Consider the following 60948-nt stretch of genomic DNA (forward strand, 5'->3'; position numbering starts at 1 on the left):
AAAAATAGTGTTACGTGATATTTAACTGACGTCACGGGAAATTACCATGAAGGGAATTTACGGTATCTCAGTTACAGTCAACATATGGGTAGTATCGTTTCGGTGTTTAACCGTAACAAGTGTAATGATACCTGTGAATTTGAGGTGTAATTTCACCCCATAATTATAGCGCATTTTACAATGGAAGCCCTTAACCTAGTTGCGTGCCGTTTAGCATCTATACTAGCGGAAAAAAGAAAATGTGCATTATAAAATTTAATATAATTTTTCTATATGTATTGTTTATAAAATCTAAACAATCGATAAAGGTGATGTTTTTTTAACAATATCGGATAGTACCCGACGCAGATGTACGGACTTTTTCATGATTAGTGACATACATGTTGTTTAATGAAGTGTTCGTACGCACGAGCTTTACTGGCCAATACTGTTTGGAGTAAAAAGTGTAAAAGGTTTATTTGGATACTATTCGTTAAGGAAAGCACTTTAATTTTGATAAAAATTTACCCTTCTGCCATGCCACGACTCAGCGAAAACCAACGTAATCGTGCTGCTGGGATGCTTCAAGCTGGAATGGCACAAAATATCGTAGCAAGACACTTTGGAGTTCATCGGAACACCATCCAGTCATTATGGAGACGTTTCCAACAATCTGATAACACTCGGGATCGACCAAGTTCTGGGTTACCTCGTGTGACGTCGCGTCGACAGGACAACCACATTAGACGTGCACCTGCGAAATCGTTTCCAGACAGCAAGTTTGACGGCTCGTAGCATTCCTGGACTTCGACCAATTATTCCAAGAACTGTGCGTAATCGTCTGTGCGAGTCAAACATCAGACCAAGACGTCCAGCGGTGCGCCCAATACTGCTTCAACGTCATCTTATCGCTAGACTAGCGTGGTGCAGACGACATCTGCTATTCAGAATACAGGACTGGGCCAATATTCTGTTCACTGATAAATCCAGATTTCATTTGGATAGCAGTGACGGCCGTTGTAGAGTGTATCGTCGCGTTGGAGAGCGGTACCAGGACGCTTGTGTTGTGCAACGTCGACAATTCGGTGGAGGTAGCGTTATGGTGTGGGGTGGAATAACAACACGTGGAACGACCCCTCTACAAATTGTCAATGGAAATATCACCGGCGTACGCTATCGAGACGAAATTATTCAGCGCCATATGATACCCTTTATACAGAGACAGCAAAATCACATCACTCTGCAGCAAGACAACGCAAGATCACATGTTGCACGTATAGTCCTGCTTTGACCAGCTGTTTTTCCCGATTTATCGCCGATCGAGCACGTCTGGGATGAAATGGAACGACGTCTACGCCGTTTACCAAATCAGCCAGTGACATTGGCTGATTTAGGCCAGGCTTTAACCAACATCTGGAACAACATCCCTCAAGCATTTATGAACAATGTAGTGGCATCAACGAGGCGCCGTTGTCAAGCATGCGTGAATGCAAATGGTGGTCACACGCGTTATTAACTTTGTTAATTCAAGTTCGAATACCAGTGTCTTTCGAGTGTGCTAAAATTGACGTTATTCGACGTTAACATTAATGGATTATGAAATGTTGTAGCGATTACATTTGTTAACAGTATTACAAAAAATAAAATTTGTTCATTGTTATTTTTTATTATTTTTTCATATGTTAAATAATGCACAGTTTCTTTTTTTTCCGCTATTATATGTTCAATAAAATATCTGAGTACGAAGCATCTATGCACGACTCTATAGTGTCTTTTACATGTTTTTCGAGTTCACCGGGATATATCAAAGCGAGATATGAAGGAAAGTTATTATTGTTAATAGACAAAACGGTGGTTGTTCGTGCCGGAATAGTTCGGAACGTTCAATATAAAATGTTACGACATGGATTGCTTGAAATATTCGTTTCAATTTAATTAATATATTTCTTTTATATGATTGATAATTGCAAATCTTTAAATCGATCTGAAGATTGCAAGATACAAAATATATGTTATAAAATCAATTTTCAATACTCGAAATTTCTACAATGCAGGAATGGTTTTTTATGCATTCAATATTTGGAGAATAACAAAGTTGAATGTGTTATAATATAGACCCAGACTGCATTTGTGATCGGCAGTGTGATTAACAATATGGTACGTCTCTGGGTGGGCTCGAACCACCAACCTTTCGGTTAATAGCCGAACGTGCTAACCGATTGCGCCACAGAGACGTTTGTTGATAATAATATACAAAACATATTTACTTTGACAGGTAAAGAAGGGAAACACATTTGATCACCCTTTGTCGTATGACCTAGTACATAACTTATGTGTTTGTTTGATATTGGTAGGATTGATTAACTATATATCGTTAACCGAATGGTGACTGTATTATCAACCATAATACTATCCATCTCATTGCGATCCAGCCTCACCCTCCAACACCTCCCAAATGCACCAACATAGTGAAGTGTGTTGTAGTAACATACATATGCTCCGTATGGGTTGTCCCATGGTTTAAAAAAAAAAGGATCATCGTGTACCAACACGTCTGATGACTGTGGTACTGTCTTTTGATGGCCGGACACATACATGTGGTCATATGTCATAAATTATAATGAAATAAAGAAGCAACTTATATTTATTAAAACTAAATAAAAAGTAAAAAATTAATAAAATAAATTATGAGATTGATCACTGTTCGTTACCTTCACCTTTATAGGAATTATGAGATTCATCACTGTTCGTTATATTCACCCTTCATTATTGTTAATAGATACACTGTAAAACTTTGTCGATAAATCTAGATGTCGAGTTGAAGGTCACAGCTAGATTGTTGTGCAAGCTTTTACAGGAACACGCTAAACATAAATTGTTAAGACATTGATTGCCTAAAATATTCGTTTAAATTTATTTAATATATTTTTATATGTTTATATGATATATCTTTCAATCGATCTGAACATTGTAAGATAAGAAATATGTTATAGAATTAATTTTCAATAATCGAAATGTCTACAATGCAAGAATGATTTGTATGCATTCATAACTTGGACCCTAACAAAATTGCATATGAAAGGTGAAGATAACGAACAATGATCAATCTCATAACTCCTATAAGTAATACAAATAGATAGATGGGGCAAACACGGACCCCTGGACACAACAGAGGTCGATCAGGTGCCTAGGAGGAGTAAGCATCCCCTGTCGATCGGTCACACCCGTCCCGTTATCATATAGAGTGCATTTGTTAACCGTATCTGTCGCATTTGTCTATATATATACATATATGTATATATATATACCTTGACAGGTAAAGAAGTTAAACACATTTAATCAACATCTGTCGTATGATCTAGTGCGTAACTTATTTCAAGCATTTATTTAATCTATTTTTATTTTCATATCTTCTTTTAATGTGTACACTTACGGACACAGAAAACATTCCGCATATAGTTGTCATGTCGCCAACACGCGAGCCAATATCCGGATGTTGAATGTTAATTTAAACGAGCATAAGAATGTTGTATATCTCAGAGAAGATTGATAATAATAATAATGTCCTTTATTTAAACAAGATAGCACAATTAGTTTAAAAACTAGTTTACATTGTGGTCTTGAAAACATATATACAGACAACAGTATTATACAGATACAATATAAAATAGTATATGAAGGTATGCTGTATACATACATGTACGCTATTTACATATCTAAAACTGAAAATAAAACTGGAAATAAATAAATAAACAAATAAAAAAAACCTGAAAATAATCAAAAACAAATCTATATGGTTTTAATTGAAGTTGATTTAACTTGAAAGTGAAATACTATGTAGATTTAGAACATCAAATTGTAGATTGCATGTACTTGTAGAGACATGATGATGGTTAAAAATACCAAGGAATGAAAGAGTATACACCTTATGTAATTATAATGATTTGGTTGATGAGTTCGATTACTTGTTTAAATGTACTGGTGAAACTATCAAAGTATTAAGATTATTAAACTTAGATAGACAGATATTATACAAATAGACCAGATAAATATAAATTTAAACAGCTTCTTAATTGTAAAAATGCTATTGTACTTAAAAGAGTATGCAAATTTTTCATCGTTATAAAAGAAAGGACATGTCCTCCGTATCAACTCCATGTTATGTTGAATAATGTATTGTGAAAGGTGAAGATAACGAACAGTTATCAATCTCACAACTCCCAGAAGCAATACAAAATAGAGAGTTGAGCAAACACGAACCCATGGATATACCATAAGTGAAATCAGTTGCCTGGGAGTAAGCACCCCCTATTAACTAGTCACACTCGCCGTGAGCCCTATATCTTGATCAGGTAAACGGAGTTATCCGTAGTCAAAATCAGTATGTGAAGAACGGCCTAACAATTGGTATGAAACATGTCAGACAGCATTTGACCCAATGATAGGTTGTATTGGCAAATTAAATCCTTATAACGATCATAGAATTTGCGAAATGCTGATTTTAAACGAGACTGTTGAAGCACCTGCACCATCACTTTGTATTTCAGTAGCCTTCTTTGATTTACAAACTGACCATACGCAGAACAAGCTCTTGCATATCGAATCTGTTGAGATACCAGATATATACACACCACATGCAGATGATAATGGAATATTGCTACATAAATATGCGAAGTTTACAATAGAGAAGCCGAAATCATCATCTTTGTCATAAAGTTGAGTTGTTAGTTTGCCGTAAATATCTACTTTCAATAAAATATCTAAGTATGAAACAGACCTGGACGACTCTGTGGTGTCTTTTATTTCGAGTTGACTATCGAAGCGACATACATGTATGAATAAAAATTATTATTGTTAATAGATAAAACGTCGTCGATATATCTAAATGTCAAATTGAAGGTCACAGCAAGAGATTTTTCTTCCCACGTAGAAGTTATTGGATAAATTCTGCTCCATAAGAATATAAAAACAGGTCAGCTAACAAAGGAGCATAATTCATGCCCATGGGTATTCCAACAGACTGTTGGAAAACTTGATCACCAATGAGGAACTCCAACATATTTTTATTTCAACTTCAGAGTACGTGTGCGTGGAATCACAGTGGTGTTTAACAAAGTAATTTTTTGAATGAGTGGTCACTAGATATGAATATTTCTGTTTTCCATTTTTGTTGAAGAAGCAACTGTCTATGGTGTCAAAAAGCCCAATTTTTAATTTATCGTGAGGAATGGTCGTGTAAAGTGCTGAAAAGTCATGCATTTTCATGTTGTTGATTTGAGAAGTTTTGCGATTTTAAATCTAAATGTTCTGTAGAATTTTTAAGAATCCGCAGTTGATTTACACCACGTCTGGCATATGTAGACGCGCAGTACGTTTTAAGTTTCTCCTTCACAGCTGTTAATATTTTCATGACGAGCAAAGATAGAGGCTTTGTCGAACACTTACTGGATCCAGCAATGTGTCATTTTTGTACTGGTTTTTATGAAGTTTAGGAATCCAGTATAGGTACGGTAACTCATATTCATCCGACTGCAATATTAAATGTGTCATTAACTGAAGCATGGCTTTGAAGAATTTCATTTTTTGAAAGAGTAGTATATTTTTTTCTCTCTATATTTGACAATTACAAATCTTTCAATTGATCTGAAGATTGCAAAATAGGAAATATGTTATAGAATTAATTTTCAAACATTACTAACCGAACTATAGATATTAAACGATTATGGGGGAAAAAACTATGGAAAACTGTGTCCATACGCCGGTGTTAATAATGTCTAGAGAGTGAATACAGGACGTGTATTCTTTATCTGTAATTTATCAATAGAATTACTATTCAATAAATTGTTGAAAATAAAGTGCGTCTGACACTGTGAAAGCGCTGACTTAGAATGACTACTGTTGACCTACTCTACCTTGATATCTCAATAACTCTATCTGATCGGTCGTCCTATGACCACCCTGCGTATCATTACACAATACGTTCGAACACGCTTCTATCATATAATGCTTTCCCCCTATTCTGCGAAACGCGGGAAAACTTTGATATTTAGAGAATAACAAAATAGCATATCATATAATGTACAGTGCATTTGTGATCAGTAGTGTGATTAACAAAATAGTACGTCCCTGGGTGGGCTCGAACCACCAACCTTTCGGTTAACAGCCGAACGCGTTAACCGATTGCGCCAGAGACATTCTTATTTAAATTTAGTTAAGACACATTTACGTTGACAGATAAAGAAGGAAAACGCATTTGATCACCCTCTGTCGTATGATCTAGTACGTAACTTATTTTGAAACATAAGATTCGATATAAAAGACACCACAGAGTCCTCCATATTTGCTTCTGACTTGGATATTGTAATGAAAATAAATATTAATGACAAACTAACAACTCCACTTTATGACAAACGGGATGATTTCAGCTTCTCCATCGTCAACTTCCCATATTTATGTAGCATTATTCCATTATCACGTGCATATGGTATTTATATCTCTGAATTGATTCGATACACAAGAGCTTGTTCTGCGTATGGTAAGTTTTTAAATCGACGCAGACTACTGACAATCAAGTTGGTATTACAAGGGTTTCAACAGTCTCGTTTAACGTCAGCATTTCGCAAATTCTATGGGGTTATAATGATCTAGTTAGCCAATACAACCTATCCTTGGGTCAAATGCTGCCTAACGTGTTTTATACCAATTGTTATGGACCGGTCAATATTTATTGGGGGGTTGGGACCGGTGCATTCGATATTTCCATTTTTAAAAATCCCCATGTCCAATCTTTTAAGCATACAAAAAAGTTGCTGTCCTATATCAGATGTGTATTTAAAAAAATGTGTATCCTATCTAATTTTTTCGTTTCGTTAAATAATTTAATTGTTGTTTAAAGTCCTATATTTTGCATATTTTTAATTATTGTTTTACTGAATTGTTGTCTCATGTACATTGTACTTACAAGTATTTTTCACATCTCAGTATTTTCTATGAAAGGTGAAGATAAAGAACAGTGATCAATCTTATAACTTCTATAAGCAATACAAAATAGAGAGTTGGGCAAACACGGACCCCTGGACAAATCAGAGGTGGGATCAGGTGCCTAGGAGGAGTAAGCATGCCATGAAGACCGGTCACACCCGCCGTGAGCCCTATATCTTGATAAGGTAAACGGAGTTATCCGTAGTCAAAATCAGTGTGCCAAGAACGGCCTAATAATCGGTATGAAACATGTCGGACATCATTTGACCCAATGATAGGTTATAATCATGGCAAACTATCAAATTATAAAAAGATGTGTTTAAACTTTAGTTTTAATTTTGTAACTTTTAATTTAATACATGTTTTAATATCAAGAGGTTTCAAAGGACTAGTATTTTATTGCAATTGATTCTATGTTTAATGTTTATTGACAATGTTTATTGTATTTTATTTTATCTCTAGTATATTCAACTTGGACATGATATAAAGCCTGCACACAATTCAGTATTATTGTTTAAAATATAGTTGAATTAAAAGTTTGAAATACTTTATAATAATTTTTGTTCATTGATATATTTGCAAAAAAATATAGCTGTCCTATCAGTGTTGAAAATAAAAAAGTTGGAGTCCTATCAGTATGTAAGTCAAAATAAATGTGTGTCCTATTGCATTCTGCACCGGTCCCAACCCCTCAATAAATATTGACCGGTCCCTTAGACCGTTCTTGGAACACTGATTTCGACTATCGATTACTCCGTTTACCTTATCAAGATAGAGGGCTCATGGCGAGTGTGACCGGTCGACAGGGAATGCTTACTCTTCCTTGGTACTTGATCCCACCTCTGGTATATATCAAGGGGTTCGTGTTTGCCCAATTGTGTCTTCCTTATAGGAGTTATGTAATTGATCACGATGGACAAGAAGCTGAAGTCATCCTGTTTGTCATAACGTTGAGTTACCAGTTGACCGTTAACATCTACATGTATATTCAATAAAATATCCAAATATGAAGGGAATATGGAAGACTGGTGCATTGAGTTCATTTGAAATGGACATATGAATGAAAATAAACATTGTAAATAGATGAGACATGAGAGAGAGAGAGAGAGAGGGGGGGGGGTCACGGCAAAAAATTAGGAGATTTCGTCTTTTCATATTGAAGCTTTATCTTTTCTTCCTCGTAAGATTATAAAAATAGGTCAGTTAATAAAGGAGCAGAGATCATGTCCTTGGGAATTCCAACAGACTGTTGCAAGACTCAATCACCAAAGACCATGTAGAATGTGTTGTAAGAAAACATTAAGATCCTGTTTGTAGGTGTGTTTATAGACGGTGCACTATCACCGATTGCGATTAAATATAAGAGGAAAATACAAAACGTTTTATATAATAATGAGTGTTTGTTTTTTACGTCCCGTCGAGATTTTTTCACTCATATTTAGACGTCACCAGCTGGGATATGACATCAATATTTCACTTTTTATTCTCAACAAATTAAACAGTGACTATTTTGTTTATTTCGTCCATATTTTTGTTGTTTAAGAAATACTAGGCTATACATTACGCCATCCAGAAAAATACAAATCTTCTTAGGACACTCCTAAAAGTCGGACATAAGGTTTTGGACTAAAATTGAACTCCCAAAAATCCGACTTATCGGCGAGTATATACGGTAGATGAAGTACCATAAAATTTAGACTTATTCTTAGTGCTCAGGGCCGTAGAAGTGAGGGTTCTTTATCATGTCAACGCCTGTCGCAACACGGGACCTCCGTTTGTAAGGTCATATCCGTAAGACCCGTGATTCTCACTTCTAACTGCCGAGGCGAAGGAGCAAGCACTACCTATTTTAACGTCTTAAGTTTGACACGGCCATCGTACAATCGGGGCTCGAACTCACGACCTCCCGGTTGCGAAGCGAACGGGGGGTCGTGAGATCGAGCCCCTCTTGTGCCATATAGGTTATAATATGTTTTCAAAAATTCATTGAGATTGAGTACAAGAAAGTTATCCCCCTTAAAATACAAACAAAGCAAAGATGTTGTATTTGATACTTAGAATACCCAGTAAATTCAAAACTGTTCCTTTTTTTTTTTTTTTGCTGTCTGCTAGATTTTAAATTACCTTTCTTTTGATACTGTAGCTACTTAATTTCGATGTCATCAATTCAGACATAAAGCATCTGACATTTAAAGTACACATCTCCCCTTAGAAGGACATCAATTTCCACACTAAGTTCACTGTCCTTGTGTCATGTCGAGGCAGTCGTGGAAGACATTTTGCTGATATTTCTCGCCGTATCCCGGGGCGACTACAGATAATTCACGGTAAGACAGAACCACACAGCGGCCCCATTTTCTTGTGAAATTTACGACCAAATAATCAAAACAATCTCCCATTTATGACTTCGAGGTAATTATGAATTCCAAAATATTTTTTTTACTATTACAAATTAATCACGTTTCTGCGAAAATCAGACATAAATCTTGGAAATTCTAATATTACGTTGTGGAACTAAGACACGATAGAAACGTGTGATCCCCTGCCATGTCATTAGACTCCCCGTTAATGTCCTATGATGCTCTTATATGAAGAGATGTGTTTGTTGATGAAAAAACAAACCATTTGATATTAATCAATGTGATCGATATTGCTTGTGTTTCCAACTTTCGGAAAACGTTGATTTCATATCTTGGATACAGGGTCTTGCGTTTTGTGTTCCTTGACTTTATATCTTAATGCCTTTATGACACAGTTTCTCCGAATCAGCTGTCGAAGACAATAACTCCCAGATCATATTTCATGTTAAATTTTTTCCGAGATTACAAGTACAAATGACTTCATCTGATGCCTTCTATAATGCAGAGCATTAGACCAGGGAATCCTCTGCTGGATTCATTTGGGTTCGCCAATGATTCGGCACTTATTTGAAAAATCCAAACACCTTGAAATTTTGTGTCGACAAAGGGTACAACGATCCTTGGAAAAATCTGTAACCTGCGATATAGTCGGTTCTCCGAGGTAGTCATACTCATTGATACCAATCCTGCTTTTTATATTACTTTCTATTTATATATAATTGTGTTTCAAAAGGTGTGAATAAATGAAATGACCCATACGTATCATCTTATGTAATTATTCTCTATCAGTTAAAAGGTCTTGGCAACCTATACTTGATTAATCGTAATGAGAGAAACCTTTATCAATTATTATTTTGAAAGAATGAAATTTAAGATATGTTGTAGATCTAAGTCATAACCAATATTTAAAGAAAGGATCACAGGATGTTTTATTTTTAACATAGTATTACACAACCTTGCTCAAGATGTCTTCTACTCAAAAGCAACACAGGTAAGTATTGGGGATTTATCAGATCCAACTCTCGGAGGAATCTCGTCATCAAATTCAACTCTCGGAGGAATCTCGTCATCAAATTCAACTCTCGGAGGAATCTCGTCATAAATTTCAACTCTCAGAGGAACCTCGTCATCACATTCAACTCTCAGAGAAATCTCATGAAGCTTACAGATACATGCAAGGTGAAGATAACGAACAGTGATCAATCTCATAGATTGTACCAGAATCTTAAATTTGTACAAGTGAAAGCAAATGCTTAGGAGAAATGTTTGGTTTTTTTTAATCTTTCACAAGTAGTAATACTTGTACATATAATCTAGATGCACCATCAACTAAAAGTCATATCGGAGGAGTTTTTGTTGATTGCCAAACAGGTCGGAGGAGGTGGCGCAGACAGCTAAATATGTCTTGATTACTCTTATTCTCCACCCCATTAAAAGACGTGTATTGTTTTACGACATACACGTCACTACTGGACTTGCATGAAAGACAGAAAGACAGCATTGCATAATGTCATGACGTGAAGAACACAGTGTTTAAAAAATATTCTGGATTGATAGATTTTTATTTTTGTTGTTTTTTTTTTTTTTTTTTTTTTGACGATTTAGTATTCATGTTTTTATTATTTATTTATAATATAGCGCTTTATCTAATTAAGACAATTACCCTAAAACGCTTTACATGTAAAACAATAAAAACAAACTAAAAAAAATAGATACATATAAAAAGGCATAAAATAATACTAAAACGGAGATTTTTTTGTTGTTGAAAATAACTGTTTACATAAATACCGAATTACAGATTAAAAATGCAACTTTAAAAAGATGTGTTTTAAGTTTGTTTTTATTCCTATGTTTTTGTTGTTCGGTGTTGTTACATGTAGGTGATAGGCTGAAGACATTTTTTTTCTTTCACTCCAGTCCTCTTGTGAGTATGTTGTACACGAATTAACATCCAGAAACATCAAAACAAACACTTCTCTCTGTATCTTTGAATTCATATACGGATGTGGCTATTTTTATATCTCATACAGTTCACACTTAGTGACAGATTTTCGTTTGATTGTTGGAGAGATGATACAGGTATAATTACTGTGGGTGGACGGGATTAACTTTATCAACACAAGAAACGAATTGAACCGCTGCACTACAGGCTGGTTTAAATCCCTCTAGGACAAGTGTTTTGATAATGTCAGAACAATTAGATAAACTAATTGTGACTCGTGGATATAATGAGTGATGTCTGTTACAGTCTGTACCAATTACTAAAAGTAATATATTTACAGTCACATACAACTTAGACATATAGAATAAGGAACATTTTGGATTCGAGAATTTTTTTCACTCTGAGCGTGAAAGGTTATATAAAAATGTGACCACTGTGGGGCAGCTCATGGCCACATCTTTGTTAGCCAAGGGTTTTCGGTTTATGGGGAGCGGAGTGGACCGAAACTCTTGGCTAACGAAGATGTTAAGGCCGTAGCAGCGAGGGTTACTTTTTTTTTTTTTTTTTTTTAGGTCATATCCAAAATACTTGTAACTTACAGGTCACCTCTGATTCCTTGCAGTCGGTGACGGAATAGTTGAATACCCATGTTAAACATCTAGAAACAAAAGAAGTACAAAAGCAAAACAGCTTTAAAACAATATGATGACCTTTAGTATAATGAAATGAAAAGAAATTTTCAATTCTAAAAATCTTTTATTGACAATACCAGATGGGATACGAGTAATTAAGTAGACAAATAAATAGCCAGGAAAAAGATATGTGAATGAATTATTAGAATATAGCAGTCAATATGACATTGATGACGACCAAGACCTACATAAAAGAAATAGTTCAGCGGATTCCTGCGGAGGCAGTCGTTTGATACTGTGTGAAGAGGACGTCTCCTTGACACACTGCTGGTTCTTAAAGAGATCTCGCCAGTACACAGGGGAACACGTGTAAAATATCTTGTTATTTTAAGATTCTTTTTGAAAAACTTCTGTTCCTCCTCAGATGAAGTGAATTTTATATGATTTGAGCTGAAAGTACACCAAGTTGATATATCGAGCAAATGAGTATAAAGAGCTAATGTTCTCTGATTGTTTTTATGAGGATTTACAAACGTAACCATGTTGTTGTGGATCTGTTTATGAGATCATAAAACATAGGATAATAAGCTGAAAATACACAATGCCGACTTTGAGAAGATCGATGGGTTGTATCTTTCAAACGGTGTGAGCGTGCACCTTGCCTTTGGAATGCAATCATTCATAACTTCCTTCTGAAAATAGTGCTGCTACAAACCAGGTTTTTTCCATTACTTGACAGGGTTGTACGCGTCTCGGTCCTGTTCTACATGCCATTCAAAAATTACCCCTAATAGGACGATGAATTACGACCTCTAAATATTTTCAGAGACATGTTTCCGGCAATGTGTAAATTCAAAATAACCGACACTCTCGTTTTGTCTATTATTCTTCAAACGGCACAATTCATTACAGTGCATTACGTCATCAACTTACCCCAAACACATATTTATACTCTGGAGCACAAGAAATGGATGCATTTTCAAAACTTAATTATTACTTGAAATAGATGTTTGGTAATCTCCTCTGGAGCCCTGTTCTTCATAAACTACTTAATTATCGAAGGACAAATATTATGGACGAAAAATGGTAATATCTGTCATTAGCCAAATTAGACAATGATTTTATATTGAAAGTGCAGGAAATCTCAATATACAACACATTAAACTGTGTGTACTGATCAAGGCGTCCTCTTATTCTTACGTAAGAACACCCTCAAGAGTTTCCTGTTTTCTCGTTCAAAGTGAAAACTATTTTAACATGCTTTGAATTTTAGAAATATACTTTTACAAGCGGGGCTCTCTACAGTTTGAGGAAATTATCCTTTTTTCTCCTTACCACATATTCGTATTGACAGATATATGGTCATATCACACACACACACGCACGCAAATATGCATACACCCAAACAAACACGTACGCACAAACACAACACAAACATTGACAAATACTCTCTCTCTCTCTCTCTCTCTCTCTCTCTCTCTCTCTCTCTCTCTCAGATAACATACATACATACTTCATTTGCATTATGAATTTAAATAAGCCTTTGTATGAAGGTGACGATAACGAACAGTCATAAATCTCATAACTCCTATAAGCAATACAAAATAGAGAGTTAGGCAATCACGGACCCCCTGGATATACCAGAGGTGGGATCAGGTGCCTAGGAGGAGTAAGCATCGCCTGATAACCGGTCACCTACGTCCTAATGTCATAGTAGTGAACACAAAGAAATATGTACAACAAAAGGATATTGAATTTGTCTGAAGTAGCTGTTCGACAAATCAATTAAAACAGTTCATGTACTTAGCAAACGAAAAAGTGTCCTTCACAACTTCTTTTTTCCTGCCGTTTTTCTTCAGCGTCTATGTATGACAATACAATTAGTGGTACCGATTGATGTACTAATTAGCCTTTAGAAGCAAATGGAGGAGGAGGAACCAAAGAATAAGAAGAAAGGTAGAGAAAGTAGTGTTAAGTATGAGGTCAATTCCACCAGGCCCGGTTCTGGCAGTCAGTTCCAGACATCGATTTAACGGGATTTACTTTGTAGCTTTTAACAGGTTTGGTGTATATTGCCTGTACCTAGCAGGTGCGATACATAGCGAACACTCGGTAACAGACACTTGGTGTATTCTATATCATTAAACGCAGAAATTTGTAGATGTCTGATAAATATTAGTGTCATTAAGTATATTCGCTTTACTTCTTTTTATAGTTTAAGATTCAAGTTAACGTGTTTGAAAAAGATTTTATCATGTCTGTGATGATAAAAACCAGGTTATTCAATAATGTACAGCGTTTTTAGGAAATGCTGACACATTCTAATTATACACGATTGTTAATAGAATACATTGCAATTGTCAAATTGAAATGCTTTAGAAAGTATGAATTTAAACATTTCGTTTCTGTGAATGTGATGAACTGAAATGAGAGAGAGAATCTAGGGAATTAAACATTTGAAACGCACGATTTACAAAAACAAACTTCTACACACAACTATAACGGATTGACATAGTGGCATAGACACAATATCAGATTGACGTAGTAATATGCACAGAATATTACATTTACACAGACACAGAAACACAAAGAATATATTGATATATTGGTACAGAACAAGATCGGATTTTTATATGGACATACACAATAGACTGAATTTACAAATGATCTAAGTGACATGGATATATGAAATAGAATTAAAACATGACATAAAGAAAAGAATTAATTTACAAATTCACAAATACACAGTCAAGACGTGAATTCCATAAAACAGTCAAGACTCGATTTCCATAGTGACACAAACACATGAATTATGCCACAAACACATGAATTATGCCACAAACACATGCATTATGCCACAAACACATGACATATGCCACAAACACATGAATTGTGCCACAAGCACATTAATTATGCCACAAACACATGAATTATGATTATGCCACATACACATGAATTGAATTACAAAGAGACATATGCATGAAAGGTGAAGATAACGAACAGTGATCAATCTCATAACTTCTATAAACAATACAAAATAGAAAGTTGGGCAAACACGGACACCTGGATATACCATAGGTGGGATCAGGTGCCTACAGGAGTAAGCATCCCCTGTCGACCGGCCACACCTGCCGTGAGCCCTATATTTCGATCCGATAAACGGAGTCAAAATCAGTGTGCTACGAACGGCCTAAAAATCGGTATGAAACACGTCAGAGAGCATTTGACACATTGATAGGCTGTATTGGCAAATGTATATAAGAACATACAATGTAAATACATAGTGACAATCGGATATGTAAGAAAACCAATAAGAACATAAATACATAGTGACAATCGGACATAGTGATAATGGGACATAGTGATAATGGGACATAGTGACAATGGGACATAGTGATAATGGGACATAGTGATAATCGGACATAGTGATAATGGGACATAGTGATAATCGGACATAGTGATTATCGGACATAGTGATAATGGGACATAGTGATAATGGGACATAGTGACAATGGGACATAGTGATAATGGGACATAGTGACAATGGGACATAGTGATAATGGGACATAGTGACAATGGGACATAGTGATAATGGGACATAGTGATAATGGGATATGTAAGAAAACCAGATCCAGCTGCTGGTGTCTTGACATGGGACGTAAAACAACAACAACAACAACATAATTACACATAGCGAAAAACACAACAACTACATAATTACACATAGCGAAAAACACAACAACTACATAATTACACATAGTGAAAAACACAACAACATGATTACACATAGTGAAAAACACAACAACTACATAATTACACATAGCAAAAAACACAACAACATAATTACACATAGTGAAAAACACAACAACTACATAATTACACATAGCGAAAAACACAACAACATAATTACACATAGCGAAAAACACAACAACATGATTACACATAGCAAAAAACACAACAACTACATGATTACACATAGCGAAAAACACAACAACTACATAATTACACATAGCGAAAAACACAACAACATAATTACACATAGCGAAAAACACAACAACTACATAATTACACATAGCGAAAAACACAACAACATAATTACACATAGTGAAAAACACAACAACATAATTACACATAGCGAAAAACACAACAACATAATTACACATAGCGAAAAACACAACAACTACATAATTACACATAGCAAAAAACACAACAACATAATTACACATAGCGAAAAACACAACAACATGATTACACATAGCAAAAAACACAATAACATAATTACACATAGCGAAAAACACAACAACATAATTACACATAGCAAAAAACACAATAACATAATTACACATAGCGAAAAACACAACAACTACATAATTACACATAGCGAAAAACACAACAACTACATAATTACACATAGCGAAAAACACAACAACATAATTACACATAGCGAAAAACACAACAACATAATTACACATAGCGAAAAACACAACAACATGATTACACATAGCAAAAAACACAACAACTACATAATTACACATAGCAAAAAACACAACAACATAATTACACATAGCGAAAAACACAACAACTACATAATTACACATAGCGAAAAACACAAGAACAAATTGGCATAGTGCATTATTTTAAATTAACATGGTATAATGAATTTACATAGTGACATAGGGAAAGAAGGGATTGCAGCGTAGTATAGACACGAGAACGGATTCACGGTCACATAATATATATAAGACACAAACAAAAGAACAGACACGGGACATATATAAAAGAATAATGGACACGAGGACGGATTCACGGTCACATAATTTATATAAGACACAAACAAAAGAACAGACACAGGACATATATAAAAGAATAATGGATACGAGAACGGATTCACGGTCACATAATTTACATAAGACACAAACAAAAGAACAGACACAGGACATATATAAAAGAATAATGGACACGAGGACGGATTCACGATCACATAATTTATATAAGACACATACAAAAGAACAGATGCAGGACATATATAAAAGAATAATGGACACGAGAACGGATTCACATTTTTTCTCAAAAAATGTTTACACAGAATGACAGACTCCTAAATCGGATTTCTTTGGTGAAACAGACACAACAAATTAATCACATGTTGCATACAGTTTGGGTTTGTATTATGTTAAACAATTATAGAATTGTCTTTATTTTTCATATTTCTGTGATGGACTAACATGTTGACTTCAAAATATGAACATGCACAGGAGGATCAATGAGGGCGCAGTTTGTTGGCAAGAATCCTTACTAAGTACATAGACCCTCCAGAAGCAAATAGGTGATGCTTCAAACAGACAGCAGCAGTTTAACCAGTAAACACTTTTATTGTTGGTATTTTTTTTTTGAATCCGCATCACACTTTGTAATTGCTTAATTGAATTCTTAGCAGGGAAGCCGAATATCTGTGGAAGAGAGGATGATCCATTATCAAGCTCTTGGCTTCACGCTGTGACACGTGCGCGGGTAATTCCACCAACATTTGAATTCCATATCATAAAGAGATAAATTTATGTCTCTTTTTTATTTTTGTGACCGTTGATACCGTTTGTTGTCTGTTTCAATATTCCCACCGTGAAAGAAATTCTCCGTTATGCTGCGCTAATTATGAATTGACCTTGAATTATGAACAGTGTAAATATGTCTCCTTGAACCGTTGCTTAAAAATTGAGAAGATTTAGGACTGAAACAAATAAACAAATTAAGGTAAAATGAAATAAGTTGCAGTCAATTTCTGGCAGCCTTATACACGAGAGGCATTGTCGATCTCTGTAAAAAAAAAAATGTTTCAGTTTTCTATGAAGTTGCAATAAACAAGTATCATTAGAAGCCGTGTATTCGTTAAGTGTAATTTGTAGCGTGTACACTATATGTGAAGACGATTGTTGGGAGGCCTGACTATACTTACCGTCTACAAATCTACATGCACATCTACAATACTCAGTGGACTGTCGGCGCTGACCGCTTATCATGCCCATTGATGGTCATGTGGTCATCTTAACTCACTTGAGCCCGCCAGTAATAATGAATGGTGATGAAATTTCGCTTTATACACAAACTGGCAAATGCTTTATTGGTTGTTTTGGTTATTGAAAGTTGTACGATCTATTTCTAGACTGCGGGATTGAAATTTCACACCGAAAAACATTTATTTGTAATGTGTTGTGTGTGATAGCGTGCTTCCCGGGAAAGAAGCGCATTGTTTAGAAAGAAGCATTTTTAGAAACATATAATAAATTGATAGCCGTCGTATATAAGATAGCAAGGAATCTATATCACAAGTAACCCTGAGCAGAGAGTAAAGAGCATGCTATGTAACGCTAAGTGATTTAAAATGCACTATCAAAACCTAATGTTAAAAGTAACTCCTTAGAACATACTTGATACTCTTTAATAATTTTGTGAAAACAACGTCTTGAGTTGAAAACATCGAGAATTTCGACAGATGCATGACTTTCTGGCATTAAAGGCAAATCGCCGTTGTCATATATTTAATTACAATGATTCCATTATTTCCTTCTCGTATGATCAAACATTACTGAACCACTCAGTAGGAAATTTAGTTTCATGGCGATGTGAAATTAGTGACGGGAGCACGGAGATAGTGAACCCTTCGCTTGTCATCTGTTTTCTTCTTCGTCTATCATTGTCATCTACATCCACTGACGATCAACCCACCTCTTGACTGATTTTGGTAGTTCAGTTTGTCGTGTCCAATTGAACAGTATAGTGGATTTGAGAGAGGATTGGTTGATTGATTGGTTGTTTGTTTTACGTCCCGTTGAGAATTTTTCACTCATAAGCTGAAGGTGAAGTACCACAAATTTAGACCTATGCTTAGCGCTCAGGGCTACGTAGCAGTGAAGGTTCTTTAATGTGCCAACGCCTGCCGCGATACAGAACCTCCGTTTGTGAGGTCATACCCGAAAGCACCGTAATTCTCACTTCTTAATGCTGAGCGTCTGGCGAAGGAGCAATTACTACCTATGTTAAAGTCTGATGTCATGAGTTCGAGCCCCACTCGTGTCATGGCCTCCATGGCACGAGTGGGGCTCGAACTCACGACCTCTCGGTTACGAAGCAAACGCTCTACCACCGAGCTACCGCGACCAGTCCCCACCATGTGAAAAACAGGATTAAAAAGGTATAGCACTACAAACAAAATTGTCATTAATAGTAGGATATGTGGAGTAGTGTTTTGATGATGGAAATTTAAAATGTTGCCTCGTGTAGCAAGAAAATTGCAAACTTCATTTTTAATTTCAATTCCAGGAGCTATCCACCCAGGTGGTGAATTTTTAAAACATAAAAGAGTATATTTTTCATTCTATATTCGTATCAATGGCATACTTTTGATTGAGTGTAATCCTACATATGTAATTCTATTTTCGTATCAATGGCGCACTTCCGGTTGCAAAATTCGAACGATGTGTTATTCATCTTTATTGTGATACTGGTACCATTCGCAACCGATCAATCAGGTATGAGTGGACAGAGATTTCATTTTGCTGCATGTTTTTTTTTTACCTGTTCTATATCAGATTTACAACACTTCCTTTGGCTCCATCTAGATTTCAGAGGTCAGTGTGAAGGAATATGAATATATATTACTTCAAAATATTTTACCATAGTGTTTATGATTACCATTAAACTTTTAAAGAATTCAGAAAATGTCTACATTATCTTGTGCAAAATTATGATCTTCTCTTGTGGTCGAGATTCGCGGAATCAGCAAACCTTAAGCTCCATCACTTGACAATGCTAGCATAATTCATTTGAAATATTATAACCTTGTAAGGTTTTTCAAGATGTTTGTATGTTATAAAGTAAATTTCTATATAACACTTTAGGGGAAGTTAGCTCCTGAGCTTTTGAGCACAACTGCGCAGGATGCTACACCTAAATATTTACTGGGTCTATACTGATTCCATTGGTGCAAACGTATTACACATCTATTACTGAACTCTATCCAGCTGAAAAAAATTGATGTCAATTCAAATTTTGAAAGGGTTTGGTAGAAACTAAATGTATTGATTAATCAAAAAGTTGCAAACATGCATGATATTACAGTTTCTGTTTCTTCCAATTAACTTCTATTTTTATACTCCTATACATGTACGTGTATTTCAGTTTTATGATTTATGATACAAGTACATGTACTTAGTTCAGACTTGGATTGATTGATTGATTGATTGATTGATTGAATATTGTTTAATGTTCCTCTCGAGAATATTTCACTCAGATGGAGACGTCACCAATGCCGGTGAAGGGCTGCAAAATTTAGGCTATGCTCGGCGCTTATGACCATTAAGCAGGGAGGGATCTTTATCGTGCCACACCTGCTGTGACACGAGACCTCGGTTTTTGCGGTCTCATCCGAAGGACCGCCCCATTTAGTCGCCTCTTACAACAAGCAAGGGGGTACTGGGGACCTATTCTTACCCGGATCCCCACGGGATGTTCAGACTTTGAACTTGTTCAAATGTTGTGTTTTATTACTTTGGCTGATATATTTTTCCAAATAGAACACGTATTCTTTAAAAAGTAAACCAATTTACTCGAAATTTTGCATAAAAAATCAGTATTTTCGCCAACAATTTCAAAATTTGATCTCAACCCTCCACTCTTTTTAGTTCCATTTTAAATTCTAAGACAAGACATTGAAAATTGTGTAAAATTTTAGAAATTGACATTACTCCTAATATGTCCCTTTAAATTTCCAAATTTGATGTCATGAAGTTTTACGTATATCAAGTACAAAAAGGTCATTATTTATTTCCACTAATTATATATTTTTTTAAAAATTTAAATCTGTATTGTTAGACGACATAATTATTTATGTAATGATTGATTTGTGTTTCTTATGTTGTGTTGACACCAACAGACAAATCAAGTTTAATTGGATAAATCTTGAGCAAATTTTAAGTGCAAAAAGGTCGTGTTTAGAACACTGTACCTTAATACAAAGCATTGCGACCCCAGTTTTTCTTTTTCCTAATTCTCCTTCAATGTAGAAATCAAAAATACCTTTCCCGAAAAATTGACATTACTCCAAATCTCAGGCGCGAACCTCTTTAAACCCCAATTTTGGAACCGCCATCGTCTCAGGGAATGTGGTTTTTTTTAAAAATGTGATAATTTGCTTTCATACAAGCTTGGAATTTTAAAAGTTTAGTAGCTCTTGGGAAGAAAATTTAAAACATCCCCCACATTTTCACTATTTTAGAATTATCCCCGATTGTATGAGACCGCAATCCTTTCAATGTATAAAATAAATTTTTAATCATGTAATCTGGCATATAAGGTAGACCTTTACATAAAAGATATATGAATGGTCTCTTCTAACAAACCAAAATACTTTCGATCTTTTGGTCACTAAACGAAAAAAAAAAGTATAGGATGTTGGTGCGTTTGACGTACAGAAAGGTTTCACTAATTTAAAAGTCAATTTCTATGGGAGGAGGGGAATGCTCGTTTCCGTATAAGCCTTGGTGGACATTAAGTCACATTTTATTTCAGGATTAATCGTTGTCTGTTGTGCTTCCGCTGAATCACACCAAAATGTTCTTGAAATTAGTCCATTTAAGTCATTTCAGTAAAAGTTCAGTAACCTTGACGCACACACAAAAAACAACAGTGCATGGAAAGACATGTTTGTTGATATAAAAAGATGCTTAATGGTTATGTGCATATAATGCAAGGTCTTCAAGGATCCTGTAAACCATTAAAGAAAAGCGCAGCGAATTTGCATCAATGCTAAAATCTTGAAATTCTGTCTTGATGGGTTCTTTTTCTTCTTCTTCTATTTTTGTGATTTGAACATTGAGATTTGAATCATTGTAGGAGTTTTGATTTGTTGGGTAAGGAATATATCTCTAAAGAACACGGGTCTACAAAATCTGTTCCCGCGACGTTGAAGAGTACATATTTACAAATGTACAAAATAATAATCACGTGTTGGCGTCATTATTCGTGAACACAATTATTCGCTGTCGTCTCTTTACAAAAACCCAGGAAAGGAAGTGATGGGAGAACTGAACATGTTTGAAAGGAAAACAAAAACACCAACCATTCTGAGAGTACTACATGACAATGCATGGTCCCCTACTGATCGCAAAGATTCTTGGATCGGAAAGGGGGGGGGGGGGGGATTGGGGAACCAAGATAGGAAAGGAGTGGTTGGAAATAAACTACTATTCAGGTACAAAGACTTGACCAGGGGAAAAAAGACAAATCTATAATTAGGTTTAGGTCTTTTACCAAGTCAGTGAACTGTGAAATGTAGGTGATAATGACTAATTCAGCTATATTGTTGTATTATCATGGTATAGGTTTAATGAGTGCAGTACTCTTATCTACAGAAATCAGAAACTTGGATGTAAACTGATAATTCATGCTATTTTTAAGTCCAAGGGCAATAACTTAATAAAAAATCAACGGACTGAGACGAAATTCGAACTTGATCTGTAACTTGTTATGGCAAAGCCATGTACCAAATATCAAATGAATATCTGCAAGCATAACAAAACAAAGAGTCTGGAAAACTGATAATTCATGCTATTTTTCTAAGTCCAAAGGCCATAACTTAGTGAAAAATTAAAAGACCGAGACGAAATTCGAACTTTGTATGTACTTTGTTATGTCAAAGCAATGTACCAAGTATGAAATAAATACCTGCAAGAACAAAGGAAAAAAATGCGGAAAACTCATTTATCGGACTGACGGACAGACAAGGCGGACCGACGGACAAAGTGCAAGCCTAAAGTTATCTTTGATTTCGTCGGTTGGAGACTATTAAAAAAAAGAATTGTTCAAGAATATTTCTTTGAAAATTAAAGTCTATTTGCTGACAGAACCACCAGTTCTTGGAAATGATTTTTATTCTTTATCATATATGCTTGCTTTGAATAGTTGGCCGTTTTGTAAGCCAAATCAATTTAGGATGTTTCTTATCAATTCACCATTATGTTTTCAAAATGCCATCAATAAAATCATAAACCACATGTCTTTCTGGCGAATTGGTAAATAAAGAATGTCATTTGATAAAATAGAAAATATTTATGTTTTGTCAGACAGTCTGATGAACATTCCACAGACAGAGGGTGCATTTTAAAGCTAGATCGAAATTCTTCATACTAAAGACAAAAGTATAAAAACGGGAGATTCAGCTGCGTTGTCTTTGCTTTCGTTTTGTGTTTTCTATGATTCTGTAATAGAATGCCATACATCCGTCCATAAACCAACGTAAGTCATAGTAAATTAAAAGACAAAAAGCACAAAGAACATGGACAGATTACACTATGTAGATCAAGTGCAATTACACAAAATGCATTTGTACTTCTCCGATTCTATGGTAAATCACGTAAGGTTTTATAAGGTTTATATCCAAGTTTTAAATTAAGAAAATTTAACATACTTGCTGGGTATTTAGTCTAAAACCATATTCAATTGCATTTTTTATCTGACTGATCACTGTTTGTTTTCTTTCCCTTTTCAACTAATATTAGAATAATAGCAACCAACCAATTCCCTCACAACTTGAATGGAATTTGACGTTAAGAGTCATTGAAAAAATAGTGGCTTTTAAATGTCTGAGTGCAATTATAAATATGATCATAGCATGAAGATAATCGATCTTCTTGTGACATCTTAAGCTACAATTTAGAGATGAAATTAAAATAAGAGGGGGTTTTCAAGAATGTAAATCAAATTACATTGCATTTTCCACTTGTATACATACATAAATTATATACTGCACCTTATGGGATTACTTTAATGCGACAACGTTATAAGACTTGCAAGACAATACATCATTTAGTGTCATATCGACCAGTTTTCTCTAAACACATGCATCAGAGGAGTATTGGTAGACATCGTGCTACCTGTATTTCTAGTGTAAAACATCCCCTCGTGCTACCTGTATTTCTAGTGTAAAACATCGCTCGTTCTACCTTTATTTCTAATATAAAACATCCCTTGTGCTACCTGTATTTTTAGTGTAAAACATTCTCTCGTGCTACCTTTATTTCTAGTGTAAAACATTCTCTCGTGCTACCTTTATTTCTAGTGTAAACATTCCTCGTGCTACCTTTATCTATAGTGTAAAACATCTCCCGTGCTACCTTTATTTCTAGTGTAAAACATCCCTCGTGCTACCTTTATTTATAGTGTAAAACATCCCTCGTGCTACCTGTATTTCTAGTTTAAAACATCGCTCGTGCTACCTTTATTTCTAATGTAAAACATCCCTCGTGCTACCTGTATTTCTAGTGTAAAAGATTCTCTCGTGCTACCTTTATTTCTAGTGTAAAACATTCTCTCGTGCTACCTTTATTTCTAGTGTAAACATTCCTCGTGCTACCTTTATCTATAGTGTAAAACATCTCCCGTGCTACCTTTATTTATAGTGTAAAACATCCCTCGTACTACCTTTATTTCTAGTGTAAAACATCCCCTCGTGCTACCTTTATTTCTAGTGTAAAACATCCCTCGTGCTACTTTTATTTCTAGTGTAAAACATTCCTCGTGCTACCTTTATTTCTAGTGTAAAACATCCCTCGTGCTACCTTTATTTATAGTGTAAAACATCCCTCGTGCTACCTGTATTTCTAGTTTAAAACATCGCTCGTGCTACCTTTATTTCTAATGTAAAACATCCCTCGTGCTACCTTTATTTCTAGTGTAAAAGATTCTCTCGTGCTACCTTTATTTCTAGTGTAAAACATTCTCTCGCGCTACCTTTATTTCTAGTGTAAACATTCCTCGTGCTACCTTTATCTATAGTGTAAAACATCTCCCGTGCTACCTTTATTTATAGTGTAAAACATCCCTCGTGCTACTTTTATTTCTAGTGTAAAACATTCCTCGTGCTACCTGTATTTCTAGTGTAAAACATCCCTCGTGCTACCTTTATTTCTAGTGTAAAACATCCCTCGTGCTACCTTTATTTCTAGTGTAAAACATCCCCTCGTGCTACCTTTATTTCTAGTGTAAAACATCCCTCGTGCTACTTTTATTTCTAGTGTAAAACATCCCTCGTGCTACCTTTATTTATAGTGTAAAACATCCCTCGTGCTACCTTTATTTCTAGTGTAAAACATCCCTCGTGCTACTTTTATTTCTAGTGTAAAGCATTCCTCGTGTTACCTTTATTTCTAGTGTAAAACATTCCTCGTGCTACCTTTATTTCTAGTGTAAAACATCCCTCGTGCTACCTTTATTTCTAGTGTAAAACATCCCTCGTGCTACCTTTATTTCTAGTGTAAAACATCCCTCGTGCTACCTTTATTTCTAGTGTAAAGCATTCCTCGTGCTACCTTTATTTCTAGTGTAAAACATTCCTCGTGCTACCTTTATTTCTAGTGTAAAACATCCCTCGTGCTACCTTTATTTCTAGTTTAAAACATCCCTCGTGCTACTTTTATTTCTAGTGTAAAACATTCCTCGTGCTACCTTTATTTCTAGTGTAAAACATCCCTCGTGCTACCTTTATTTCTAGTGTAAAACATCCCTCGTGCTACATTTATTCCCCTCGTGCTACCTTCCCTAATACATAATATACAGAATGAATTACGTTGAAGGTAAAAAAAAAAAAAAAAAAAAGAAGAAGAAGAAAAAAAAGATGACATATGCTATGTTTCAAAATGGATTGAATTGATTTGATTGATCCAGTAGTCCGTGTTTGTCTAGCTCTTTGTTTTGTATTCCTTATAGGAGTTATGAGATTGATCACTGTTTGTTACACGTATCTTCACCTATCATACGTGTTATATCATATTCTAGGTACGAATTGATGATGTACATCTTATGCTATTTAAATTTATATTCTAGGTACGAATTGATGATATACATCTTATGCTATATAAATTCATATTCTAGGTACGAATTGATGATATACATGTACGCACCATGAATTACAAATTGAGTCTATGTCTAAGAATATGCATGCCCTTTTTGCACTTCCAAATGAGCCATGAATATGAAAGTTGCTAAGCTGTGACCTATAGTAAGGCATAATTTGATTGACAGTTTAAAAATTCCTTTAATCCAGGGGAAGATGTTTTTTTTTTTTTCTTTTTTACCATTGACATAATCAGGAAATTAAATCATTGATCTTAGCGCCAAAGATAACAAGTTAGTCATCGATTGAGAGGAACTTCAAATTAGACGTATAATTTATTCAACAGATTTGGACAATTAAAGTATTCACAGACAGTCGATTTGGGGCCTTAATTGAATAAATACAATAGCTTTAGGACTAAACAATGACGTTGTGCAGAAACGATATTTGTTTGCAGCCCGTGTACAATTATGTAGAGACAGACTGCGTATTTCTACATTCCATTATTTCCAATTTTCCTTTAGTCCTGTATACCTGGTTGGCACATACTGCTACTGAGCGATTTTATTTGTACTTCGATAGCTCATTCTCAATTTTCGGGAATATTTGAATATACAATTACAAAGTTGCATTTGGTAGGTCGAACCATAGATTTTGAGTAGATCAGCATTACCACAATTGATGATATCAATTATTTTCCTTTCAATGTGTCCTTTAAGGTAGAGACCGATAGCAACCACGTGATCAGTAAAAATCGTGTATTTTCACGTGAAATTATTTTTCGGAATTCCGTACATCGCCATAGAGTAGTTGAAAAACAAAAGGGGGTTCCGAAAGTACAAGTTGCTGTGACTGAATCGATGATTGAGAGGGTCGTCTCGACGAAAGATATAGAAATTTGGCCATAGTTTAGATTAGGAATACGTCAATGTAATAATAGTGGACTACATGTTTCGTCCGTGCAGAATGGCACTTTTTACCTCACGAAATTCACCACCATGCATAGCTGCGCTACGTAAACAAAGTTGTTGATGTAGCGTGATCGTGGTGTCCGAGTGCTGCGAGTTTCAATACTGTTTATGTAGTCATTGAGAGTTTAAACAAAGTTTCTTCTGAGAAGAGGAATTCGATGGATGCATTCAACGTGGACAACGAAATCATAATTTCGTTTGGTAAGTGAAAAAAATGGCAAATTGAAATTGTATTCAACCCACTTTTCCTCTGCTATTTCACAACGCGATTTTATAATAACATCTATAAACGCACAATTTGGAGCTGTTTCATTTTTTGTGCATTTATGTATTCCATATGTGCCCAAAATATAACTCCTACATGTGCATGTAATTGTAAATGGATGTCATGTATATGCCAGATTTGAAAAAAAAAAAAATAGGGCTCTCACAAGTTTGGGGGGGGGGGGGTGTTGCACTAAAATTCTATTTGGTATAAATGATAGTACTTCTAGTATCTTGAAATTTCATTGACCTAAGAGATATTTCAAATCTGGGGTTTCATGTTTCATGCAAGCATGTAGGTCTACAAAACTTTATTTAAAATATTTGTAAAATCACAAGCCCCCCTCATAGGCAAATAAATGTATTGTATGAAAATAAGATATGGATGTCCTTCTCTTGACCCACACTCCGTAAAGGAGACAGGTCTGATAAATCTAGAGTTGACTTGTTTTGATATTATTAGAATGAACTGGCAGTTTATGAAAACATATCTGTCATCTCATATTGTAATATGATAATTATGATGTTTATTCACCTCATTAAGGACCCGGGGGTGGGAGGGTATGTACAGTTTAAATAGAAGGTAACTATAACAATATGAAATAAATAGCAATCATGCAGATGTACTACTACTGCAAGAGTTCACATTGCTGCACTGCACACATTTAACATACATGTAGTGTTACATATGTAATACTGATTTCAGACAAGATTTTAAAAATTAACATAATAAAATACATGTTATGTGTGTAATTTTCAATATATCAGCATTTTAAAGTTCACTAAACATGCATTGAGACACACGATTTTAAAATTGACATTGTCTGACACAGTATAATTAATGATTAATACTGACTGTGCAAATATTAATTATGATGATTTTTTTTCTAAGCTTCATCCTAAGGACCAGTGCAAGTTGAAATGGGCTTCCAGCCAACAACTTCAACAGCAATTTGCCATGAAAATCAGCAAGAAAGGTTCAATATTTTCTATCTTAGTAAGATAGAATTTTTCATTTTAACACCAGACATTTATAAAGACAATTCTTAGTATATTAGATATTCATCTTTTTTTCAATATTTGAATATACAGAATATATTTTTTATAACAGGTACTTCATTTACATTGATGATGTCATATCCCCTGGACCCCACAACTTCACAGGTTACAGAGAAAATTCAAGAACTTCTGCAAAATGTGGGACTTGGATAGAATCAATAATGTATTTGTGAGCCCAGAGCAATGGATATATTGTGCAACATACTAAAGTGTGAATTTAATGGAAAACAAGTACATGTACTCATGTATTACATGTCTTTTTTAAAGACAATAATATTGTATAAATATAGAGGAAGTGTCATTGTTGATTATTCTAAGTTTTTGATATATCAAAATCAGTAAACATTTCTAAATGAAAATAAAATACCAATTTTATAACTTTAATCAATGTGTTTGAATTTCTCATTTTCTAACCCCCCCGTTACACACACTCAGTGCATATATACTGCCAAACGCTCAGCATCAGGTGTGAATGTCACTGGTCCTCGGAGATGACCATCAAAACGGATGCCCAGTGTCACAGTAGATGTGGCACGCTAAAGAACCCTCACTGCTCAATGGCCGTAAGCGCCGAGCAAAGGCCTAAATTTAAAGCCGTTCACCGGTCTTGGTAACGTCTCCATATGAGTAAAAAATTCTCGAGAGAGACGTTAAACAAGATACAATCAATCCATGGGTCGATTGGGTGGAAATCTTTCCATTGATATTAAATATAAAGTTGTTATTTAAACATATTTGGTGCACTATGCTGTATAATCATATCAATTTCTTATAATAGGTAATCGTGTCAAAAAAATGTATGAAAAATAACTAAATATTAATGCAATCATTGTGAGTGCAAAAAGGTCAATCGCAAGAGCACATACATAAATGCATTGGCGGATATAGTGGGTGGGGTGGGGGGCAACCGGCGCGAGCCCCCCTAAAATTTTCAAGTTTAAAGTAAATCGTGGTCTCTTGTTTAGAGAAATATATACGATAAAAGAATCCATAATTTCCTCCACTCTCAGAGAAATAAATGTCTGACAAAATCTTTTGATTTATTGAATTACTTTTAGTGGGAGAACGGCTACTTTTTCCAAAAAACCCTTAAAATTTGCGTTATTTTATTAATTTCACCTTATTAAAAATGACAGAAAATAATAAAAATGACTACATAGGAGACATATTTTAAGCCCTAAAAAATCTGTAAAATCCAGGAGTTTCTGGGGAATCGCCCCCCCCCCCCCCTTTCAAGGCGGCCCCCAGACCCCTGCCTCATACAGTTGCACCCCCCTCCCAACTTCAATTCCTGATCCGCCCCTGAAATAGCTTATAGAAACCTTCTTATTGTCATGTTCAATTTCAAAAGAGGTAATTTGGGAATGCTTAAACATTCTAAGTTATAAAAAGGTCAGTAGTTTATCTCTGCTGGCTGAATCTTTCTTCTCAATGCACCGAGTGCATATTCATGACGTCTATGTTCCTGCTCATTCTTTCTCCTCCATACCATGCAGTATATTAAAGGGGTTGGGATGTAATGGAGACATTTGTTTTAACAAATATAAATTGTATTTCAATTTTTTGTGGGGATTTTTATTTGAGAAAACTCTTAATATTAATCATCAAATATGATGACGTATGATAAATCTATATTCTGAGTGTAAGTGCACAAAGGTCAACAACGAGAACTACAACAAAATATAAGCTAAAATTTGAAATACATACTTTCTGTATTATATTTATTAATTTAAAAAAGGTATTACAAAGAATCTTCGAATTTCAGCAAGCTGTTTTTGATGGATTGTTTACAACATCTTTTAATAACCCTTTTTCTTACGAAAATGTGTAGTTTGTTAAAAGGGGGTGGGGTTAGGAATTTTTTGCTAGTTCCATATTGAACCCCATTATGGTGTATAATTTTTTTCATATATTTTACTTACTAATAGACTGACCACTTAATGAAATAAAATAAGAAATTTGATGGGTAATTTTTTTGCAGCTTAAGCAAAGGTATGACCCTGTGTGCAAATATTGTGCACTGTTTTAAGGTAATTGGCCAATGTAGCTCTGTTGAAGTAATGTTGTTGCATGTTAATAATGATTGCTGAACTTGAAATTGATGTGTAATATACAATTATGTGAAAGGTTGTTTGGAACCATATATGACAAGTTATGATCCTTTTTACAATAAAAATGTTATAGCTCTATTTGTATGTTGCTCTCTACTTATTTTTCTTCACTTTTTACGCTTTACAAGGACTAAAGAAGGTGTTGTTAAAATCGCCATATTTCTCAAAAACAAGGTCGATTACCTACATTGATTTTTTATTATGTTTTATATCGAAGCTTCATCATAAACATATATCAAAATAAAAAAAATTCAATGGTTAATTTTTTTAGCATCAACCTATCAATCTCTACCTTAAGGTCACGAGCAATGTATTCAACGTAATAGTTTTGCCCCTGTATATTTCCGGTTTTAAACTATTGTATATGTTGAAAACCCAGGTACATTATTAGTGTTTTTTGAAAAACATCAACTGACAAAATGTTGTTTATTTCAATCAAAAATCATGTTGTTTTAAAAAAACAAAAAACCTATATCTTATATTTCTCAAAAGATGTATTTGTATATATATATATATATATATATATATATATATATATATATATATATATATACACGAACAAAACACCATATGAGAGGTTAATATGAAAATAAAATCCTATGTTTTCAAGATTTCTACTTCGTTTGGGGGAAAATGTGTTTTTCTTAAATATACGCAATGTTTGTGTTACTTGTGTACTTCTAACTGAAAAAAAAAGTTTAGAATTTCATATTACCCCCACATTGATATAGAAGACCAAACAGTGCAAAAAAATATTGATATCAAGATCTTCTCTAACCACGACGAGAATTCGAAATACATAATGTGTTACATATTGAAAATGAACTTTTGAAGTATGGGCCATTGTAATTTCACACACAATCTTTGAAATGATAAAAAATTCAGTTCGCGTTATAACATAGATCTTTAACGTATGAGATAGAAGATATATATATATATATATATATATATATATATATATATATATATATATATATATATATATGAGAGAGAGAGAACAAAAGTATAATTATAGTAGATGATTAATCATACTTGGTATTGCTTGTCGGATATCATTCCATATTTCATAATAACTTAATTATTTCCCTCAAGGGCATTCGTACTGGCTTTGATTTCAAGGAAATTGGATTTTGTAAAACCATTCAACAAACCTAAGCCAATTAACGTTAGCATCATGGAATGCTGGTCTGTCTGTTTCGTCTAGATGTGAGTAGATATAAGCAATATTGAATTAAGGTCCTGTACATGAAAAATCGGTCATATTGATACGAAAATATATACTTACTGTTCCTTTTCATGCCCTGTGGTGCATGAGGCTAACAGTATTCTTCTCCTCTCCCTAGGTGTTTCATCACCCAATGTCCATATCAGTGTAGTCCATTCCCTAACCATTTCAGACGTCTTTGTTTTATAGCTTTAGAACTCTATATCGTTTTCCATAGACATGATTTTTAATGGTTCCGTCTTGTTTTTCATGGATTGGACGTCTGATAGGCCTCTCTTGTTTACCAAAGTCACGGCGTCTGATAAAACTTTGTTTTACACACAACCTCTAATTGACCTTGCTTGTTTTTCACAGACATGTCCATCCTTATCTAAAATAGACACGGCATCTAATGGGACGGTCTTGTTTTTCCATACCTGTGACATCTAATGAGGATTCTTGTTTTTCATGAATACTTGTCGCAAGAGGCGACTAAATGAGGCGGTCCTTCGGAAGAGATCGCCAAATCCGAGGTCCAGTGTCAAGCAGCTGTGGCACGATAAAGATCCCCTCCCTGTTCAAAGACCGTAAGCGCCGAGCATAGGCCTAAATTTTGTAGCCCTTCAGGGGTGATAGTAACGTCTCCATAGCAGTGAAAGATTCTCGAAAAGGACGTTAAACAATCAATCCATGAATATGAAGTCCAATGGACCTCTCCTGTTTTCATAGACAAGAAATCTAATAGACCTCTCTACTTTTCCATAGGCATGACTTCTGATAGGTCTAGCTTGTTTTCTATATCAATAACGTGAAATACATGTAGAGCATTGTTTTTCATAGTTTTGACATCCCATGGGCCTTTCTGTCCTTCCATAGACCCGATGTATAAGTGACCTTTCTTGTTTTCCATAGACATGACAAATCGGCCTTTCTGTCCTTTTACAGGCACGATGTCTAGGAGACCTTTTTTGTTTTCTGCAGACAAGAAGTCTAATGGACCTGTCTTTTTCACATACCCAAATTTTAATTGTGGACATTTGTGGATAGTCTCCGGATATAAAACACGAACTTCCATACCACTAATAATTAAAGCAAATTTACAGTTTGTTTTCAAGTTTAGTATTTTCTCCGATTTACCTGAATTTTTCATACCTTTATGAGTTGTGCATTATATGCGCGTATCAATATAGCTTTTCTCCCCTTAAATTGTAACAAAGTAGATGTTTCCAAAATCAGAGCGTTGTTTCCTTCTCATAAAAAAGAAAAATGATTGGTGTAAGAAGTCCTTGGAAACACTGTTGTTGATATTTAATCTCGTGGCATCCACAGGAATGATAAAAATACAGTATTCAAAAAATAAAACAAAATTAGAACAAGAGTACCGCAAACGTTACATAATACGCCCGTGATATGCTTACATAGGGTGTTTTTCTTGTGCTATAATTTGTATAACTTTGCTTCAGGTAGTATCAGCCATCATGAGGCTGTGACAAACTTTCATATGAACAAAGAGTCTTAGCTTAAAAATCGAGATTTTCTCAAAATGGACCAAGTTCAACAACCTGTAATTTTTTCAAAAATGGAAGAAAATCAAAATCCTTCCCCAGATGCACATCTTCAATACCCATACAAACACTCCACAAAATAAGATGGTCCTCACTTGAAAACTGTGGGAGGAGTTGGGCGGACAAATTATGTACCCTCCATAGAATATTAATTTCCAAATAGACTAAGTTCAACAACCTGTACTTTTCTCAAAAATTGTAGAACATCAAAATCCATCCCACATGCACATCTTCAATACCCATACAAACACTCCACAAAATAAGAAGACTCTCACCTGAAAACTGTGGGAGGAGTAGGGCGGACAAATTATGTACCCTCCATATAATAATTATTTCCAAATAAAGGGGCAAAACTCCTGGAAAAAAGGTCGAAATGGATCAAAATTGTAATATGATCTAGAGTGACCCACAAAGAAGCTACACAGCAAGTTTCAGCATGATATGTGAAAGGGAAATGAAATTATAAAGAGAAAACCCCAAACGGACGTACAGACGGACGGATGGACGTACAAACATCGCTGTACCATAAAGACGGGCGTATAAAAACACAACCCCAACGAGAAGACAGTACTCATTGAAAACAAGATGTGCTTGTGAAACACTGATGCCCCGTTTGGCAGAAAAGTAATTGTGGTGCACAAAGAAATGTTACAAAAATATACACGTACATGTACAATATGAAAGCCATATCACTAGCCATTCAACAGTTATGGCCTAGGCTAAAGTTTATCAAAAGTAGTTCAAACTCCCAGGTCAAGGCCATAATGTAAACGAATATTTACCTAAAGAAGGATTTTGTCAAAAAGAATACACATGTTAAGTATAAAAGTCCCATCACTAACCATTAAAAAGATATAGCCTAGGTTAACGTTTTGGTTTTTTTTTTTTCAAGAGTTAAATTCTACGATGAAGGTCACATATTTTGTAATGCGCATGTGAAATATGAAACCCCCATCACCATCCATTCAAAGGTATGGGCATGGTTGAAGTTTTTGCGGACAAACATACTAACAGACAAAAAAGGCAGACAGACAGACCAAAAATATATTATATATGCCCCCGATTCTCCGATAACGTGGGCATAAAAACATTGCCGTCAATTTACTTGTTTTAGGAAGACCTAGTTGTACTGATTTTAAGCTGACTAAATCGCTGTGACATAACTAACACTAATACGATCCCTATGACCATAACCTGAATAACCTGAAGCACTGCAGCAGTTTCTAACATTGTGTGACGACTTGGGGATCATTTTACGATCATTTTTGTGTAAAAATAGATCCTCCGCACGTGCACTGGAATATAGTTCTCTAAAACACAGTATAACGCTCGCTCTTCAAAGAGAAAAGAAAAAGAATCTCATTGTAAGAATTTCATTTGAATCTGTAACACTTTGTGATAATGCTTTAAATTATGAGGTGAGAAAATGTTTGTAGCCAATAGTCGATCAAACTCAGTTTGATTGTTGTACTGTACATTTAATATCGATACTACATGTAACTTCACTGTACTCATACTTAAACAGAAGATATACTCTCTTTGGAAGAAAAATCGCCTGTCCTCTGAGATATACACTCTATGATCAAAAGTAAGTTTCCATGAAAAGATCATGTTTCTATCTATTCCATTCTTTCATTAATTTGCACACGGTCAATTATGGAGAATAATGATGCAAGTGATAATTATGTATATACGTTGTATACATGGTTGCTTTGATTCCATTCAAGTCATCGCAAATTTTAGAAGTTCTTTATTAACATACAACGTATGATGGAAGGCATTCCATGCGCCTTGAATATAATGGGAATCTGGTTATTCTTACCTTTCGTGGAGTTTCCCCAATCCTACACGGATTTGACAGCCTTTAGGCGCCGCGTGCGTTGGATTTTCAGAGTTTTTGTTGTTGTTGTTTTATCTAATAATCGTTAGTTAGACATTTTGTTTTTACAATGGTAGATACATATGTATCTTCTTACCAACCAGTGTACTGCACGTTCAGATAATTTCTAAGTCAAACAATATTTTTTTTGCAATTTGTGGAGTGACCTCCGTGTCGATTGTTATTGTCGTGGTCATTCTCGTAAATGGCATTTTTTCATGAATGCAGTGGTTGATTATATGATTAGCTAATTAAGGTAGAAATTGGAAGTGAACATTTCTAAGAAAACAACCCAGCATCACGTGTCTCACCCCGAAACAAGTACAGTTTGCAAAACTTCATCATAAACCCTATAAATGCTGGAAGACCTTTTATGTTACAGATAGAGTGAACTTGTCAATGTTTTAAAACTGGAAAGATTAAAAATCAATATTGATATTGACAGTAAATATACTCGTGTAAACACCATCGGGCTTAAGTCTTAAAACCTGACATACCAGTGTGACGTACTGCACATTATGAAAATGACAGATACAGACTACAACTGCAGACTTCTCCAGATGAATGGTGATATGGATTTAAAAACAATCAAAAACAACTTACATATAATGTCTTCCAGCTGAGGGATCGCTTCTAGTGCTTGTCGAATCAAACACTCAATGGAGAAACAACATCCGGTTGAATCCCGTGATATCCTATCGATTGTTTCTACTTCTTACCAAAAAAATATGATGTATCGAATGTGATGCAAATGAATGTCGACTGTTAGTACCGTAAGTAGCTCGGCGGTAACCCGATAAACGTGTCATTTGACCAGGAGCGGGCCCGGTGCCGGAGTAAACGAAGCGGGTAATACAGACTAACTTTGACTGTATATGTGTAAAGAAATTGATGTATGTGTATGGATATAGTAACAACAGAACGTTTGTAATCAGGTAAGTATCTCATATATATATATTCATTATTAATTTGTATTCACCTGAGGATGGATGTTAAAATCCAGAAATCGCTAGTGATTTAAATATATTTTGGAACTGTATATTTTCCTGCCTTTTTATTGAATTATTTTGACTGTGTGATATCAACTTTTTCTATTTGGATTATATATATATATATATTCTTGCATTTATAGTCTTGATTTGAAATACTAGAACACATTTGTACTTTTCACCACATAAAACTGTCGAAAACCAGAAGAGAAATCTTCACAAAACTATGATTTACATTGTTATTAAAGAATTATAAATACTCCACCACAGCAATTTTTCTTTTTCCCTTTTCTCTATAAACTTTAAAAGAAGAAAAAATATGCATAGCTTGAAATAAGTACATGTATAAAGCAATAAATGCAGAGCACGGGACATCGCCAGAGAAAACTTTCCTAAATATCAATTATTCGAGAATAAGGCGAGTGCAGTCCAATTTTAGTTAATATTTAATAATACTAATGACAAAATTCATATAGCGCCTTATATAAAACAAATTTCTCTAAGGCGCTTTACAAGGGTAAGAAGAGGAATGCAACGATAAAACACAATTAAATGAAATCAAATGACCGTATGACATAAAATCTTCAATCTGTAAAATTATCAAAATAAAACACTATAATTAAGATCGATGGCTAAAAGATTTCTTTTTGATAATTAAAACAGCCACAGTTTATACATATCAGAATCTAAAAAGCTTATTTATAAAACTGAGTTTTAAGACGTTTTTGAAAATGTCAAGAGATGTTGACTTCTTAATGTCATCTGGAAGGCCATTACAGACATGTGCTACATCCCACCTGAGTTGACGTTGTCTTTTTTTTTCTCTCTTTTTTTTTTTTTTTTGCTCTGATCTTTAGCACCACAAGTCATCAAAGTCTATTAATGTGCACCGGCTACAATCATCTTAATTGGAAATTGACAATTTATTTGTTTGTATACCAAGTCTGCAATATTTTGTATTTTGATCCGTTTTTACAAAAGCATTCCTTCTTTTTAAAGAGCCAAAATAAAACCAATATGAATTTAACAGATAGTGGCATTCTCTGTATTTCTGTGTGCATTATAAGCCAATATGATACGAAGTCCGTATCATGTAATATCCATTTTGTCATTCTTTGTAAAGTGTTCGGGTTTGTTTTAATGCACCCTGGCTGTGACCCTCAGAACTTGAAGTCTTTACACAAATAAATGGATTTCCAACTGCTAGCTTGCGTCATCTGAGCCGTAAAGCATTGTAAACAACACGGAATCATTTACAATAATATATTATGATTTTATTAATATCAAAAGTTAGGTTCTTCTTTACGATTTTGTTTTCATAGATATAATTTTATTTGGTATTTATTTACGTATTATTTTGTGGTTGTATTTTATGGTTGTTTGTGGTTTTGTTTATTTCTTGTTTGCAATTGTTTGTGTTTTATACAATCATTTTGATAGGTGTCGGAAGCAAAATAAATAGTATGTGTATTATATGTATGGCGAATCAGTAAGATATCCTAACATTTTCAGGAATTCAAAGTCCATACATTGTGCAACCTGAAGGTGGCGAAGGGAGTTACTGTCAAATGTTGTATAATACTTCTTATTGCTACATGGGCGGATCCTGGAAATTTTGAAACGGGAAAGGAGGCAGGTGCTTTGGCACTGTGATTGAGGCACTGTCAATGTAAACCCTCCACGCCTTCTGGCTGCTTTTCACTTCAAGAGCAAGCTTGATCCAGTTTCCAAGCTGAAATCTTTGACCTAAATTGACCATTGTTCGAGGATAGTACTCATTATTTTTCAGAAAATGTCGTCATTGGTATCTAAATTAGGCGGGATTACCATACGCTAGTATCCCGTAATTTTTCTGCGAACTGTTTAGCACGGTCGTTGTGGAAGTGCAGTTACTGCTCTATCTGCCAATACTATTCCATAAGTCACAGATATTCCACGACTATTCAACAAGTCACAGCTACTGTAAACCAACTTTTTTCGCGAGTAAGAAATTTACGCTAGATTAAGGAGAACTTAATCATCGCGAATATTTCTCGCCACGAAAGAGTCCATTAATGTCCCTTGTATTTGTTTACGATAATCTAAGTCGCAAAAATTAGTCGTCGTGAACTAGCTCATTACTGGGTAAAGCGCGAATAAAGAACTTGCGAATAAAAGGTGGTTTACAGTATTCCACAAGTCACAACTATTCCATAAGTCACAACTATTCCATAAGTCACAACTATTCCATAAGTCACAAATATTCGACAGGTACAAAACGAAAACTTTAAAGTTGGAATTTAATAGCTTGATGTTAAGCCTTTCTCTGATTACACTGTTTACTTGATCAAGATCGAACGGTCACACCCGCAGTGAGCCCTCTACCTTGATCAGGTAAAAATAACTAGTTCTAGTAGGGATCACTACTCTGTTGTGTCGGTGGTGAATTTCCCGCGGTCGTGCAGTAATAACAGACTCTTCTGTGTCTGTCAAACAACAGATAACAGTGCGATATTTAACTCCGGACACGACAGGAGTCCGAAGATTCGAAAACCAGTTAGACAATTAAAATGAATGCGTGTTGGAAAGCGTATCTTAGACCGCGCACTTTATTCTTAATCACTGCATAGGTAGTGAATTGAACATTGTATCTTCTGGGTGTTGAAAATTATCCCAAAGACAAAAAAAATCTCATTACTATATATCATACTATAGTTCTGTTTATAAATCATGATATACATCCTTCTATCGAACAATTAAGCCTGGTGCATACGTGAACATTTCTTGTTGAAGTTTTAGTAGTGTCGGACTTCAGACAAAAGTACACTCTGAATCAGTTCAAAGCCGTATTTACGTTAATGAACGGAACTTCGTCCTTCAGACTTACTAACTCGTCATTTTGTCTCATTAAGACAGCAAAGGGCGTGGTTAAATTTCCATTGTTAAATTACAAAAGAAAAAAAGAAAAATTGCGGACTGCATTAATTTTCATTTAAACATGTACGGTTAATGACCTTTTCGTTGAGATCTGAAGATGATGTTTACGTATGGAAAATCGACATTTTGTCTTTGATATTGAAATTAATCGTCATCGAATTTATTCTACACGTACGATTCTTCCAGAATTGGTATAATCTTTTTCTTGAAGCCGCTTAAATTTAGAGACCATTCAGAGTACGGCTCCCGCCTTACAAGTAAATTGAGCAGGTTTTTCTGTCTCCTGGGAAATAATGCTTTGTATAATGAAACGGTACTCTAAATGTACTGAAGGATAAATTAGTGTCCCAAAAGAATTATTTCAAACTATTGGAATTGCATTTCTTTATTTAAACTTTTGAGATTATGGTCTTGCATTCAATATCCATGCATTCTGACAACCCGAGTTACGCTTCCTTCAGTTACATTTTCACTTTGTTATTCTAAATGGCTATATTAATACCATTATATGAACCATTGGCCTCCACGGAATTGTCAAAATTCTCCAAATCCAGAAATGTGTATGAATGAATTTCTCTTGGTAATGCGTGCGATAATTCAATTCTTTTCAATTTAGTGGGGAATAATTCAACTCGAAATTGGCTGCTTTAAGGCATATGATTTAGTGTATGTTACCAGGGCTCGTATCAGGCACTTAACAACAAAGAATTGACGGAACTCTATCTGATGAAGAACTTCAAGAATGTTTAATCGAACATTTCCATATGAGAAGTGCCACACTCCCTTCACATCGAGGTCATATATCACACTGGGGGTCAACAGCGGTTGATTCTTATCCGTGGAAGAGATCAAAAATCAAATTAAGATCGACACTTGTACATATTACACGTATCTAGAGTGACGTGGTGTAGCACTTAACAGGTTTCGCAATGCACAATTAAGATACAGGAGAAGAAATCTGTAACGGCTTGTCGTCTTCCTATACATGTAGATGTACATTGTCATCGCCTATATACATAATCTCTGAGATAGCCCCTAGCGTGTAGGCAGTGGCGGATTTAGAGGGGTGCCGGGGGGGGGGGGGGGGGCTAGCCCATCGCCCTTTTCGCCACAAATTTACAAGGCAATACTGGCACATATAAATGAAAACTCCAGATTTGGCACCCAAACTGGCTGAGTATTTTGGCTAACACTTGACTTTCGACATATGGGCTCCCCTTTTTTCGAAATCCTAGATCCGCCACTGATAGGCGTGTCCCTTAGTTCAACATTTATTTCTCAACTGTAGATTAAGAAATTAACACGATGGTTTTAATTTCATTGTGTTCACGATTTGTCTCTTCCCCGCGAAATTAATTCTATAGTGAATGATATATACTAAAAATTCCAATGCCTTAAGCAATGAAATTTTTAAAGGCATATTTTCCTATCACGTGAAATTAAAACCATAGCGATTGTGCCCTTGCAACAAATCATGAAATTTTAGCACCGTGGAATTAAAACAACTTACAATAGCCTATCCTTTCGCCGCAATGTTGAGGAGAACCCGTCGCGGTACATATAGCCTAGTAAATACTAGGGGTGTAACAATACATCGATGTATTGTGATGCAGAGGGGTCGATATGATACATCGATACATAAAATGAAATATCGATGTTTTTCGATACTTTCCGGAAGTATATAATGCGCACGTTTTTGGTTTTAAAATTAGAGTATTTGCGTAAACAACCATGGCGGAATTACAGCATCAACCAGGCCTAGTTAGAAATCCGAAAGGAAAATCAAAAGTTGGGGAACACTTCGCGTTTAAAAAAGTGGAGGAGAAAGTAGACACATCGAAAGTTGTGTGCAGAATATGTTTATCAGAATTTAAACACAGCGGAAATACTACGAATTTGACTACGCATTTTTAAACAGGCGATATCCTACAAGTACGAAGAACAGGTTAGACTCTATCAGTAATATACCTAGTATTAATATGTCGGCACAGAAGCATGTGAGCGAGACTGAGTTGACAAAATCAAAGCATGATAATTTAAGTCTTCCCTCAGCAAAAGGCCAGCTTTCTCTAGCGCATGCATTCAAAAAAATTGTGGCAAATTCCACAAGGGCTGTGATTCTCTTGAATTTATATCTTAGTTTTAGTTAGAAAGTACAATAAAACAACTGTTAAAGACAATAAGGATACGACTTGTTGAAAAGGAGTGCAAAGGAATGATTTAACCTACATTTTCTACCCCAAAAATAATTAGAGAAAAAACAGCCATGATTAAAACTCGATATATCATGATATATTGCGATATTTTTATGAAATATCGTGATACTTTTTTCCCTCACGATACACAGTCCTAGTAAATACGGCGCTCGCTTCGCAGACGAGAGCCGCCGCTACATACCTAAAATGTATAAGATGGGTTGCATATTGTATATTGTTTAACGTCCTGCTCGAGTTTTCACTCATATGGAGACGTCACCATTGACGATAGTGGGCTGCAAAATTTACGTGTTTGGGTGCGTGTTCAGTGCTTGGGGTGCGTATTACGTGCTTGGGGTGCGTATTACGTGCTTGGAGTGCGTGTTACATGTTCCGTGCTTGGAATGCGTGCCCGGATGGTCCGCACGTTACGTGTCCGGATTGTCCACACGGAAGCAATGCATGCATAATGTAGTTTTAAAGACAGTAATCTCAACATTGTTCAATATAATTACGGTATTGAAGGATTTGGAAATTTTATTTTTCATCTTCAACTTGAAACTCGTCTTCGGCGAACTATCGTATAGATCTACATGTTAATGTATATAAGCTATAACTAATATACCGGTATATCGACATACCGTACATGTTCCACAACAATGACTATGGACGCTGTGATATCATACCATATGGCGGATTTTTTCCGCGGGGTGATAATTTGGCTCATTTTAGCGAATTAGTCATTTTTTAGTAACTGAATTACATTCAAATGTGTCTGAAATCAGTATTCGTATTTTCGTAAAAAATGGCTTTGAATAGCACTTTTTTATGTTAAAGGTACATTTAGCAGTCTTCGGTTTGGGAGGTAAATAAACTACTGTTTTGTTTTTAATGTCGGATGTTTCCGACGACAGTAAAGCGTTTTGCAGATAAATATTCATTTTTGGTTTGGAACTCCATATCCGTCAAAATATATTCCACTGAAGTATACCTATGAGCTTGAAAATCACCAGAGTTTACATCCACAATAAACAAAACAAAAAGCTATACGGTGTTACATAGCCCTCTAATGCGAGAATGTGAATGGACATGGTGTTACAGAGCCCTCTAATGCGAGAGTGTGAATGGACATGGTAAAGTGTATAAATCATGTAAATTCCATGTAACGAGTGCTCATACCAGAACGAAAACAAATCGAGCAGCTTGCTTGGCTCTGGTTTACATACATACACGTATATAGCACAATAAACTCTTGGTGATGAGTATACAATCGTCTTTAAAACGTACCCATTGAAATCCATGAAATTTAAATTTGCTAACACATTGAATGATATGGTTTGAATAGATACACAAGCTAGTCGTGACATTCTGGGAACAATTACCTCTAAACAAACTGATTGATATAATCCTGTTGCTTCCACTTTCAATAGATAGCATTCTAAGTCACGAAGGAAGACAAGTTCAATCATCAATACGCCATAAAGAAAGACAATATTGTAAGATAAAAACAGTTCTGAGGACATTGTTACAAGGCTTCCTAATCCAGAAGCTGGTACTCAGCAATATCTTGTCACGAAGAAAGAACTCAACCGAGAAGACCCGCGGTGACCGACGGCCGACAGCGATACGACGTCTATAAACCTTCCAGGATGTTGTGTTATGATACGATATAAACTTCTTATTGAACATCAATTACACAAATACACTAGGAACATAATCCTATTCCTGTACTCGTCCTATTTCCAAAGAACCTTAATGAACCGCTAAAAGCATGAATTTGATTGAAACGACTGTATATCAATTCTAAGTGATTAAACTGCACTTTGGTCTGTGGTTAGGGAAGAAAATACGAAAACGATTTGCTTTAAACATCTGATTGAAATTCAGGACCCGGTCGCATAAAAGTTAATACAATCTAACTGGTAGTCAAAATCGCATTGTTTACAATACCAACGTATTCATGAGGAAAATGGGTATCCTTACAATTTGTAGGGATTCGAAATGTAAACGAATAAACTTGTATAGCGTGAACTAGGCGTAAACTGTCAGCTATAATTTAACAAACTTTTATGTCGTTGGTTCCAGCATCAAGGACTGCAATAAGATTACGAGACCCCTGATACCAAGACCTGAACGCAGACTGATGACGTGTAGGTTCAGTGGATAAATACACACGATATCTTTTCCGTAGCCTCCGCCGTATTTCCGTGTTCTGTCTAGGTGTTGCCTACATTGTTGAGATATATTAGAAGTATTTCATTCTTATAAAAATATGATATAATCCCTTTAGAAATTCTACAGTGATCTTAATCGCAACTTCTCGGGTCTTTTCGGTAAGCTCGGGAAAGGCGCCTCGTATGTATTGCGCATATACGTTCACCGGAAGTAGGGGATTTGTACAAAATGGGCGCTTCTAACCATGTACATATATTAGTAACTATTTAGTTATCAATAACATGTTTTTAAACTTACTATGAAGAGATCTCGTAGTTTCTCGCGAATATTTATCAGAAGTAAACAATATATATAACTCTATCTTCATAATTTCATTTGATATAACGAAGGTTACCTTAATACGCAATCTCTGGTGAGAGATTGCTTAATACGTTCGAGGTTGTTTTTCGGTTTGTCGGAAAGACACGAGAATGTGCGATTGCAGTGAGCTATCAAACGTATATTTATTTATATAACAAATTCATTGTTTTCTATGTGGAAAAGACAATTAAGCGTAACATTCAAAGGTGTGAATCATCACAGTTCGAGAATTGTTTGCTGATAAACTGTAAACGTGTTTGAGCTAGGTAACGCATTTTTATGGTTATCAAAAATCAAATATACTTGTTCTTGGTGCAAATAATCTTCTCCTGTTGGCATCTGTTTACAGAATATTGGCAGAGGTTACGCTTTCAATCATAGCTAAAATGTACTCACAATAATAAATATATAATTTTGACTTGCGTCGAATCTATTGTAAACTGCACGTGTTTCGTGTCGTCGCAATGTCAAAGGATTAGCGATCTGCACAGTAAGAGGAGACAGCGATAATTGAACTCTTCAAATGCACTAGCTCATTTGTAGGACAGGCTGTGTGACAGAGAGAAAGTATGCATGCGCTATAACACAAATCATCAATCACGGAGATCACATGCGTATTGTCTGTTTGGTTCCTATAATGTTTAGATAATCTTCCACCATAAAATAAAATAACAAAAAAAAAAAAAAAAAAAAAAAAAAAAAACCAACAAAAACAAACAAACAAACAAAAAGGGGAACGGTAGAAGACAACATAATGAAGATATATCTTGAATACCAAACAAAAACTGACATAATTATTATGTAATGATGGGGGTAAGTTTGGCATAGTTTACCCTTGTCAAGGAACATGACGAAATGTTTAGCAAGATATGTTTATGTTACGTACTATTTCTCTCTGGTTCCCGCTCTCTCTCTCTCTCTCTCTCTCTCTCTCTCTCTCTCTCTCTCTCCAATAGAAAGTAGTTTTAACAATATGATATCTTTCCGACACCGATATATAAATCTAAATGAAATGCAGTAGAACACTTACACAAAACGTTATTTGAAATGTGGTCAGTGTCCGTGAATTTTATTTTGTTTTGTTATAATTCTTGGATTTAAGATTTTCTATCCGTCGACTTTCCGGGGTCTGTGTCTGGCATGTACCTTTTATGTATTCTCCAGATCAATATGACCAGTTTCAACCACACTTGGCACAAAGCACCCAGGGAGGCAGGAAATTTAAGTGTAATTAGAAAAGGGTCATGTTCTCTTCCAGGGGAAATAATTTATAAATAGGGATATCAGTGTCGGACGTTAAAAAATCTTCTCAACTAATCATTGATCTACAAAATGTGCGTGAATGTTTTCTTACGTTTAAGTTATAGGTTCGCGATAGAACTTCAAACTTATGCATATAATTATAAAAGAAAACTCCTCAAAAATTATTCCCGAGAAACATACGGGGACACAGTCTTCAAAGTATCAAGTTGATATGCGTGTATATTCAGGTGCTGTAGATTCGAATTTCTTCACACCATGGTGCCCTTGTCTACAAACAGACCCCTCGAACGTTGTTTTAAATGTATTTGCCTTATCAGTATGATTCTATTTACAAGTTATAAATGTAAAAAAAAAAAAAAAAAAAAAAAAAAAAAAAAAAATTGCATTGTTCAGGTGAGCGATGTGGTACCCGGGTTCTAGGTTTGATAACTTTGGTTGCATTATGATACCTGCATTTCATAATGATTTTGAGAAACTCGGGAACAATTTTTTCTTATCATGAATTATGCAATAATTACATTCAAAGGACATGCACAATAGCAATAACGAACAAGAATGATCGCAATGGTGAGAGAATGTGACAAAGTGGCACAGAATGTACTCACCGATTCTGTAGAAATAAATCAAAGGAAATCTACTCTGGTACGGTAAATGTAGTAATTCTGGCATCACCGGAACTAAGAGAAACTGTAACGATAAAAAGAAAGAAAGAAAACGTAATAATAAAAAGAGAGAAAGAAAAACCGTAATATTGAAAAGAAAGGAAGAAAAAACGTAATGATCAAAAGAGAGAAAAAAAACCGTAATAATAAAAAGAGGGAAAGAAAAATCGTACATGTAATGATAAAAAGAGAGAAAGAAAAAACTTAATAAAAAGAGAGAAAGAAAAAATACTCCTAGCTTTATGGGGTTTTGTTATTTAACATGGCATTTATTTCACCATTAGATAAAATCACACCTTTCAGTTACATCATAGTCACTAAACGGTAACTGAATTATCATCATATCACCACTAAATACGTAACTGAATTATCATCATATCACCACTAAATACGTAACTGAATTATCATCATATCACCACTAAATACGTAAACTGTAGAATCCGTGGGCTATCGTTTATGGATTACTTTAAAGGTTAAGAAACTGCACCTGTAATCAATTAACGAGATTTCTTTGTAACGACAAATTAAAGGGAATTTTTTTTTTTAATCATATAAATCAACCTCCAAGAAATTAATCAATGGCGTATCTATCTATCTATCTATCTATCTATCTATCTATCTATCTATCTATATATATATCTGTAGATTTATCTGTCTATCTATCTACATTATATATATATATATATATATATATATATATATATATATATATATATATCTACAGTGTATCGATCTGTCTATACATCTATCTATTTATCTATCTGTCTGCCTGTCCATATATCTATTTATATACAGTAAAACTCTGATATAGCGAATTTCTGGGGACCCTCTATAAAAATTCGCTATAAGCGTAATTCGCTATACGTTTATAGCGAATTTATAATTCAAATATAACGAATTCGTTATAAAACTTATTTGTTCTACATGTATATCAGTTCTATAAGAAAGCAGCAATCGATATACTTGCGTTTGTATTGTCTTTAAGAGAAATGAAGCCTATATATTTTCGAGAAGAAATATGTTTATACAAGAAATATACACATTGATTTATATATGATAATTTATCTTGATGGATTATTAAGTCATGCAAGAACATGTCGAAAGAAATGCCAATAAAATTTCGCGCAAAACATACCTGTACAATCTATTGCAATTGTCATTTACTTGTTGCTTTACACAAATAAAGGAGTGTACGATAAAAGAAATGCAATCAAACTTCAAATTTAATTAACGAGAATAATTAACAATACCGACAATATATTTCCTAAACGTATGCGTAAGCATTGTTTTGCGTTAACAACCTTTTTTGAAAAAATACAAACAGAAATTTTGTAATAAGTGTTGATCCTTTATGTCAATGGAAAACGACTGTTAAAAATCACATAGAGTTTAAAATGAAAAAAATAAATTCGTTATAAAAGGTGATTTTTACGTTCATTTTTAATTCAAGGGGAATAGGAATTTACTTCGTTATATCCGTAAATTCGCTATATCCGTGTTCGCTATAGACGCAGACTTTTATATAGAATATATAAAGAATTTGCCGGGGAAATCGTTTTCACTTCGCTATAGTCGTAATTTCGCTATATTCGTGTTCGCTATATTCGAGTTTTACTGTATCTACCTTTCTATCTATCTATTTACCTACCTGTCTGTCCCTCTATATATCTATTTTCATATCTATCTATTTACAGTGTATCAGTCTATCGCCTTGTCCGTCTGTCTATCTATCTATCTATCTATATCTTTCTTTTTTAATTCTAAGTGACGTGTATAATACATGATATTTCTGATAATTACATGTAAGGATTAATCCAAGTTCAAACATATAATATAATTAGTAGATCAACTATCAAAGGACTTCAGCTGTTACACTATCAGCCAGTTCAACAGTGTGTCCAAGGCTCATAATCCGCTGTTCTTTTGTAAAGTTTGGAAACCACTGTCATTGTTTATTAGTTAGGTACTGGTTCACGATTTTTGATAAAATAGTTTTCATTTTTGATGGTCAATATTAAAAATATAACTCATTTCATGTTGAGAGCCAAAATGTTGACCTTTTGAATGCAAGAATAAAAGCAATATTTTAGCCTTAAATATGTGTTATGTAAACAAAGACTCGAGTCTTTTTATGTATACAAACAAACAAGTGAAATATTGATTTTGTAATATAAAGCATCTTAATTTTGCATAGTCACAAATTTTAACCTTTAGATGACACATTTACCCCAAAAATGCTTGAAATGTAAAATATATAATAATCTTGGATCGGTATCCATTTCTTTTGAACATTTCGTAAACAATAATATACCGCAGTCTTTGTTTACAAAACAAATAATAAACTCTCTAAAAGGAGCTTCTGTGATAATGTACAACCTTAATTTTTATGTAAACTCTTCTAAACACAATAGACAGTAGATTTTGTTCATTAAAAGTGAAAAAGAAACTTTTGGGGAATATCATGAATCAGTCCCTTTAATACCAACACCGAACATTTAAATTCGGTCAATCTAGCCATAGAACCTCAAAATCGCGTGTTTCAGAGCGCCTCGATATTTGGCGTTGAGTTTCACTGTTAATGCAAAATATATTAGGCATATTAAAACTTCATTGACATAGAAACACAATAATTTAAAACAGTATCTTAGACTAAGAACAAGCGAAAATTTCGGTTAATGAATTCGACAAAAGAAAACATGTAATGTGTTTAATTTGTTTTTTGCATTAAAATGTTTGGGGAGTTATAATTGAATTAAGTTCTTCCGTGTGATTGATATGCACTGATAGAAATGCCGTTCTTTGCTGTCTATAGTAGATTTATACCTCATACGTAACACCCGTAGAGAAAGGAATCGGGATCCTGGTTGGAGCTAATCAATATCACATTGTGTTTTTTTTTGTAGAATGAACGAGGAAGGAGTTCCTGGAAGTTCTTATCAATGACTTTGTAACAGGATTTTTTTTCGGAAGATATTCTAACATACGGACGGTGCTCTCAGGAAGAATGGTTGACGTTAGCAATCTCACAACTTCCGGAGATGTTTATCCACAAAGTGTGTCATCGGAAATGATTTTCACGAGGAAAAGAATCTTGAATTATTCCTACTCCGCGGGATATGTGTCGCATGGCATGGCCTTAAAATTTACCGGAAACGAATCTCACTCGGAAAATCTCGGGAGTGACTCTACTTCCCCGGAAACAATTATCGGACTTTCTTTACTGTTTTTTGTGATAAGCGTGGTGGGAATTTGCGGAAATTCATTTGTAGTGTGTGCAGTGATATGCAATAAGAAAATGAGAACATCCATGACAAATTTGTTAATTACAAACTTAGCCTTCGCAGACCTTCTCATTATGGTGTTTGGAATTCCGGAAACCATTCTTTTTATGTTAGAACAGGGATGGTTGTTTAACCGCACGGCGTGTAAAGTGAATCGTTACGTCATGGTGACGTCATTATATGGTTCTGTGCTCACTTTGATCGCGCTGTGTGTTGAGAGGTGAGAGACAAAAATATACCTCAGGGATCATGCAAATTTTCATTAATTTCTTGTGGAATTCATATTCAGATTTTTAGGAAATTTTCATATCGAGATTATATATTTTCTCTAAATCTCCCAGAGAAAGAATGCTTTCACGTACCCCAAATATATATGTATATATATATTCGACTAGTTTCTTTTTAAAATTCTTTAGAAGTATTGAAATTGTATTTCTATTATATATATATATATATATATATATATATATATATATATATACACACAGACTGTATATATATTAAGTTTATTGTTTTTCTTTTCGAACATTTTGGATCAGCTCTTTGGACGAATAAGGCATGTTCTAATTCGCTCCACTTTTAACATTGATTGGCAAGCCTAAAGACCAAAAACATGTAGTCTGCGTTGTAAATACGTTTGTAGATTAGTGTAGTTGTAGTGCTAGATGTATTTATATGTAGTTTTTGTTATTATGCTCTGTTGATATTGACCACATTATGTAATTGTTTTCGTTTGTCCTGAAGAAGGGACGGGCCGTCCCGAAAATTTGACAATCTCGTTGTTCGTGTCGTTGGTCATTTTAGTGCTTTGTATATATATATATATATATATATATATATATATATATATATATATATATATATATACACAACATAAATGTACATGTATCATACTCCTGAAGATTTAAAGAAACTAGTCGAGTATACACAATCGGCTTTGTAATAATTGAATAATTTTGAAACCAAAATCTTTCAATTGACTGCACTATGTATACAATATTTAAAGGGGAATTGCAGTGGCGTTTTTAAGAAGAGAATGGAAATTTGAGTACAAATTTCTTTTTAATATTTCCACAATCAGATTGCATATTTCTATCAATTTGCGACAACAGTTTCATCACAAACGAAATATATACTTTCATAATTGATGGCCATCGTTTTAGGGACTATATATTATCTGATTAAGATTTAATTCCGACAATGTTTTTGGTTTCTTAAGAATGGTTCAGTACTACTCACTGAATATTTTTGAAAAGTCTAGGTAAGCTTAACGTAGCTGCAGAACTGTAGCTCTCTGAGAAAATATTGGGACAGATCAGAGAGCTACAGATCCACTTCTTATTCAAAAACTTCGATTTACGGCGCACACAAAGCTGCGCACGGTTAAGGCCTGATATCGTTGTATTCTTTTGTTGTTGTTTCTTACATTTAATATAAAAAAAAATCCTATCATATTTTCCTACTATACTTGTGTCCAAACATACCTTCAAATATTCATTAAAGCCCTTATACGACCCGAAAACTTCTTAGAGAAAATAAAAGTCCTGGCTTGTAGACAATTAATGCACAGACTATTACGGAAGTCGTCGTAATAATAACTAGGAAATGTTTATTTCTTACTCCTAACAAATTAATGGTGACGATATATTTTCTTGAATTTAAAAATTACAAACAACAAATTTTACATTGTCAAACAGTTATTAAAGAAATTGTTTATCGTTTTAATATCGAGTCAACTTGCGCAACAATGGTATGGTAAATTTTTTAGCTAAATCGATATTTGAGCGAAAAATCAGCCAGACTAGATGTATGTTCTATTAAGATTGAACGTACCAATTTATTTATGCTACATAATGTTGATCAGGTATAGCTACAAACAAGACAGCGATAAACCTAAAACGTTAACATGTGCTAGTGATTGCTCCTTCCCCAAACACTCGGCATTTGTGAGCATCATTGTTCTTTTGGACAGTCGCCGTGATGCAAATAATCACGTTTTCATAATTTCAGTGAACGAACAAACTTGAGATATAATAGATATTCTTAGACTTTTAAGGAAAATTGTAATCAATTCTCCGATATTGACTATGGGAATTGTTAAAACTCTGTGGAAATTACGTATTAGAATTTCAAAATTAGGTCGCGTTTTTGTCCTGTCTCTGGGGCCTACATACCGTATTACACAACTCTCAAATTAACGCTTCTTCGACGTAAATCCCAAATCAAGGTGATCATTAAAATTACTTTAGGAAGTCTGAAACAGCCCTTTTCTTTGTCTTGTAGTATAACAGTACACAAAGTTCGGTATATATGTATTTTTCAATGCGTCACCAATATCCACAGTTCAGAATGTTTCAATTAATCTTTTCCATTGAGTTAATTAATATCTGATTTAATTTGAATGATCTGTAATGAAATGAGGTAGATGACCACTACCATTATATATACCAAAACATTTATATTTTTAGAATTTTGATGAAAAAACACAAGACAGTCATCAAAAACATAAAGGAAGACTGAATATATTCAGATTTTTGGGGTTACTTAAAAGTGTAGACTTTTTAGTCAGGTAACCGTTATTGACTTTTAAAAGCTTTTAAAAAACTTTATGGGAATTCAACATCAAGTCGGGTTTTTTTGTCTAGTCTCGGGGGGTCTATATACCGTATTACACAACATCCAAATTAACGCGCCTTTGACTTGCATCACAAACCAACGTGCTATTTATATAAGAATATCTGGAACAACCCATTTCTTTGACCTCTAAAATCGGAGAATTGACATTCATTTATTATTTGTATCAATAAAATTGAACACTTTGAGTGCCGTGGGCAAACCAAGTTATAAATTTTATAACCATGGACGTTTTAATCATGAACGTCAAACTCTAAAACCTGAATTCCGTCAAATTCTGGTAAAAGTTATTAGGCACCGGACGACGACAGTTTTTCCTCCTTTTAAAACTTATCTGTGATTTAATGCACTTCCACATTTTCAACTTTATACCAATAATTTTTAACTTTATACCAATGGTTTTAACTTTATACCAATAGGTATTTGACATAGATAAGAAGAAAGTCAAACCCTGATTCTAAAGTTTGATGATTGTATTTGTTTCTGTGATTTATTGAATTCTAGATAGACATGAACATGGTGATGCCCCATTCAGACCTATCTATGTGGACCAGTGTTCCCTCATTATTACATTTTACACATTTGCAGGTGAACTAACGTTCTCGTATTATTACATGTTACACATTTTCAGGTGAACTAACGTTCTCGTATTATTACATGTTACACATTTTCAGGTGAACTAACGTTCTCGTATTATTACATGTTACACATTTTCAGGTGAACTAACGTTCTCGTATTATTACATGTTACACATTTTCAGGTGAACTAACGTTCTCGTATTATTACATGTTACACATTTTCAGGAGAACTAACGTTCCCGTATTATTACATGTTACACATTTTCAGGTGAACTAACGTTCTCGTATTATTACATGTTACACATTTTCAGGTGAACTCCGTATTGTTGCACATTACACATTTTCAGGTGAACTAAAGTTCCCGTATTATTACATTTTACACATTTTCAGATAAACGGAGGTAAAGAAATATTCGTATTTACATTTTAAGATATTCCCTTTTCCAGTATTTTTGCTTTTGATATCTTTACAAATTTTAGTGATAGCCATTTTCTGATGAATGTACAGCAGTTGTAAACGACTCGGGTATTTAACAAAAAGTGAAATTTATTTCGAAAATGACACTTTTATAGTTTGGCTACCTTTACTTAGATAATTTATCAAATGTGGCAGGAGTAAAGAGGCTTTCATTCCTGACACAGTGAATAAAGGAATGGCCATTTAGAGTTACTCAGTAAAAGTTGAGAAACGGTAAAATAGCGATAGTGTGGTTCTCTCTAAATTTCCCTGTCAAAATTATAAAAAAAAAAAACAAAAAAAAAAAAAAAAAAAAAACCATTCAAATTTTAAATAATGAACGAAAATACTCAAATCTTTAGGACTAAGTGTATTATATGATTTTCTAATCAAGTTCTATGTACATTATTGACTACGATTTTTTTTAAAATTCTGTAGAAATCATTCGAACTTCTCAAGAAATATAAAATTAGGTCGTGTTCTTGTCTGGTCCCTGGGGTCGACTAACCGTATCACATACATGTAACTCGCTAATTAACGCGTGTGTTCGACTTACATCATAAACCAACGTGCTCCTTATGTAAGAAAATCGGTACCGCCCCTTTCTTCGTCCTGCAGTACCAGAAAGTGGTTTATTAAAGCGTCTGAGCTACATTATAAGAACATCATGGTGTTAATTTCTTGTTTTCAATATCATATTTCCTCCTCTATGCCGGATTTTAAATTGTATGTACATGTATGAACAAATGGAAGATAACGAACAGTGATCAATTTCATAACTCCCATAAAGAATAAAAGCAATCAAAGAAGGGCAAAAACGGATCCCTGGAGACACCAAAGTTGGGATCGGGTGCCTAAGAGGAGTAAGCATCCCCTATTGACCGGTCACACCCGTCGTGAGCCTTATATCTTAATCCCGTGAGGATCCGGGTTAGAATAAGTCCTCAGTATCCCTTGCTTGTCGTAGAAGGCGATTAAATGGGGCGGTCCTTCGGATGAGACCGCAAAAACCGAGGTCCTTTGTCACAGCAGGTGTGGCACGATAAAGATCCCTCCCTGCTCCAAGGCCATAGGCGCCGAGCATAGGCCTAAATTTTGCAGCCCTTCACCGGCAATGGTGACATCTCCATATGAGTGAAATATTCTCGAGAGGGACATTAAACAATATTCAATCAATCAATCTTAATCAAGTAAACGGAGTAGTCCCTAGTCAAAATCTGTGTGTAAAGATCGGTCTAAAAATTGGTATGAAACACGTCAGACAGCATTCGACCTAGCGATGATTTGTTTGTATAAATTTGCTAAATTCTTAGTTGTCCTTCAGTAGATGTCACAAATATATAACCATATACGTCTCTAGGAAAGACAAGATTTAAATTTTGTAGTTTTTGTTTTACTCTGTAAATTCAAAATGTGACACACCCAGAAACATAACCACCTAACGCCATTTTTTATTTAATGCCGCAAACTTATTGACACTTGTTTAGTAGTACTTATATCAGAAAAGACTTAAAGCTACATCAGTTTTTCGTTTGTTTTATTTTTGTTTGTTTTTATTTTTAGTCCCTTGAGTAACTTCAATGTCAGAAAACTAATTAAAGAAGCAGTAAAGATACATTGTAATGCATATGAAATTTGAAACTAAGTGCAAATAAAAACAAGGCATTCTTTCACTATCACACTTTTGTAATCAATATTTACAATGCACTAAGTCTCTGTTTCGCAATTTAATCAGTGCTTTATCTAAACCTGTATCATTTAGTGAAGAATATCTTATGGAAAAGAATTTTTATATCTCCCAAAACATATTTTAAAAAATCGCACATTAACTAGAAGACAAAGATAAAAACCATCACATACAAAAAGTTCATATTATAAGTTTCAAGTCATCTGTCATTAGCAACATTGATTGTGTAATCATAGATTGGTCGCTGTTCTTTATTTTTACGCCATTCATCCATAAAATACCAAACTGGTGACACAGAAGAGTCTTTCTCTCTCTCTCTCTCTCTCTCTCTCTCTCTCTCTCTCTCTCTCTCTCTTGACAATTCTCTCTAAGTATCGTCTCCTACATTGTTACATTTTCGAGATAACAAATATCTTATCATAGTGGTATTCATCTTCCATTTAAGGAAAACATTGTTTTGGCGTTTCTCATATTCAAATCCCAAGTAAGATAAATCCAGGTCACCAACAGGTGTGTCGATTCGGCACTTGCTTTCAATTTTTTTTATTTAATCAAAAGCGTATTGTGATTTTTGAAACGAAACACGAACATCTAGTAATTTAGTATTAATACGTTTAGAAGGAAATGTCCTAGGTACCAAAGGCCCGGTGTGTCATGGGCAGGAACTTCCTGCCTTATAGTACACATTCTGAGGAATGCTGATCGGTTTAGAATTGTTCTGCACCAAAAGAGGGAAATTGAACTCAGAATTATATACATTGTAGAGTGCTGACTATATCATTTTTGACGGCTCCTAACTTCACGTCAGAAAAATCGAAAACAGAATATTTGATCTTGTGTAATGGAGTGAACTTCAGAAAACATGTTAGATTTTGATATACCTTTCTAAAATGTACTATAAAAGTACCCCCTGTTAGTGTTAAAGTCTAAGTTTGTCATTCTATCGAATGAAAACCTGATCGATGTGCTATAATTAATCCTGATGAATTCATATCAATAAAGTTAATTATCCGCGGTTTCCTCTGTATTGATTTTAAAGAAGGCTGTTTTTCTATAGTGGTGCTAAAGAAGGCTGTTTTTCTTAACAATTCTTGTTACAGTTATCTTTCCTTGATCCGGGAACTTAACAGTTGCAATAAGTTTCCCCATACATTACTTAGTGATGACATCTATAGATATGCATCGCCATTTGTGGATATTAGATGTATCACAATATACGAGAATAAATAGCCCTGCTAAACGATTCATTTCATACAATGTAACAACGATTCTGAAATGATCCCCACGCTTTTCTATTTTGCAACGCGTGTGTTGAAAACAATCATACGACACATGTTGAACATATATTTTGTTGAACCTATGGTACACGTGCATGACACGTGTGTAACATTTTTGCATCAATATTTAATGTATGTTGCACAAATTGTACGTTTCATATACTTGTCAAGTAGTTTAAAACGTATTCATACGCTAATGTTGCTTAATTCACGGATCACATACCTGTTGTCTCGTTACTGTACGGATACTGTACAAATACTGTACGGATTTGGTTTAGATTCAGGGTTCAGTCGTGTATTCCAACTTATTTCAAGTTCAAGTCTACACCCTGTATTTCCTACAGCTATACTTCTACTATTGCATCCCAACTTTTTAATTATAAACAAACTTTGCAGTGCCTAGATATAGACCATCTTATACGTAATCCACCAACATGTTCTTCATCTTCTTTGAACTATAGTCCAGCTGGTGATGTTGATATAGTTGAAAATGAGGACCTCAAATCACTTATTCTAAAAGGTCCTAAATACAGAGAACCTCGGTCTTTTAATTGGCGACAGAACTTCATCACTATTATGAATTCTGTCGAAGATTATGCCAGACGATGGGCTAAATATGAAAAAGAAGAAAAGAGGGATATTAAAATCCCGCATTAGACACATGAAAACACTAGTACGTACCATCTAGCCTTCTGTGTTTAGTAAACCAGAAGTGATAAAAGAATTAAATAGGTTACATGAGGAATATATTTTGGTTCCAGCTGACAAAGCTAGTAACAACATTGTCTTTGTTTGTAAGGCTCATTATTACAACTGTATTTTAAACGAACTTGGCATTAATTCCACTTTTGGTAATCATACTTATACTCCAACTGCCCTTTCAAAAGATGAAATTCTTCAAAACCATGCTTCAGTTTTAGACACATTTAATATCCCAGTCAATGGGTCGAATGAATATGAGTACTGGATTCCTAAACTACATAAAACTCCTTACTAACAAAGATACATTGCTGGATCCAGTAAGTGCTCTATCAAGCCCTTATCTTTGCTCCTCACGAAAATATTAACAGCTGTGAAGGAGAAACTTAAAACTTACTGTGCGACTATATATGCCAGAAGTGGTGTTAATCAAATGTGGATTCTAAAAAATTCTAAAGAACTTTTAGTAAACTTGAAATCGCAGAATTTTTCCCAAATCAATAACATTAAAACCTATGACTTTTCAACACTATACACGACCATTCTTCAACAAAAACGGAAAACGGAAATATTCATATCTAGTGATCAGTCATTCAAAAACTTACTTTGTTAAACACTATTCTGATTCCACGCACAAGTACTCTGAAGTTGAAATTAAAAATATGCTAGAGTTCCTCATTGACAATATCTTCGTGGTCTTTGGTGATCAGGTCTTCCAACAGTCTGTTGGAATTCCCATGGGCACGAATTGTGCTCCTTTGTTAGCTGACCTGTTTTTATATTCATATGAAGCATAATTTATTCAAAAACTTCTACGCGAGAAGAACAAATCTCTCGCTGTGGCCTTCAATTCGACATTTAGATATATCGATGACGTTTTGTCTATTAACAATAATAGCTTTCATTCATATGTCGATTTGATATATCCCTGTGAGCTTGAAATAAAGGACACCACAGAGTCGTCCACTTCTGCTTCATACTTAGATATTTTATTGAAAGTAAACATTAACGGCAAACTAACAACTCAACTGTATGACAAACGAGATGATTTCAGTTTCTCCATCGTCAACTTCCCATATTTATGTAGCAATATTCCATTATCACCTGCATATGGTGTTTATATATCTCAACTAATTCGATATGCAAGAGCTTGTTCTGTGTATAGTCAGTTTTTAAATCGAGGTAAGCTACTGATAAACAAGTTGATGGTACAGGGGTTTCAACAATCTCGATTGAAGTCAGCATTTCGCAAATTCTATGGTCGTTATAAAGATCTAGTTCGTCAATACAACCTCGCATTGGGTCAAATGCTGTCTGACGTGTTTCATACCGATTGTTAAGCCGTTCTTGGCACACTGATTTTGACTGCGGATAACTCCGTTTACCTGATCAGGATATAGGGCTCTCGGCGGGTGTGACCGGTCGACAGGGGATGCTTACTCCTCCTTGGCACCTGACCCCACCTCTGGTGTGTCCAGGGGTCCGTGTTTGCCCAACTATGTATTTTGTATTGCTTGTAGGAGTTATGAGATTGATCACTGTTCGTTATCTTCACCTTGCAATTTGTTGCTAAGGCGCCTTGTGAAGTATGCTGCTGTGAGGCGTTGCAGTTCATACCCTCATGTAATTTTTCATATTTACATTCTATTTTCATTTTTGTTCGAATTCCCAGGCGTTGAAATGGTCATGCTATATTTATAACGTACAGCAAAACCTGTCTAATCCGACATGCAATGGGATACAAAGTATTGTCGGAATACACAGTGTGTGAGAATGAACAGTGTAAAACAGAATGAAAATATGAAACTGAGAATGAAAATAAAGGGTCAGAATGCCCAGTAATGCCAACTGCATAGGTGTCGGGGTAGGCAGGGTTAACTGTAGTTCGGTATTCGTACGTGCATTGTTTACAACTGCAGCGCGTTCATTAGAAAAGGACTATCATTACCATTTTTAAAGATATCAAAGGCAAAAAGTTGGAAATGTAAATATTCATGTGTGTGTCATGTTCTAAATATTTCGGTACTACATAGATACCGGCCGGTCATGTAAGGTATCTAGCTGACACCGAGCAAACATCTCGTATAGTACGTCTCGGGAGCTGCATGGCAAAAATCGTTCACTTTACTTATTCGTCAGACACAGAATTCTGTAGTTAAGATTCCAGAGGGGAAAAAAATCTATAATCTGCTTAAGTTGAAATGCAACAAGTTACATTTAGTTCAATTTTTATCGCACTTCAGTTCATCTACATCCGAGATCATTCATTGTTCACACGTTCAACGTATTTACATAGAAACAGTGGCATGGTCTTCCATGAAATAACACATCATAACAAAGTTGTCATGACGAGATACATATGAATTTTCTTATGAATATTACGTAATAACACAAGAGTTTTATTTTATAACAATGAATATTAGATACGGTTTGCAGAGCTCTTTTTTTTTTATTATTATCTAAACTGATATTTGGACACGATATGAATGTTGTTAGTATTAAAATAGGAAAATTTACATTCAGAAATCTATTTATTATTAAATGCACATTGTATGTTGAAAAGTTATTCAGAAAGTTAGCTCTCTGATATGAACGTTAGATTAAAACCTCAACATTTACATTCAGAAATCTATTTCTCTATACATGTATCTGTGTATCAGCTCCTCGGTGTTTGAGTACATCCGCGCAACAAACGATAACTAACTTATATCATTTATTCATTATTCAGCTCTACCCTGAAGGTTTTTCATGTCCTTTATCGGAGGTTCGGAGGCATATAGATTTTGGTTTGTCCGTTTGTCTGCAAAAACTTTAACCTTGATCATAACTTTAACCTTGATCATAACTTTTGAATGGATGGTGATTAGGTTTTCATATTTCACATACAAGACCTTTCGTTTCGTTCCAAAATATTTGACCTCGTGACCTTTACTTTGGAGTTTCGCCATCCGGGGCATTATGGTCTTGTTCTATTTCCTGTGGAATTTGGAAGGGACAATGTTTTGTAGCGGAAGACTGTTTTAAATCAAAAATATATAAATCTACATGATTTTCACCATTTCAACTGTATAATTATCAATATTTATAGCCTTATACATGTAATTTCAAGAAATTGATTATGGAAGAATGGAAACTAATTCAAATTACATGTATTTCTATATATCTCTACTTCAGACACCCCGGTACAAATCACCACACATGACGTAGGCAGCTTATATACATGTGGTCCTTTGAGCAACTACATATGTACTACATATATATTTCAAAGTCTCACAATCTAATTAAAAATAGATCCTATCCGCTCATCTGCTATCGCTATGTGTAGCGATAGTAGATGAGCGGATCATAGGATCTAATTTTAATTAGACTGCAAAGTCTTAATATATATAGGTATTGTAATATGCACTTGTACCGAAATTTTATATCATATATTCATGCATATATTGTTTTAAATTTCAGATACGTGGCCATCATTCATCCTATCAAGGCCCACATCGTGTGCAACAAGAGGAGAATAGTATTTGTGCTGGGCTGCATCTGGCCGTGCGCCTGTCTGGCCGGCCTGCCCACCTTAATATTCAACGAGGTGATTCAAGGCGACCCGAATATTCCCGTAGTATATTGCATGATAATCTTCCCGGACGATCACATGTTCTATTTTGTGTTATTCAAATACATAGAATCGGTTTTATTTTACTTTCTACCACTTGTCATACAGGTGACACTGTATGTATTCGTGACGAAACACTTGTTTGTTGGTTCCGAAAGACTCCACCGAAGGGTGACGATCCGTTTAGTGAATGGATCGTCACTTGAGCGATTTTCGGAAGCTCTACAGGCGAGAAGGGGCGTGGTAAAGATGTTGATTTCCAGCGTCGTTGTGTATTTCCTGAGTTATCTCCCCCACCAGGTTCTTCTCATCTCCAACACTATCTCGCCACAGACTTTTCATCACAATTTCGCTTATCAGGTCTTCGTTATGATCATCGCCAATGTGAATTCCGCTGCTAACCCGGTTCTTTATTCAATATTTAGTCAGAATTTTAGACAGTGTTTTAGATTTATTATATGTAGATGTTGTAAAAATAGCCACCAGCAGATTAAACCTCGGCGACAACCGACCTTGACCTCTAATACATCACGTGTTTGGCGTCACGCAAGTTACGTATCGGCAACAACGGAAATGTAACCGCTTTTGTTTTTACTTCTGCTTGTATTGTTCATGCTTTTGTTATTATTATTGCACTAGGTATAACGTTAAATAAAACAAGACATTTAAGAATAGTATTGTTATTACTGTTTAATATGAATTTAGTTAGTAACTTAAGCGTTTGGAGATACTTAATGTTGTCTGGTAAAGTATACACTAACATAACAATGACTTACTTTAAGTTATCATATGTGTTGCCAAAGTGTTATTCAATGTACGAAGGACATACAGTATATTTCTATTTTAACCAGAGAGTCATGGGCCACGCCGCTCACCAGAATCGCACTGGCCCTTTTATTGTTCAGCTGTTGTGATGTTTTAAAGGTTTTTCTTCAATCTTTATTTCTACAAAAACATCCACCCCATATCGTGGCCCCAACTTAGTTCCAAAGTATCACGACCAAACCTGAATTCACACACGGGAATGCCTCAACACCAATAAAAATAGCATGACCTTGCTGTTCTGGAGGAGGTCAAGGTCAAGGATCATGTTATGAAATACAAGCACAAATATATATATATATATATATATATATGTGTGTGTGTGTGTGTATATATATATATATATATATATATATATATATATATATATATATGAAAGCTCTACCTTAAATAGTTAAGGAGAAATTGACTAGGCTATGTTTTCTTAAAGTAGGCCAAACAACAATGTCTAGGTCACTAGATCAAACACCATGGTATGGAATGAAATGTTTTGCCATAAAGAATCTACACAC

At 34.7% G+C, this 60948-nt stretch overlaps 1 protein-coding gene, 1 long non-coding RNA gene and 2 other non-coding genes across 5 annotated transcripts; 2 read left to right on the top strand and 2 right to left on the bottom strand.

Moving 5' to 3' along the window:
- Positions 1-2139: 2139 nt before the first annotated feature.
- On the bottom strand, positions 2140-2213 carry Trnan-guu (transfer RNA asparagine (anticodon GUU)). The gene has a single exon. It is a non-coding gene; the product is annotated as a tRNA-Asn (tRNA).
- Positions 2214-6100: 3887 nt separating this feature from the next.
- Positions 6101-6172, bottom strand: Trnan-guu (transfer RNA asparagine (anticodon GUU)). The gene has a single exon. It is a non-coding gene; the product is annotated as a tRNA-Asn (tRNA).
- Positions 6173-25926: 19754 nt separating this feature from the next.
- LOC130055228 (uncharacterized) lies at positions 25927-28457 on the top strand. Its single transcript, XR_008803513.1, has 3 exons — positions 25927-26951; positions 27907-27991; positions 28126-28457. It is a non-coding gene; the product is annotated as an uncharacterized LOC130055228 (long non-coding RNA).
- Positions 28458-35263: 6806 nt separating this feature from the next.
- On the top strand, positions 35264-60283 carry LOC125649554 (neuropeptide receptor 15-like). 2 transcript variants are annotated; one of them, XM_048877178.2, is made up of 3 exons: positions 35264-35767; positions 48296-48893; positions 59464-60283. In XM_048877178.2, the coding sequence occupies exons 2-3, from the start codon at positions 48397-48399 to the stop codon at positions 60191-60193; spliced, it is 1227 nt and encodes a 408-aa protein (XP_048733135.1). In that variant the 5' UTR covers positions 35264-35767; positions 48296-48396; the 3' UTR covers positions 60194-60283. The 2 variants fall into 2 exon arrangements, with proteins under 2 accessions (XP_048733135.1, XP_048733136.1); XM_048877179.2 differs by lacking the exon at positions 35264-35767 and having other exon boundaries at positions 47364-48893.
- The last annotated feature ends 665 nt before the right edge of the window (positions 60284-60948 follow it).

Source organism: Ostrea edulis, chromosome 5 (assembly GCF_947568905.1).
Source record: "Ostrea edulis chromosome 5, xbOstEdul1.1, whole genome shotgun sequence".
NCBI classification, from domain to species: Eukaryota; Metazoa; Mollusca; class Bivalvia; order Ostreida; family Ostreidae; genus Ostrea; species Ostrea edulis.

Coding starts and splice junctions, on each gene's coding strand:
- LOC125649554 (XM_048877178.2), top strand. CDS start 48,397: ATGGTTGACGTTAGCAATCTCACAACTTCCGGAGATGTTTATCCACAA. Junction 48,894..59,463: donor ATCGCGCTGTGTGTTGAGAG/GTGAGAGACAAA, acceptor TTTAAATTTCAG/ATACGTGGCCATCATTCATC.